Source organism: Gossypium arboreum, chromosome 5, assembly GCF_025698485.1.
Source record: "Gossypium arboreum isolate Shixiya-1 chromosome 5, ASM2569848v2, whole genome shotgun sequence".
Lineage (NCBI taxonomy): Eukaryota > Viridiplantae > Streptophyta > Magnoliopsida > Malvales > Malvaceae > Gossypium > Gossypium arboreum.
Window position 1 is genome coordinate 89925328 of NC_069074.1, and position 61497 is coordinate 89986824.

Here is a 61497-nt window from a genome sequence, read left to right on the forward strand (position 1 = left end):
ACTTTTGTTTAATTTATCTAAAAAATTTAAAATATTTTCGAATGATATATCTTATTTTAAATACAAAATGATATTTTTTTAATAATTTCTTTAATTGAGTTAGTGTATGGTTGGCTAATAATATTAACTCAATTAAAGGCTTAAATAATGAAATCTCTTTAACCGAGTTGATATTTAGGTAACTTGTGAAAACAACTTAATTAAGAGCCTAAATAATAGTATAGATATATAATGTGATGAAAATAATAGATTGTACATGTTAAAATAAAAATATATAAAATATATTAAAATAAAGTTTTAGTTAAATGATAAATTTAAAGTTTTAATAAAAATTTCTTAACTTTCTTAATCGAGTTGGCGTCTAATTGAGTCGTGACACCAACTCGGTTAGAACCTTGAATAATAGTAAAGAAAATATTGTTTTTTAATTATTTTTGAAAATTTGACATTTTAGTTATAATACTAAATTATTTGTTTATGTAACATATAAGATAAATAGTTATATGTCCGTATGAAGCACATATAAATTACCACTCAAGTTAACACGCTAAAGTTGTTAAAAAAATTAAAATATCAGTGAAATATTTTGATTAAAAATTAAATTTGATATTTTTTAAAAATAATTAATGATTAAATTTAAAATAATAATAAATATCAAATTCATAAAAAATTCTTACATAATGCTTTATTTTTCATTATTGGACAAAAATTAATGTCGAGATAAAGGCCTCATATTTAAGAAAATGCTAAAAACAGTCCAAATCTCTTGAAACGGCATCGTTCAATGCCACGGTTTAAGAAGGGATTATTATCATTTATCAAATGCCCCAATCAAAACCTTTCACTCTGTACATCAAATGCTAATCCATTTTCGCACCCGGATCCGTTCTCGAACCACTACCAACCCATTCAATCCTCTGCAAACCCTAATACCCAAATCTTCAAAGACCCTAAAAATGTCTGCAACCCAGTCGGATGCGAAGCCAAAAAGACCCATATGTCCATCTTGCTCAAAACCTACCCGAGTCTGCCTCTGCAGTAGGATCCGTACCCGGAACCTCGACAACTCCGTAAGTGTAACGATTCTTCAACACAGTTTAGAAAGAAACCACCCTTTAAATTCTACTAGAATTGCAAAATTAGGGCTCAAGAATCTCAATGTAGTCACTGTTTTTGAAGTCGATTTTGAAGCCCGGTTCGAAATCAGGTTGTTGGAACCGGGTCTAGGTTTGATTGGACCGGAAAGTTCTGGGTTTGATCAAGTGAGGGAAATGGAAATAACCCAGAAAGCTGGTTTTGAAGTTAAGGGAGATGGGAAGTGTCAAGATGAGAAAAATACGGACTTGATTGATGAAAATGAGAATCCTTGTGAGAAATTAGATAAAGGGCCTCATGTAGATTCTATAAATGGAGAAGGGGTTGTGATTAATACTACTGTGATTAAGTATGGAGTTGTTAGTCATCTTTCTCATATTTGGAAACTGGACACACATGGGAAGAAGCCAAAATTTGAACACATATTGACATCTACAATGGCCAAAGAAGCTTTGAGAGGAGGATTTGTTGTGAAAAAACTTGAAAGGAAGAAATTAGAAGGGAACATGGAACTGGAACTAGAAGAAAATGAAGAATTTGAAATCAAGGTTCCACAAGGATCAGTACTTTTATTCCCAAGTCAAAATGCAATTGGGGTTGATGAGCTTAAATCAATGCATTTTGAGGTGAAGAATTTGATTGTTTTAGATGGGACATGGTCCAAAGCTGGTAGAGTTTACAATGAGAATCCATGGTTGAAACTTTTGCCACATTTGAGGTTGGATTTGGACAAGATGAGCTTGTATAGTGAAATAAGGAGTCAACCAAAGGTAGGATGTTTGTCAACCATAGAGAGCATTGTATATAGTTTGAAAGCTTTGGGTGAGAAGGTTGATGGGTTGGAGAATTTGTTGGATGTTTTTGAATCCATGGTTGGGGATCAAAGGCGCTTAAAGGATGAAAGGTTGAGTAAAAGAACCAAAGAATGATTCTATTAGTTTCACCATTGATGTTACGATTTCTTGGTGTCATGTTTCTAAAGCCAATTTTTTGCCATTCGGGTTGTTTTTAAAAGGTTAAAGATGCTCTAAATTTTTCTATTCTTATAAGTTTAGAATTTAAATTTTTTTCTTTTGAAGAATTTAGTTTTTATTACAATATCATTAAAAAAACTATTTAAAAATTAGTCCAAAATAAATCTAGACATATAATTGTTCAAATTCACATTGAAATACTGCATTTCACAAGAAGTGTTGTGATGGTGAATCCTCCTGCATAAAACAATTAGCAAGGGATGAAAATGTAAACAGTCAAAACCAATGGGGCTATAAAGTAAAAAAGACGACAAATACTGAACTATTTTTTAATTTCCAAAATGTCCCTCTTCGATTTGTTACTTCTAAAAATCACCCTCTGCCTCTTTCAAGTTCTGTTTTCCATTTCCAGGACTGGTATTAGCCGCCAATTTTTCTTCTTCCAGAGCAATGCAAAAGCTCCTTTCACGTCCACTCTCGAGCCCCCCAAAACACTCCTTCTCTTACTTCTTCTCCCACTCTGTCTCCAAAACCACTTACGACCCTCCATTTTCCCCTATTTCCAAACCTCCAAAACCCAAACCAAAGCCACCCGACCCAACCCCAAACGGGAACCCGACTCCTATAAAGTCAAGCCTCCCATTTGAATTCAGGCACTCCTACTCTGAAACCGACCCGACACTCGAACCCATCGGGTTCCGAGAGCCAAAGAGGTTTTCTCCATTTGGACCTGGAAGGCTCGATAGGGAATGGACCGGGACTTCAGCGCCGGTCCGAGATGAAGTGGATAGTTGTTTGGTCGAAGAGGAGAGGATACGGGTTCTTGGTGACCCGCTTACAGAGGAGGAAATCGAGGAATTGGTTGAAAAGTATCGGCATAGTGATTGCGCTCGGCAAATCAATCTGGGTAATTCTGTTTTTTTCCCTCTCAATGTATGAATGGAATTATACTGAAAACCATAAAAAAAAAAAGATGTAATTATAGTTCAGATGTGAGCGTAAAGTACCCTTCTCCTCCCTTTTAAACCATAGGACCATACGACAAGGAAGAAACGGAGTTTTGGGTAAGGGATGAAAATCATGTAAATTCCAAGTTTTGGGTTGAAAATGACCCGATCTCGTTTTAGGGTTCTAAGGGATTATGGAATAGTTCCTTATTAATCCATGTAGCTATAGCTTTGAGTTTGATGCCAGTGGCAAATGTTTCTTCTATATATCTCCATTAGACTTTCTCTTATTTGTTGATGGAACTTTTTGTTGATCCTACTTTTCATTGTCAGATAGTCGGATTATTTTGAGTCCGAGCAACATAGATTGGAATGGATGATGGGATTTAGAGAAGGCTTGACTGTGGTCTCGTTGGCAAGGGTTTCTTCTAAATTTACCTGCATTAGGCTTTCTCTTATTTGTTGTTGCAGCTTTACATCGATCGGTCTTTTCGATAGAGGATTCAACACTTACTTTGAGTCCGAGTAGCATAATAGATTGGAATGAAGGGTAGAAATGGAATGTTGAGAAGGTTTGTTTGTTTTGTGTTAGGGAAGAATGGGGTCACACACAACATGTTGGATGACATTCATAATCATTGGAAGAGAGCTGAAGCTGTAAGGATCAAGTGTTTGGGGGTACCAACTCTTGATATGGACAATGTTTGCTTTCACCTTTGAGGTTTGAACAAAAAACAATCTCTATTGTTTCTTTCGGAATCTTGGATTATTATTAGCTGATCTCGATTGTAGTATTTCGATAGGAAAAATCCGGGGGGAAAATCATCTACCGCCACATAAATATCCTCATTTTGTATAGGGGTCGAAACTATGATCCCCAAAACCGACCAGTTATACCTCTTATGCTATGGAAGCCTTATGCTCCTATATATCCGAAGCTTGTGAAAAACGTTGCTGATGGCCTGACGTTCGAAGAAACCAAGGAAATGAGAAATAGAGGACTCCACTCTCCTGCACTTATGAATCTCAGTAAGTCATACTATGTATAGTGTTGATGAGATAGTACTTTATATTGTAACTTTAAAGAGTGCCCTCAGATACTTGTTTGCAAAATCGTTGATTACAATAAATGGATTGTTTGAGTAAATACTGATGATGAAATCTTACGTTCAGCGAGGAATGGAGTGTATGTAAATGTAGTGGCGAGGGTCCGGGAGGCATTCGAGACTGAGGAGGTGATTAGACTAGACTGCACCCATGTTGGTACGAGTGACTGCAAAAGGATTGGTGTAAAGCTAAGGGTATTACTCCTATTTTCTCATTGTTTCTGCTGTTTACAAGAATTTTTAGTAGAAATGGTTGATGTTCTTCAATCCAATACTAATTTTCCAGGTTTATTTCTTATTTCCTGTAAATGTAGGACTTGGTTCCTTGTGTACCTATTTTGTTCAAGGATGAACAAATTATACTCTGGAGGGGAAAGAGAGATCAGGAACGAAACTCTGACATTTCTGATGCCAACGAGAAATCTTCGGGTACTTAGTTTAGTTTCCGAACCGGAAATCTGATGCAGTAATGTATTGGGCTATCATTTATTTATGCTTCCAGGCCAAAGAATGTTGGATAGGTTGCTTGTTGATCCGTTGCCTGGAAAAGCCATCGTTCTGATGAAAATCAATGTACCAGTTCGTTTAAGCAACCTAATTGTCGTCACCTGTTTGCATTGGTGCATCCATCGTGTTGCATTTGAGACGTCAGGTAGTCTGTTTACAAGTTTGTAATTGTCCTGAAATTTAAAACCAGTATTCATTTTTCAGGAAAAAAAACCCGTCTTCATAATATAAAAATAGAAGGTACATTTTTGGGAAGTTTGTTGCAAAGATATCTTTCATTAACTGAAACAATGGAATGAAAGAATGTTTTGCACTAATCCCTTTATATTTGTAGCTACTGTAGACCTTTTGTTCTATAAGAGAATCTGTCTTAAGCGCGTCTCCATTTGTAAAATGGTTAAATATGTTGTTTATTTGACAGTAATGCATCTTAGATAGTGTGATGTGAAATTTGGTCAAATGGTTTAATCCAATCTGACCCAAGATTAGACTAAGAATTCTTGAGAAAAATGTGAAATTAAACTGAGTGCTTGAAAATTGATGAAGATGCATGTGCATACATGTGAAAACTTGGAACCACAAAATAATGTCAACTGAATTTATCAATTCTTCCTTGTGAAAACTTAAGATTCTCACCATTGGCAAAGCTGAAGAAACTTGAGATTCTCAACTTCCGTGGTTGTTATCTCGCGAGGGTGCCAGATGTGTTAAGGGAACTGAATAGTATAAGATTGCTGACAATTCCACCGAATTTGATACAAAGGCTATCTAAACTAGAAGAGCTATATATCAGTGATTTCAGCTTCAGCGAACGGGCCATTCAAGGAACAGGTGAGGAGGCAACCACTGCTAGCTTATTGGAGCTGGCTTCATTGTCCCGTTTAATAACATTAACGATGAAGGCTAATTCTCTGTGTCTTCCGACAGATTTTGTCTTCCCTAAACTACAAAGATACAAGATAACCATAAATGGATGTTTTGACTTCTGGTAACCAAGTTCAAGAAGCTTGAAAATTACAAGATATCCTTTAAGTGCCTTTTAAGGAATTGTTCTGTAATATGGAATATCTTGATTTGGATAATGTTGGTGTAGCTCCGAGCTTGGATCAATGGGGGTTAAGTAAATTGACTTTTTTCGGCTCAGATGTTTTAGGGACATGAAATGCCTCATTCATACAACAAAGAAGCAGGCTCCAACTATTGCATTATTTAATTTGACAGAATTGTTCATGGAAGAAATGATTTCTTTTGAAGAGCTATGTATTGGTCAGAATCCGAAAGGGTTTCTCCGTAAATTAGAAAGGTTCACTGCAGAAGGTTGTGCTACTATGGTATCGACAGTTCCAATGGTAAAAAGTTTAGAAGTGACTGTTGTAAGCGGTATTTCAGCAGGATAATCTTGAACATATTCAATAGGATAAGATGAATTTTTTTTATCAAATTTGAGGTGCATATGGGAAGGGCCTACTGATCTTGTGAGCCTTCAAGGTCTGAAGTCTGTCTCAATAGGTAGTTACATTAAACTGCCATCTGTATTCTCCCCAGTGCTAGCTCAAGGTCTTCTACAACTCGAAACACTTGAGATACATGTCTGCCCTGGATTGAAGCATGTTATCATAGACACAACAGACTCTGATTCCTACACTCCATGCCAGCCGAAATTAACAACTCTCAAGATCTCTTCTTGTGATAGTCTGAAATATGTCTTTCCAATCTCCATGGCCCCAGATTTTCCACATCTGATAGAAATCAAAATTTCTTATTGTATTCAGCTAAAAAGAATTTTCAGCCTTACAAAAGAAATGGATGGCAATGACATTTTTCTACCGCAGCTACAGTTGCTGGTATTTAAGAATCTAAGAAACTTGAGCACTTTCTGTCTGCCGTTATTATGCAGCTATCTTTGGAAAGGTTAGAAGTTGAAGAATGCCTCCTATTGGCACCTTTTGTTATTCAAGACATGATGAGGGGTCAAATTAAGGTATTTTTGTTCTAATTTATGTTCTTTTGACATGCAAGAAACTGATGAAAATGTAATTAGCGGATCAGTTATAAATTATGATTAACTCAAACCGTGTATATTATCTGAGGCATTGTATTCTTTTAATGGTACCCTTTTCTTTTCTATGTAACAGATTCTGTTCTAGCATTGAACTACACTAAACTATCTGACATAAATTATGGCTCTCGAAAGTTGGAAATGACTGTCAACCAGGCAATGGAGTTAACTTCCATGGGAGACACAGGTCAATGCCTATGGAGTATTTAACAATTGGGAACTGTGAACAGGTGTTTCAACTTGAAGGTGGGTTCCTCCTAGTCTCAAGTCTGGAGAAACTACATTTGAAGGATATGCAACAGTTGCAAGTAATTTGGAAAGCTCCTAAACAAATAGCAACCATCCAAAATCTTACTCATCTCTAAGTAGTTGATTGCAAGAGACAGAGACATACCTTCACACCCATGTTTTCTCCAAATTTTCTGCAATTGAAAGAACTAAATTTGCGAGGATGTGATGAACTAGAACAAATCATTGCTAAGAATCGTCTGAACTAGAGCATGTATTCAGACATAAAGATGAAACAAACACTGTAATTGAAGAGGATATGGTGCTTCCAAAGTTGAAGAGACTGGAACTCCTACAATTACCAAGCCTTGTCTGCTTCAGCCCTTTGGCTTATCACTTTATGTTCCCACGGTTCAATGTCACTACAGCCATGGAAAACTGCCCCAACATGACCATGTGTTTCACTGTTGATGTAAATAACTTGATGCATGCTCGAACACAGGTAAGCAATCTAATATCTTTTCCTGATATGAGGATTTATGATGTTTTTTTCTACAATTAAATAGAAAAGTTAGAACCTTTGCAATCAATCGATGATCATTTTCAACTTCATTTTAGTTTCTTATTTCTTTTCAATTCAAGAAAATGACAAAAATAGAGGATAAAAAGGGTGTTGCAATCTGAGATTTGGGATGGTAATTGCAGACTTCAATAAATTTTTAATTGCTTACTGATATAATCAACTGGAATTTTGTTTTCATAGAAGTTGAGTCTTCATGATGAAAAGAATAATGCTCGACTGTCTAAAATACATGGAGACCACTTCCTAAATTTGGAAGATGTAAAACTCAACAATTGTGGAGTTGAAGAGGTGTTTCAGCTGAAGGGCCTTCCTCTTCCAACTACAAGCCAAGAACTCAAATGTTATTGCTCAATTCCTTTTAATGTTTGATTTGAAGGGTCTTCAATTCCTTAGTAGTTGTACCCCTGTTTCCATCAACTGAAACTGAAATATATTCTTGAACTAAGCCTTGAGCATATGGAGTTTAGGGCTTTCAAATCTCCCGTGTCATGCTTTTAGAAAAGCACAGATGCCCCTGTAGTGCACTAAGCCTTGAACATATAGAGTTTAGGGCTTTCTAGTCATTCTAATTAAATTATAGGAGTATTTTAGGATATGAAAGGTAAGATTATAGGAACATGGCAGGTGATTAGTGGTCATAGGGATACATTGTCATCTCGACCAATGTTATGTGTATAATCTGTTGGTCAATTTCTTTGAACTTTGCTTAATAAAATTCATATGAATGAGTTGACTATCTAAACATATTGGTGGACTGCACTTTGTATGTTTAATTGCCACACACTTCATGCAAGAAAAGAGCACTCATCATTGTAAGTGAATTTTCTTGTAACTTCAAACTGACTTCAATTTAAAAAAATGAAGCAAAATTTAGTTCAAATAAGTTATTATATGACATTTTGTTCCCTTACAGAACAATTAATTTTTTAACACTCAAAACAATATTGAAAAGGTTGGGAACAAAATAATTTATTATTAAGTTGAAACTAATAAACTTTCAATATTTTAACAAAATCACATTTGGAAACTTCACAAAATAAAATTTATCCGGTTTTGGTTATGGTTTAACACACAAAAACAAATACATGATGCAATGAAATTTTCACTCACACTGTAGAAGCCCAAATTGCCCGAGCCCGATTATATCAAAACCTAACCAAACCTCTAAACCCACTAAAACCCTTAACCCATGACCCATTTACATCTACCCAAACTCATTACAAAACCCAATTATTAAACCCAATTCAAAAGCCCATTAAGCCCCTCCCAAAAAAAACCTAACCCAAAAATAAAAAAAAAGAAGAAAAAAGAAAAACCTAACCCAAAAAAAAAAGAAGAAAAAGAAAACCTAACAAAAAAAACTAAAAAACCTAGCCACCTAACTACTTTCCCACTTGCCCCATTTTTCCTCCCATTTTTCCTCCCATTGTCTACCACCACCACCTACAAAATAGAAAAAAATAATAGAAAATCATGTAAAAGATGGCTATAAAAGCCATTCAAAATCATGTAAAAAAGGAGGGAGGGGATTTTAGAAAGATTGAAAAGGAAAAACACAAAATCCTTCAAATTTTGAACACAAAAAATCAATAAAAGGTTGCATTTTTCTTTTTTCCTCTTCTTTCGAATCTTTTTTCTTTCTTTTTTGTGTTGTTTTTTTTCTTTCTTTATATATACATATATTGTTAAGAATTTTTTTTCCGCCACTGTGGGGTGGTGGGCAGCGACGATTTAGCGGCGACCGACGATCGACGGTGATCGGCCCCCCTTGGCCGGATTTCCTTTCCCCCCTCTCTTCTCTCTTCTTTCCCCCTTCTTTTTTTTTAAGTGTTTTATATATATTATGTATATATTTTTAATGCCATTAGTTATATATTTCTTATGTATATATTCTTAGATACTATTATATATACATATATATATATATTTTAAATACCATATTGTGTATATATTATTATTACAAATTATTACTATTGCTAGTATTATTATAACTATTATTATATTAGTGTATATTTTATGTACATATGTATATATATATATATATATATATATTTGTACATATCATTATTTTATATTATTGTTATAAATTTTTATGTATATATTTTTATGTACGTTTCCTAATATTTTCTTTTATTGTAGATATTATTATTATTATTATTACATACTTTTATTATATGCATATATATATATATGTATTTTTATGTACATATTATTATTTTATATTATTATTACCAAATATATCATTTTTCCTATTTTATTATTAGTACATGATTTGTTTTTATTTTGTAAATATCATTATTATTGTTATTCTAATATTCTAGTATTCCATGTTAATATTTTTCATTAATGATATCATTTTTTTTGCGTCCTTTATCTATTTTTAATTTCTCACTTTAGGAATATTTTTTCTCATGTTTTAATTAATTTCAAAAATAAGGCAATGTACCGATTTAATATTAAGCCATCGATTTCATCGCTATGTTGGGTGAAATTCGTCGGCTTGTGTTAAAAAACGGGACACCCTTTCTAAAAAAATCGAAAACTAAAAATTCTCATTTTTCAATCGGATCACGATTAAATATTATATTGAACTCGTATTTTTGAAAATCAAGTCAACACATGTTTAGGAGATACCAATTTTGGGCGTCGCGAGGGTGCTAATACCTTCCTCGCGCGTAACTGACTCCCGAACCCTAATTTTTCTCTGGACTTTCACGTAGACCTAAATTTGGCCTTCTTTTTGTTTTAAAATAATTTTATTAGGTGTCCGATCACACCTATAAAAAAGGATCGGTGGCGACTCCCTTTGTTAATGAAATCGAAAGTTGGTTTTCAAATGTTTAATAAATCGCCACAATTAGCGACCAAGCGAAACAAAATTTTTTTTTACGTCGCTACAGCTGGCGACTCCGCTGGGGACCCTTTTTGAGAGTCGAGTCGAATTAAACTCGCGTTGTCAAAATTTTCAAAGTTCCTTGTTCAAATTAACATTTAGTCGTGATCTTCAAATTTTTTGTTTTCAAAAAAAATCATGCATTTGCATCGTGTTGTATATATTCTAACTTGTTTTATCCGGTTGTTTTTCAGCTTTAAATTTTTGTGATTTTAGTTTGGTTTAGTTTTTTAAATAAAACGTAAAGGTTTGCAAGTTTCTCCCCACACACCGTGCACGTGCATTTTGTTGCATAACATGAGCTCTCTACCCGGCTCCGTCCGTTTAAGTGAAAGTAAACGCCACGCCTTCGTGAGTTAACTCGTCCCTCCATGACAAAGCTAGTGAATACTTTCGGGTTACATATGACTTATGCTTTCGTGAGTTAACTTGTCCTCCGCATAGGCATAAGTAAATGTAATCCTCGAATTGAACTCGTAAGCTCGTGATAGGCTATGACCGAGGCTCCGTGCTAATCTTAGCAGATGATAGTACGGGCAATTCGAGTACCTATCTAGAACCAAAACCGCATATAATGAACCATACGAGCCACCTAACTAGAGCCATGCCGAACCTCTGTCCGTTTAGTAGTCCCCAAAATAAGTGCATGGGAGGAATGCCTCTTGCCTTTTGCATTTTCACTTTCTATATAAGAGGATTGGGTCTGTTTAATAAACTAGGTCGGGTAGTTCGATTTGTTGAAGTTCTCTATGTTTTTCTGCCTGTATTAAATTACTAATCAAGTTTGTTTGTCTGTATTTTTATTTTTCATCATGCATCGAAGGCATCTTGTTAGGAAGGTGTTGATTAGAGATCGGTTGCCAAAAACGGGTTTCTAATGGAGGAGTCAATTATACGAGTGACCGAAATGTTGTGTAATACTCCTTTGATTAAGGAAATGCCTAAATAGGGGCTATCTTGAAATTAACACCAAATTTTTGCATATTCATTCATGACTGACATTCATTTAACATTCATGCATTCATTTATGCATTCATTCATTCATTGCATATTCCATACTCGTTCGCTGAGGTTAAAACATACAATTCGCTAGTTGTGCATACCACACGGGAAACCAGGGACATTCCACGGAAAACTGCCTAGCCTTTAAGAGAAGAGTTCAAGGACTCATTGATGCAGGTATCCTACGATTCGATAGTGCCGAGAATGTAATCGGGAACCCATTCCCTAACCATCTTGAAAGGGATGTGAGCATAGTGGGGAAAGTGGACGAATGGAAAGTCAGAAGATGGGTTACTGAAATAAAAACACCTCTGCAGAGAATCTGGGAGGTACTAGTTGAAAAAGGGTTGCTCTGTCGTTTTAACGGAATATTTGAAAGAAAATATGCAAAAGGTCACAGTTTTTGTGAGTTCCATGGCATTGAAGGGCACGACATTCAGTCCTGTGAGGAATTCAGAAATTTACTGCAAAATATGATGGATAACAAGGAGATTGGGATTTTTTGTAAAGCCAAAGAGGCCGATAGTGGAGAAATATGTGCCTCTGACAATCAATCATCAGGTTTCCCGTATAGCGCCGACCGACCATTAATAATTTATTATGACGCGAAGAAGGAGCCGGTGAAACCAAAAATGATAATCGAAGTACCATCTCCTTTCCCTTATAAGGACAATAAAGGCGATCTGTGGAAGTACAATGTCAACATCGTTACACGAAGGTGAAAAGCTTGAAGCCACAATCGAAGACATTGGGAAGAAAGTCATTTTACCGCGATGGGACGGTGCTATTCTAAAGAAGTTGAACCGATAAAGAAAAGTAGCGACTTGAAGCAAAAAGGAAAGCGGTGATGCACGAAGTCGAAGTCGAGCAAGAAATTCCACCGTGCAAGAAACTAAAAAGCACGTGAATGAGGAAGAAGCTCAAGAATTCTTGAAATTTATTAAGCACAATGAGTATAGTGTGGTGGAACAATTGAGCAAGCGACCGGCGTGAATCTCGAGTTCTATCTCTATTGTTAAATTGAGCCACACGGAATGCTTTATTGAAGGTGTTAAATCAAGCTTATGTGGCCAACAACATATCGTCGAAAAGCTTGATATGTGGGTAAACAATCTGAATGCGGACAATTTCATCTCTTTTAGTGACGATGAGATACCGCCAAATGGTAGAGGCTTGGTGAAAGCGCCGCATATCACGACTCGCTGCAAGGGATACATAATACCAAACGTACTCATCGATAATGGGTCGGCGTTAAATGTCATGCCATTGGCCACGCTTTCCGAATACCGATGGATTTGTCCTACTTAAGGCCTGTCATTCCACGGTAAGGGCATTCGACGGACGAGGCGCCAAGTCATGGGAAAGATCAAAATCCCTTTGGAAGTGGGCCTTACATTTATGATGTCGAGTTCCAAGTCATGGACATTACACCCTCTTATAACTGCCTTTTAGGAAGACCCTGGATCCATTCTGCTGGAGCAGTTCCGTCCTCTCTCCATCAAAAAGTAAAGTTCATCATGGATGGCTGTTTGGTCACAATCGAGGGCGAAGAAGACATTGTTGCATCTATCTCTGCTGATGCGCCATACCTGGAAGTAAGCAAGGACGCATGGAATGTTCCTTCGATCCCTTGAATTCGCCAATGCCACTTTCGTCATTGAGGAAAGCAGAATTCGATGCCAAAACTATCGAGAAATACCGAATGGGCGTCAAATTGACCGTAGGAAAGGGAGCTCGTGCGAGAAGAGGTTTAGGAGACATCTCGCAAGGAATAGTTAGGGCTTTAAAGCCAGTGCACCACAAGGCCCGATATGGTTTGAGGTTCCAGCCCGACATACGTCAAAGAAGAAGACAGTGGAAGAAGGATCAAGAAAGAAGAATTGCGAGAACTTTGGGCCGAGAAATAGAATGGAAGCCCATAACGTTCCCTCCTTTGTCAAGAATATTTACGTTATGGAATGATATACCCAGGCGTTATAGTGCACAAAGCACAATGATAATGATTGAAGAGGGTTTTCGAATATCAAGATAAATGTCATTGATAAAGGAGTTGACGCGAGTAAAGACGTCTCAAGGATACGCCTTGTCCCCGGGTTTCGAGTTGAACAATTGACCGCCGAGGACCTTCTTGTAGTTTATAAGTCTTGAGTAATGCTCAAACATTAACCTCTATTGTGTCCTTAGATATAATAGGGATTCTTTTGCTAGAGCTTATGATTTGCTCTTTATCATTTAAGTGAACATTAATGAGATGCATTTTGTCATGGTCTTTTCATTCTCATTAACTTCATAATTTTTCCCTCTTTTCACAGCCAGTCATTGCATATATCTCACATCATGTCATAATATTATGCTTGTTGGTCTCAATACTTTGATGCTCCTCTATAGTTTCCTTTTCCATTCAACTTTCAGGTGCTCAGATATCAATGGCATGAACAAACCCGTTACGAGTCCTAAAATCGATTTTGAGAAGGCTGTTTGTTTAGGAGAATTCGAAGCCGAAGAAAATGCTGAAGACTATGTCTCGTCTCCTGACTTGCTAAGAATGGTGGAACAAGAGGATAAACAGATTTTGCCTCATCAAGAATCCGTTGAAACAATAAATCTGGGAACTGAAGAAAGGAAACAAGAAGTGAAGATTGGGACTTCTATTTCGGGGCACCGGGCATAATTTGATTGCTTTGCTCCTCGAGTACAAAGATGTATTCGCATAGTCATATCGGGATATGCGAGATTGGATGAAGATGTAGCGGTCCATAAGCTCCCATTAAAGCGAATGCAAGCTCATTCAACAAAAGCTAAGACGGATGAGGCACGAGATGTTGTTGAAGATAAAAGAGGAAGTCAAGAAGCAATTTGATCTTTGGTTTCCTACAAGCCTCCAAATATCCGAATGGGTGGCTAACATAGTCCGGTCTTTGAAGAAAGACGGAAAAGTACGAATGTGCGTGGATTATCGTGACTGAATCGAGCAAGTCCTAAAGATAATTTTCCTTACCACACATTGATACGTTTGTGGATAACACACAAAACATTCATTATTTTCTTTCATGGATGATTCTCGGGTATAATCGATCAAGATGGCCCCGAGGATATGGAAAAACTACATTCGTAACAATGTGGGGAACATTTCGCTACAAAGTGATGCCATTTGGGTTAAAGAATCTTTGGGGCAACATATCGAGGGCTATGGTGACGTTATTCCATGACATGATGCATAAAGAAATAGAGGTCTACGTCGATGATATGATTGCTAAGTCCCGAGGGGAAGAAGAGCATGTAGCGAACCTGAAGAAGTTGTTCGACAGACTGAGAAAGTTTCAGCTAAAGCTCAATCCGTCCAAATGTACGTTTGGGGCTACCTCAGGAAAATTGCTTGGCTTCATTGTCAGCAAGAGAGGCATTGAAGTTGATCCAGATAAAATAAAAGCCATCCAAGAATTACCGCCTCCGCGCACTCAAAAAGAAGTTAGAGGATTTTTAGGGAGATTAAACTACATCGCCCGATTTATCGCTCAACTTACCAACCAATGCGACCCAATCTTTCAGCTTCTTCGAAAACATAACCCGGGAGAATGGAACGAGGAATGCCAGGTGGCCTTTGATAAGATAAAACAATATTTGTCCAGTCCTACAGTGCTAGTACCGCCAACTCCTGGAAGACTATTGATATTGTATTTGACTGTGTTCGAAAGTTCAATGGGTTGCGTACTTGGGCAACACGACGAGTCAGGAAAGAAAGAAAAGGCGATCTACTACCTCAGTAAAAAGTTCAGTGAATATGAGGTAAAGTATTCGTCCATTGAAAAATACTGTTACGCTCTGGTTGGGTAGCTCGGAGACTCAGACAATATATGTTGTATCACACGACATGGCTAATTTCAAACCTGGACCCAATAAAATACATGATGGAATCGCCGGCACTATCAGGAAGAATGGCGCGATGGCAGATCCTCCTTTCAGAATATGACATTGCCTATGTAAATCAGAAGTCGATAAAAGGGAGCGCAATAGCTGACTTCTTAGCAACTCGAACGACAGAGGAATATGAGTCTTTAATATTCGATTTCCCAGATGAAAACTTAATGTGTATCATAGAAATAGAATCCGAGTCATCAAAAGAGAAGTCATGGAAGATGTGCTTTGATGGTGCATCAAATGCTCTAGGGCATGGAATTGGAGTAATCCTGGTATCACCAGACGGGAATCATTATCTGTTCACCGCAAGATTGAACTTCTTCTGTACCAATAATATCGCAGAGTATGAGGCCTGTATCATGGGGCTTCGTGTAGCTATCGAACGAAACATCGAGATCTTGGAGGTGTACGGGGACTCAGCCCTAGTGGTTTACCAAATCCGTGGAGAGTGGGAAGTGAGGGACCCAAAATTGATTAAATACAGTGATCTCGTGGCAGGGTTGATTAAAGAATTCAAAGAAATAACTTTTAATTACTTTCCACGAGAAGAAAACTAATTGGCTGATGCCCTGGCCACTTTGGCTTCAATGTTCAAAGCAAACAGAGAAACAGAAATAATGCCTCTTCAAATGAGCATACATGAAGTCCCTGCACATTGTTTCAGCATTGAAAAAAAGATAGATGGACGGCCATGGTTCCATGATGTCTTAGAATATATCAAGAATCAAAAGTATCCCGAACAAGCAAACGAGAACGACAAAAGAACAATCAGAAGAATGGCAGCGGGATTCGTTCTTGATGGGGACATCCTGTACAAAAGAGGAAAAGATCAGGTGCTCTTGAGATGCGTAGATGCTGTTGAAGCTAGAAAAATACTTAAAGAGGTCCACGAGGGAATTTGCGGGACACATGCCAATGGTTTCACTATGGCCAGGAAGATTATGAAACTCGGATATTACTGGTTGACGATGGAAAGCGACTGCATTAATTTCGCACGAAAATGCCACAAATGTCAAATTTATGGTGATAAAATTCATGTAGCCCCTTTGCCTCTTCACGTCATGACTTCTCCGTGGCCTTTTTCTATGTGGGGCATGGATGTTATAGGGCCAATTTCCCCAAAAGCTTCTAATGGACACCGGTTCATTTTTGTGGTTATTGATTACTTCACAAAATGGATAGAAGCTGCTTCGTTTGCCAATGTGACAAAGACTACAGTTTGCAGATTTTTGAAAAAGAAAATCATTTGTCGATATGGTTTGCCTGAAAGAATCATTTCAGATAACGCCATAAATCTGAATAACAAGATGATGAAGGAAGTATGCGAGCAATTCCAAATAAAGCATCATAACTCATCGCCTTATTGCCCAAAGATGAATGGAGCTGTTGAAGCGGCCAACAAGAATATTAAGAAGATTATTGGAAAAATGACCGAGACATATAAAGACTGGCACGAGAAGCTACCATTTGCTTTGTATGCATATCGTACATTTGTGCGGACATCTACGGGAGCAACCCCTTTCTCTCTGGTATATGGAATAGAAGCTGTGCTACCTATCGAGGTTGAGATCCCCTCTCTACGAGTCTTAATGGAATCGAAACTAGAAGAAGTAGAATGGGTTCGAGCTCGATATGATCAATTAAACCTCATCAAGAAAAACGTCTAAAGGCAATTTGTCACAGACGGATGTACCGAAGAGAATAATCGCGCCCATGACAAGAAAGTACGACCAAGAGAATTCCACGAAGGAGAACTTGTGCTGAGAAAGATTCTCCCAATACAAAAGGACTTCTGAGGAAAATGGGCCCCAAATTGGGAAGGACCATACGCCGTAAAGAAAGCATTCTCGGGTGGAGCTTTGATTCTCACTGAGATGGATGGGAAGGAGTTACCAAATCCAGTAAATTCAGATACTGTGAAGAAATATTATGCTTAAAAAAAAAGAAAATCAAGATGAAAACCCGAAAAAAGGCATCTTAAAAAAAAAAAGAAAAGAAAAAAGAAAAAAGAAAAAGAGAGAGGGATCAAGGTGAAAACCCGAAAAAGGCATCTTGATTAACACAAAAGATTAGGATAAAAACCCGAAAGGGCATTCTAATGAAGCAAACTAGGCTTAAAGAGCAAGGCATTTTGAACAGTGGGTCAAGCAGTGAGGCTACAGTATTTGAAGCATTTCTGAAAGCTCGAAATCTTCTAAGCAAGAAGCCGCGCTCGAAAAGATTTTTGATTGAGGAACGAGGAAGAGTTCATGTGTTGAATATCTAGAGCATTTGTATCCGTTGAATACGATCCTTTCTTTCTTTTTGACATTTTTTTACTCTCATTGGTTAACTTGCTTTGTTTGCCACATTTGAAATAGATGAATATGAGATATCATTTTTGTCCCTATTTGACCTTTTTCATATATCTCATTATGTGTTTATTTACATGATAAATGGTGAAATGACATACTCTAAACAAAAGAAATGTTAAGCATTACCTGGATGAAAATTTGATAAGCACAAGAGTCTCAAAGTAAGAACAAAGTTCAATCGAGGCGTAAGAGTAATATCTGAGAAACGCCGATTACTCGTGAAGCTTGAAGACAGGTATAAGGCCTGAAGAGAAAGTCGAGAATCAAAGCAATGAACACAGATCCTCAACAATCGTGGCTAAATGGACATCCGACAAACATGCTTAAGGAGCACTGCATAATCATGTAGGCATAAAAGCATTTAAGACAAACATGTGCATATCATGATAACATCATACATGGCATATACAGGTACTCCAACAGAGCAAGAAATCTTGAATAAGAGTCGCACTGAATCAAAGGAAAAGACACTCGAATTCTACCAAAGGACAGGTTTTGGTATTTTGATATTTTAATTCATGCTTTTCAAGGAAAATCAACTCATATTGCGAGATATGAGTTGAGCCTCAAGACACGTTGAGGTATTTTTAATTGTTGTTCTCAAAATCAACTCATATTGCGAGAAGTGAGTTGAGCCTCGGGGCACGCTGAGGTATTTTTTAGTTTTAAATTGACTCATATTGCGAGAGGTGAGTTAAGCCTTTTAATTTTTGTTTTTTCAAAATCAACTCATATTGCTAGAGGTGAGTTGAGCCTCGGGGCACGCGAGGTATTTTCAATTTTTGTGTTTTAATTTCAACTCATATTGCGACAGATGAGTTGAGCCTCAAGACACGTTGAGGTATTTTTAATTGTTGTTTTCAAAATCAACTCATATTGCGAGAAGTGAGTTGAGCCTCGGGGCACACTGAGGTATTTTTTAGTTTTAAATTGACTCATATTGCGAGAGGTGAGTTAAGCCTTTTAATTTTTGTTTTTCAAAATCAACTCATATTGCTAGAGGTGAGTTGAGCCTCGGGGCACGCTGAGGTATTTTCAATTTTTGTGTTTTAATTTCAATTCATATTGCGAGAGGTGAGTTGAGCCTCAGGACATGATGAGGTAATCTCAATTTCTGTTTGTCAAGAATCAACTCATATTGCGAGAGGTGGGTTGAACCTTTTAATTTCTACTTTTTCAAAATCAGCTCATATTTGAGAGGTGAGTTGAGCCCCAGTCACGCCGAGGTATTTTCAATTTCTGTCTTCATTATTATGTTTTGAAAGAATCAGCTCATATTATGAGAGGTGAGTTGAACCTCGAGTCACGCCGAGGTATTTTCAATTTCTTTTCATTATTATGTTTTTGAAAGAATCAACTCAGATTATGAGAGGCGAGTTGAGCCTCAGTCACACGCCGAGGTATTTTCAATTTCCGTTTTCAATTTGTCTTTCAAAAAAATCAACTCATATTGCGAGAGGTGAGTTGAGCCTCAGGACACGCTGAGGTAATTTCAATTTCTGTTGTCAAAAAAATCAACTCGTATTGCGAGTGGCGAGTTGAGCCTCAGGTCACACGCCGAGGTATTTTCAATTTCCGTTTTTCAATTTCTGCCTTTCAAAAAAATCAACTCATATTGCGAGAGGTGAGTTGAGCCTCAGGACACGCTGAGGTAATTTCAATTTCTGTTGTCAAAAAAGTCAACTCGTATTGCGAGCGGCGAGTTGAGCCTTAGGTCACACGCCGAGGTATTTTCAATTTCTGCTCAATTTATGTTTTTCAAAAATCAACTCATATTGCGAGAGATAAGTTGAGCCTCACATGCTGAGGTGTTTTCAATTTCTATTTTTCAAAAAATCAACTCATATTGCGAGAGGTGAGTTGAGCCTTGGCTTACACGCCGAGGTATTTTTCAATTTCATTTGTCAAAAAATCAACTCATATTGTGAGAGGTGAGTTGAGCCTCGGGTCACACGCCTGAGGTGTTTTCAACTTGCTTTTTCAAAAATTCAACTCATATTTGAGAGGTGAGTTGAGCCTCGAGAGACGCTACCGAGGTATTTTCAAAAAATCAACTCATATTGCGAGAGGTGAGTTGAGCCTCGGGACGCTGTTGAGGTATTGTCAATTTTTGTATGTTCAACTCATATTGCGAGAGGTGAGTTGAGCCTCGTGACGCTACTGAGGTATTTTCAAAAAATCAACTCATATTGCGAGAGGTGAGTTGAGCCTCGGGACACGCCGAGGTAATTTCAATTTGTTTTCAAAATTCAACTCATATTATGAGAAATGAGTTGAGCCTCAAGACTCGTTGAGGTATTTTCAAAAAAAAATCAACTCGTATTGCGAGAGGCGAGTTGAGCCTCAGGTCACACGCCGAGGTATTTTTAATTTCCGTTTTTCAATTTCTGCCTTAAAAAAAAAAATCAACTCATATTGCGAGAGGTGAGTTGAGCCTCAGGACACGCTGAGGTAATTTCAATTTCTGTTGTCAAAAAAATCAACTCGTATTGCGAGAGGCGATTTGAGCCTCAGGTCACACGCCGAGGTATTTTCAATTTCCGTTTTTCAATTTCTGCCTTTAAAAAAAAATTGACTCATATTGCGAAAGGTGAGTTGAGCCTCGGGGCACGCTGAGGTATTTTCAATTTTTGTGTTTTAATTTCAACTCATATTGCGAGAGGTGAGTTGAGCCTCAGGTCACGCTGAGGTATTTTCAATTTCTGTTTTCAATTTACGTTGTTCAAGAATCAACTCATATTGCGAGAGGTGGGTTGAACCTTTTAATTTCTACTTTTTCAAAATCAGCTCATATTGCGAGAGGTGAGTTGAGCCTCGGTTCACATGCTGAGGTATTTTCAATTTCTATCTTTCAAAAAAAAAATTCAACTCATATTGTGAGAAATGAGTTGAGCCTCAAGACATCTTGAGGTATTTCAATTTCTTTTTCAAAAAATCAACTCATATTGCGAGAGGTGAGTTGAGCCTCGTGACACGCCGAGGTAATTTCAATTCTGTTGTCAAAAAATCAACTCGATTGTGAGAGGCGAGTTGAGCCTCGAGTCAAACGCCGAGGTATTTTCAATTTCTGCTTTTCAATTTCGCCTTTCAAAAAAAATCAACTCATATTGCGAGAGGTGAGTTGAGCCTTGGCTCACGCTAATGAGCTATTTTCAATTCGTCTTTCAAAAAATCAACTCATATTGCGAGAGGTGAGTTGAGCTTGATCACACACCGAGGTATTTTTTCAATTTATATTTTTCAAAAAATCAACTCACATTGCGAGATGTGAGTTGAGCCTCGAGTCACATGTCGAGGTATTTTCAAAATCTGTTTTGATTCTGTTTTCAAAAATCAACTCATATTGCAGAAGTGAGTTGAGCCTTGGCTCACGTCTTGAGCTATTTTCAATTTCTATTTTTTTTTCAAAAAATTCAACTCATATTGCGAGAGGTGAGTTGAGCTTTTAATTCTCGAGAGTTGAGTTGAGTCTTTTAATTTTGCTTTTCAAAAATCAACTCATATTGCGAGAGGTGAGTTGAACCTTCATCACATATCGAGGTATTTTCAAAATCGCTTTTCAAGTTAAGTTTCAAAAATCAACTCATATTGCGAGAGGTGAGTTGAGCCTTGGCTCACGTCTTTGAGCTATTTTCAATTTCTTTTTAATGTCTGTTTTTAGAGAGTCAATTCATATTGCGAAAAATGAGTTGAGCTCAGGATCACATGCCGAGTAGAGAATAAAGATTGAAGCTGATTGAAGATGTCAGATTCTGTCTCCTTAAAGTTACAGTGGAGTTGATCGAGGGTATCAGAACTTGCCTTTCTGGAGTCGCAGAAGAAAAGACCACAAACCTTATCTCACTGAAGCGATAGAAGAGTAGATTGAAGTTGTAGATCTCACCTTTCTGAAGTTACAGCGAAGTAGATCGAAGCCATACATTTCATATCCTTGAAGTTACATTGGAACAGATTGAAGCTACAAGGCATATCTCCGAATTTGCAGTGGATTGAACCAAAGCTACAAGATGCGGTGGACTGAAAAGGGACTAACTAAACAAGAAGAGTTCCAAAGCAAGTCAAGACCTAGCAAGACAGGGCAAATTTGGTCTTCTTTGAAAATCTTTGCTCTATTATCGTTGCACGACAATGAGAAAAGAGGGGCAGCTGTAGAAGCCCAAATTGCCCGGGCCCGATTATATCAAAACCCAACCAAACCTCTAAACCCACTAAAACCCTTAACCCATGACCCATTTACATCTACCCAAACCCATTACAAAACCCAATTATTAAACCCAATTCAAAAGCCCATTAAGCCCCTCCCAAAAAAAACCTAACCCAAAAATAAAAAAAAAGAAGAAAAAAGAAAAACCTAACCCAAAAAAAAAAGAAGAAAAAAGAAAAACCTAACAAAAAAAAACTAAAAAAACCTAGCCACCTAACTACTTTCCCACTTGCCCCATTTTTCCTCCCATTTTTCCTCCCATTGTCTACCACCACCACCTACAAAATAGAAAAAAAATAATAGAAAATCATGTAAAAGATGGTTATAAAAAGCCATTCAAAAATCATGTAAAAAAGGAGGGAGGGGGGATTTTTAGAAAGATTGAAAAAGGAAAAAACACAAAAATCCCTTCAAATTTTGAACACAAAAAAAATCAATAAAAAGGTTGCATTTTTTCTTTTTTTCCTCTTCTTTCGAATCTTTTTTCTTTCTTTTTTGTGTTTTTTTTTCTTTCTTTATATATACATATATTGTTAAGAATTTTTTTCCGCCACTAGTGGCGGTGGGTGGCACGGCAACGACGAAGCGGCGACCGACGATCGCCGGTGATCGGCCCCCTTGGCCGGATTTCCTTTCCCCCTCTCTCTCTCTTCTTTCCCCTTCTTTTTTTAAGTGTTTTATATATATTATGTATATATTTTTAATGCCATTAGTTATATATTTCTTATGTATATATTCTTAGATACTATTATATATACATATATATATATTTTAAATACCATATTGTGTATATATTATTATTACAAATTATTACTATTGCTAGTATTATTATAACTATTATTATATTAGTGTATATTTTATGTACATATGTATATATATATATATATATATTTGTACATATCATTATTTTATATTATTGTTGTAAATTTTTATGTATATATTTTTTATGTACGTTTCCTAATATTTTCTTTTATTGTAGATATTATTATTATTATTATTACATACTTTTATTATATGCATATATATATATGTATTTTATGTACATATTATTATTTTATATTATTATTACCAAATATATCATTTTTCCTATTTTATTATTAGTACATGATTTGTTTTTATTTTGTAAATATCATTATTATTGTTATTCTAATATTCTAGTATTCCATGTTAATATTTTTCATTAATGATATCATTTTTTTCGTCCTTTATCTATTTTAATTTCTCACTTTAGGAATATTTTTTCTCATGTTTTAATTAATTTCAAAAATAAGGCAATGTACCGATTTAATATTAAGCCATCGATTTCATCGCTATGTTGGGTGAAATTAGCCGGCTTGTGTTAAAAAACAGGACACCCTTTCTAAAAAATCGAAAACTAAAATTCTCATTTTTCAATCGGATCACGATTAAATATTATATTGAACTCGTATTTTTGAAAATCAAGTCAACACATGTTTAGGAGATACCAATTTTGGGCGTCGCGAGGGTGCTAATACCTTCTCTCGCAGAATCGACTCGAACCCTAATTTTTTCTCGGACTTTCACGTAGACCTAAATTTGGCCTTCTTTTTGTTTTAAAATAATTTTATTAGGTGTCCGATCACACCTATAAAAAGGATCGTGGCGACTCCTTTGTTAATGAAATCGAAAGTTGGTTTTCAAATGTTTAATAAATCGCCACAATTAGCGACCAAGCGAAACAAAATTTTTTTTTACGTCGCTACACACACGCAAAAACATACAATAAAAGTTGCAACATAACTATAGCTAGCTAAGTTATTAGTTTGAAGTAAGAGACAATATATCATTTTGCTTTACAACTCAATTAAAGCAAGCCTTCATACCAGTTAGAAGCGCAATTATCAACGCACCTGTTTTTAACAAAAATAATAAACATAAACACAAGTGAACTACTTTAAATTTGATTATTATATAGGAAAATTTAGAAAAGAAAAAAGAACTAAAAATTGAAATCGACAATCATATTTTTACCTGCATTTAGTTGATATATTGAACTTATGATACTCCGAATCTTCATTTTCTATTTTGCATTCATGTCCATTTGGATAGGGATATACATGATCCTCTAAATATATATAAAAAAAAAACCTTAAAAAAAGTCAAAAAACTCATGTTAGACACAAATTATATCAGAAACTTAACCGAAAAAATTTGAACAACATAAGCCCCCACTTATTGATTTATGTAACCTGGCTTTTAAAGCTGCCTTAAAATCATCCATTCTTTCATGTAATGTGTGGTAGTTGACTCTCACTGAACCCCCGACGGCTCCAACATATATTCTTGTTGAAAATTGCATTTGAAACAGTGGCAGACTCTTCAATCACATCTTCCTCAACCAATTGGTGTGTCTAAAAAAATAATTAAAGAAAATTTATAACTGAAATTTTAATCTCATGTCATCAAGGAAAAATAAGAAACATATATATACTTTATAAAGTGATATTTTCCAATAATTTACAAAATCAGTTAAGTAATTTAAGTAAAAAATTTGCATGTTATGCATTTTGTTGTAATTGTTATAACTACACAAAATAAAGTAGGATTAAAGGGTTGCAAGATGTATACCTTTGTTTTGCAATGCATAAATTCTTGTGAATCAATGAAGAAACCAGTAGTCAACTTAGGGCAATCACTTACTTTCAACTCTATCAGTGCTGGTAATACGAAATGACATCCTTCGGGACAGAAGTGAATGAGACTTGGTAGCTCTTCAAGTGTTAACCATTCTAATTTATCAAATTTCATCTCCTCTTCAGCTTCCACTTCCACTTCATCTTCTAATTTGAACACTTGTTCCAATTTAGAGTTCCTTTTAACTATGAGACTTTCAAGTCTTGGAAGAACAGGAACAGATCCAAAAGGAAAGAGACTTTTCAAATTTTCACATTTTGTAATAGTGATCTTTGTCAACTTTGGAAAGCTTATAGGTTGGAGGCCAATATCACCATTTGATGATGAAGAAGAAACTTGATCCTTGGCTAAAATAAGTTGTTCTATTTCCTCACACCCCTCGATGAAAAAATCCACCAAATTTGATAAACTGCGGGCCGTTGTAGGTGAAAATATATATCTTAGCTTCTTGCAACCACTCAACTTTAGAGTTGTAAGATTCTCAAGGGTTACAACTTGACCAACATCCTTCCATATAATCCGCACTTCAAATAAATTCCTCAAGTGCAATTTTTTTATCCTTAAGAATGAGCGCCTACCTTGAACTTGAAATACTTCTTCATGATTCCCAACTACTATACAATTTTTATTCAATAAGGGGAGATCAACGTTCAATAATTGGCGGCTATTTCCCACGTTACTAAGCATCAATACCTGCATACACATAGAAATCCCAACAAATATCATAAAAAACACGCTTGAGTAAGTGTTACTCGTGTGTCTTCATAATTTTACATATTCCAAGTAATAGATCATACTACTTCTGTAATTTCAATGCTACATGTATCTTTGATTTTTTTTAAAGTATATATTTTTAAATTTTAAACCCCTAAAATTTCAATCAAACTATTTAAACATGAGAGGCCATTGCTTGATTTTATTAAAGAGTGAATAATAGAATTCACTTACAAACTAAGTATAAAAGGAGAATGAATTATCGCATGAGTTAAGCAACATATGGATTTACTAGTTTACTACGGTGCCAAAATCTATATACAAAATGCAAGTAATCTAAATAATACCTCCATGATCTGAGCTTTTACAATGAAGCATGAGAATTGGGGACAATTTGACACTGATAAATTTTGCAGATTTGGCACATTAAGTAGAATGTGATCACCAATCACATCCCTTTCTTCTGTGGGACTGAAGACTTGTAGTTGAGGGCAGTTCTTTAGGTAAACAGATCTCAATGATGGAAATCCATGAGATAAAGTGTTCGTAAACACATATTTCAATATTTGGCAATTCACTATCCGAAGAGTTCTCAATGCTGGCCAACGATGATTCTGCATGAATGAACTACATATTTAGATGTTATACAAAATATATATTTTTAAATAAAATTGAGGAATATCATTTATAAAACATAATTTAAGATTTAAAGAATTTTTTTCAAAACATATGAAAAAGAAATATATTAATCTTTTACCAATTAGAAAGAGATGTATTTATTATATTTTGAAACTGTGATACTCCAACCACTTCAAAATCATTAATCATGACTGTAGAAAAATAAAAATACAATATTCATGGTAATAGCAGATGAAAGAGATTGAATTCAAATACTCATTCAACTTTAAAATCAATGATATTATTTGGGAAATTTTAAATAAAGATATTAGTCTCCAACAAATTAACATACAATTGATAAATAACAAAACATTAATAAATTTTATTGATAAATAAGGTTGAAATATTAATGATTTTTAAAACATAAAAAAGATTTGAGTCTAAAAACAAACAAACAAAAAGTAAAAATGAAGTACCTGAAATCCAAATCCATCCTTATTTTTTTCCACGTTGAAGACTTGTAGAAGTCGAGGACAATCTTCTATTTTGATAGATTCCAGGTTGGGAAGTCCTTTAGCCAATGTACTTGAACACAAATATTTCAAGTTTTTACATTTTCTTATGTCGACAGTTTCCAATTTTGGCCACAATAGAGGATAATGATTTTTCATGTTTGAAACATCTATTTCATCCACGTTTTCCACTTCTTCGATTAAATGTTCCAAAGAGAAGCAATTTCGAATGTAGAGCAATTTCAAATGCTCCAAAGTCCGAGCAGTGAATTCCGAAAAGAGATATTTAAGTTTTCCACATCCCGTTATTTTAATAATCTCTAAATAATGGAGGTCAATGCAATGATTCGATTCATTCCATACGCAGCTCAATTCTGGAAATGACCCTAATTGCAAAGAAATTAAATTTGCCATAGATTCCTGTCATCAAATAATATTTATTAGTCAAAACTAACCATTACTCAAATAAATCCATTGTATAATGATTTCAATTATATTTATATGCACACTAGTTTTAATATCTCACATATATTATCCAATAAATAATATGGTAGCCTAGAAAATAAAGGTAAATTAATTCAATAATTTTCTAAAATATAATTAAAATAATCATTATTACATTACATTAATATAAAATATAAATAAATATAGTAAAGCGTAACGTCAATAGAAAATAAATATATAATATTTCTCTATTTTAATTTTCTCTATTTATATTTATACGTGAATTATTTAAAATATAAATAAATATATTAAAGCGTAACATCAATACGAATATTATAGTATTTGATAATAAAATTTGTAATATAATTTGATGTAGTAATTTTAAAACATATAATTGTTATTTACTTGTAAGTTCATTTTTAAATTATAACTTTTAATATAAATATATTTTTTAATCAGCTATTTTAAAGATAAGGGTATTTATAAAAGTATATATAGAAAACTTATTTTTTAAAATAAAATTTACTATTATCTTCTATAATTAATTATATATTTTTATATTATATGTCATTTATTATATTTTCCATAATATTTTTATACCTCTATGCTATTTAATTTATAATTATCTTTAAAGATATTAAATTTATTAAATGCCAAGCCCTAACCTCTACTCAAGTATGACCTCTCTTATGCATATTTATACTTTATTATCATTTTCAATCTTGTGTCCTCTATTCTAAATTGGTGACTTACGCATTAGTGAGTGTTGGGAGCATAGGCTCCAGTGCCTCTTAGCTCAAACCTATTTCATACTTCGCCAACTATAACTCAGTCCACCAACTATAGAATAACCTCACTCCATTTTCTAAACCCAACAAAAATCACATCAACCTGTACCAATAGTTATATGCAAAAAAGCAAAAGAGCTAATGTGAAAATAGTTTGTTTCGATTTGATTAAAAACTAATTAATGTGTAATATTCATGTAAATTAAAGGGTTGCAGAATTTATACCTTTGTTTCGCAATGCACAAATTCCTGTGAATCAATGGAGAAACTAGCGGTCAACTTAGGACAATCTCTTACTTCCAAATCTTCCAATGTTGACAAAACAAAATGATATCCTTTGGGACCAAAGTGAATGAGGCTCGGTAGTTCTCTAAGTGATAACTTTCCTAATTTATCGAATTTCATATCCTCTTCAGCTACCACTTCCAGTTCATCTTCTAATTCAAATACTTGCTCCAGTTTAGAGTTCCTTTCAACTATGAGACATTCAAGTTTTGAAAGAACAGGAACAGATCCAAAGGAAAAGAGACTTTTCAAATTTCCACAATTTGTAACAGTGAGATTAGTCAAATGTGATAAACTACGAGCCATCGTAGGTGAAAATATATATCTTAACTTCTTGCAATCTCTCAGAATTAGTGTTGTAAGGTTCTCAAGTGTTACAACTTGAGCAAAATCGTTCCATATAATCCCCATTTCAAATAAATTCCTCAAGCCCAAATTTTTTATCCTTGAGAATGAGTACCCACCTTGAACTTGAAATACATTTTCATGATTCCCAATTACTATACAATCTTCATTCAATACAGGCACATCAGTTTTCCATATGATTCCCACGTTACTAAGAAACAAGTCCTGCAAATGCACAAAAATGCCAATAAATGTCATAAAAACACACAAGAGTAAATGTTACCCACAAGTGTTCAGAATTTTACATATTCCAAGTAGCAGTGAATCCTACTTTCTCTAATTTCAATGCTACATGTATCTTTGGTTTTTTAAAGGACATATTTTAAATTTTCAATCAAATTATTTCAACATGAGAGACCATTTCTTGATTTTACATTTTTATTTAAAGAGTGAACAATGGAATTCACTTACAAACTAAATATAAAAGGGCAATGAATTATCGCATAAATTAAGCAACATATCAATTACCTGGTTTGCGACATTATCAAAATCTATATACAAAGTGCAAATAATCTAAATAATACCTCCAAGAGCGGAGCTTGTACAATGAAGCATGAGAATAGTTGGCAATCATGTATCTGAAAGGTTTTTAATTTTGGCCAGCAATGGATCTGCATGAATAAAGCAAATATTTTGATATTATACAAAATATATTTCTTTAAATAAAATTGAGGAATATCATTTATAAAACATAATTTAAATAATCATTAACATATTACATAAATATAAAATATAAATAAATATATTAAAGTGTAACATCAATAGAAAATAAATATATAATATTTCTCTATTTTAATTTTTTCTATCTATATTTATACGTGAATATTATAGTATTTGATAATAAAATTTATAAATTAATTTGATGTACTAATTTTAAAACATTTAATTATTATTTAATTGTTATAACTTTTACATATTTTGTAATAGTTGTTATATAAAAGGTTTATGTTTAACTTTTTTCAAATTTTTGTTTACTTTAGAACTTTAAAATACAGAAGTACCTGAGGAACCACAACACCTTGCCCATTCTCATTTTGTTCCATCTTGAAGATTTGCATAAGTTGAGGACAATCACTTATTTTGACAGATTCCAATGATTGAAGCCCTTGAGTCGAAGTGCTTGGACAAACATATTTTAAACCTCTGCAATTGTCTATCTCAAGAATTCTCAATTTCGGATAGCAATAAAGACGAGAGCCAATCAGCATATTTCAAACACACATATTAGTAAGTTATTTATTTTAATATTATAAAGAAATTGAGCATATTAATATAAACATAAATTATTAATTGCTATTTAATTGTAAGTTAATTTTAAATTATAAGTTTATATATATATATATTTAATAGTTGTTATATAAAAGGTTTATGTTTAACTTTTTTTTTAAATTTTTGTTAACCTTCAAACTTTTAAATACTGAAGTACCTGAGAAACCACAACACCTTGCTCTTTCTCATTTTGTTCCATCTTGAAGATTTGCATAAGTTGAGGACAACCACTTATTTTGACAGATTCTAATGATTGAAGCCCTTGAGTCAAAGTGTTTGCACAAACATATTTTAAACTACTGCAATATCCTATCTCAAGAATTTTCAATTTGGGGCAGCAACAGAGACGAGAGTCATTCTGCATATTTCAAACACACATATTAATAACTTATTTATTTTTAATATTATAAAGAAATGAGCATATCAATGTAAAGATAAATTATTAATTGAAAGACTTGATTAGACAAATTAACTATATATTAAACTCGAATACACATTTAACGTTAGAATTTAATAAATCACAATTATAACAAGATAAAATATATATTAATTGAAAGACTTACAAATTAGTTATATAGATTAATTATATATTAAACTCAAATACACATTCAACTTTAAAATTCAATAAATCACAATTATAACAAGATAAAATATAAAACATTGAATTTCTTCATTCATGTAGATTCAATTTATTGTTTTTCTTTAAAAATTTTAAAAATCTTATTGTCTAAGATTTTTTCCTTAATGTAAAATATTTGTTATTATATTATAAAAATATTAAAACGTAATTATAAATTAAACAAAAGATGGAATTCACATTGGTCTTTAGTTTTCTCGTATTGTTTTCATCCCTATAAAAAATGCTATCAAAAAGTAAAAACAGTTAGCTAGATTAACAAAATGATTGGAGAGAATAGGCATCTCTACCTTAGTGATTTCTTCTTCTTGGGAAAAACCAATTACTTGCTCTACTCCATCGCAGTCTCTATTTTAATATTTTCTATCTATATTTCTCTATTTTAATTTTTTCTATCTATATTTATACGTGAATATTATAGTATTTGATAATAAAAATTTATAAATTAATTTGATGTACTAATTTTAAAAACATTTAATTATTATTTAATTGTTATAACTTTTTACATATTTTGTAATAGTTGTTATATAAAAGGTTTATGTTTAACTTTTTTCAATTTTTGTTAACTTTAAAACTTTAAAATACAGAAGTACCTGAGGAACCACAACACCTTGCCCATTCTCATTTTGTTCCATCTTGAAGATTTGCATAAGTTGAGGACAATTACTTATTTTGACAGATTCCAATGATTGAAGCCCTTGAGTCGAAGTGCTTGAACAAACATATTTTAAACTTCTGCAATCGTCTATCTTAAGAATTCTCAATTTCGGATAGCAACAAAGACGAGAGCCATTCTGCATATTTCAAACACACATATTAATAAGTTATTTATTTTAATATTATAAAGAACTGAGCATATTGATATAAAGATAAATTATTAATTGAAAGACTTGATTAAACAAATTAACCATATATTAAACTTGAATACACATTTAACTTTAGAATTTAATAAATCACAATTATAACAAGATAAAATATATATTAACTGAAAAACTTACAAATTAGTTAGGCAGATTAATTATATATTAAACTCGAATACACATTCAACTTCAAAATTTAATAAATAAAAACTATAACAAGATAAAATATAAAAACATTCATTTATTTTAGTGTACAAATAATTATAAGTTAGAAAAAAGTAGGATGGCTCTTGAACAACCATAAGTTACAACAGTTTAGTTAAATTGATTTTCTTTCAATTAGATAGATTCAATTTATTGTTTTTCTTTAAAATTTTAAGATTTAATTTATTGTTTTTCTTTAAAAATTTTAAAATATTATTTTCTAATATATTTTCATTAATGTAAAATATTTTTATTATATTAAAACAATATTAAAATCTAATTATAAATTAAACAAAAGATGGACTTCAAATTGTCTTTAGTTTTCTCATTTTTTTCATCTTTATAAAAAATGCTATTAAAAAGCAAAAAGAGTTAAGTAGATTAACAAAATTATTAGGGAGAATAAGTATCTCTACCTTAGTAATTTCTTCTTCTTGGGCAAAACCAATTACTTGCTCTAGTCCATTGCAGTTACATATGAAGAGTTCTTCTATACACAACATACTCTGAGCAAGGCAAGGTGAGAAGATTGTTTTCAGTCTAGGGCAAGATGCAATTGTCACAACTGTTAGTCTTGTGAAGCTTGCAATTGCAGGATGGGATGGAGAAAGACCATAGCACAACCCTTTCAAAGAAAGCATGCTTTGTATTGTTAATTTCACCAAATTAGAAAATGCAACAGTTGACCCTTGATCTCCTGTTAAATCAGTCAAAAATTCCATATCTTTGCAAGAATTAAGCTCCAGAGAAGTCAACTCATTTAGTGCCTTTTTTCCTATGCTTGGCACAATGTTTTTCAATCCACTAACGTTATTCAACTTCAACTTTCCCACATTGCAAAATAAATTTTTAAATGCACTCAATGAAGAGAAATTTTGAATTCTCAATCTTCTAATGGTTGGCGCCTCCCTAGAGCTAAAAAAGAACCCACCTACATCTATATCGTACCTTTGTAGTTTAGGAAATACAAAATCTTCTTGAGAAAATTGATTAGTAGAAAGGTGCAGTGATAGTGCCGTTAAACGAGATAATGAATTCAGCTCCAATAAGTTGATATTGTTGATACATGTCACATATAACTCTTGCAATGACATCAACCTGTTATATTCATAAAAAAATATATATATAGCATTAATGTAACACAATACACATTTGTTGGGGGCTTAAAAATAAAAATATCATGTGAGTTATTTTTTTGTGTGTATGTTTAAAAAAACAAATTTTCATTTATTATGCGGAAAGATAAAAACATATAATTTTGAAAAAGTTGGATTTAAACAAGTGTATTCAATGCTACACGTTTTCCCAAGATTATGTGACTTGAAAATTAGAGCTACATGAAAATCTTTTAAAAGTTATATAACTTTTTTTTTAAATTCTGGAGTGAATATGAGATATTAGTAAAGAGGTCTTGAAGAGTTTTTATAATTATCGTCATAATCTTAAATCCTTAAATCATTTATTTATCTCATGCTTGTTATATAGAAAATATTTCCTTAAAATTCCTTAATTGATTAAAATATTAATATGATATATTACTATTACCATTTATTAAGTTAAACTCAATTTCTTAATTGATTGTTTTATTAAGTTAAATATTAATATTTTTATTTTTAAATTGATAAAATAAATTTAAATTATTGTTTTTAGTAAAATTAAATATTTTTATTTTTATTACCAAAAAGTTCCTCTTTTATTAAATTAAACTTTGATTAATTGTGTATAAAATTTTGTTAAAGTTAGATTGAATTGAAGTTTTTTAAATAAAATTTTAATAAATACTTAACAACATATTTTCCATTAAAACTTCTAAATCAATTGTTCAATAAATTTTTAATAAAATAGAATATTAATTAATTTTATTATTACTAAAACTAAAGTCATTTTTAATTAGTCTTTTTCAAATTAAAATGTTTTTAAAAAGTAATAACTTTTTTAAAAATTCTGGATGAATATGAAATATTAATGAATTTTAGGTTAGTCTTGTAAAAAAGATTTGAGTTTTAATACAGAAAATACAATCTACATGTTAAAATGCATCATTATCGTATCTTCTTCGCCATTACTTAATTAATTAATACATTTATTAGAGTTTTTGATAATTATCATTAGAGAATCTTAAATCCTTAAATCATGTATTTATAAATTTATTATTAAAATAATTATTATAATATTTAAATAAATTTATTTTATTTATAACTCTTCCAATATTTATTTATTTTATTAAATGATAGAATGATATTCATATATATATCAACTCTAAAACTACAATATTTTTATCTAATATATGTCAAGTTAATAAATAATTTAAAATTTATAAAATATTCAAAAATAAAAATTTGAAATTCATACAATTAAAAAATCATAAATTTTTTAAAAAATATAGTGTGAAGTAAATATGAATTGCCATAACGGCTTTCATGTTTAAAAACTTAAACATTTTAGTTAGTATTTCTTAAAAAAACAATTCAAAATTTTTAAATGATTGATGCTCAAAATCGACTCTTTTAAAATATTCAGAACCAAATTTAACTAAAAACCGAGCAAAGACTAAATTGATAAATGATGTAAATGTTAAGGTCTAAATTTTATATTATGCCTCAATTTATTAAGCTATTTTTTAATATTTATTGCCCTCGACTATTAAAGTAATTAAGAGGAAAATAAATGATGTCAAACAAAATACGAATATGATAAAAAAAGATAATTAAATCTGATGCACTCTTACCTTGATACCAACTTGGGGGGGATTTTCATTGTTGCTTCAACACCATAAAGACGTAAATATTTCAGTGTAGATAATTTCACTAGTTCTTCACTTATCTCATCAATCCTAGTCGAAATCAATACAAGAATCTCAAGGCTTCTCATATTCGTCAGTGATGATGAGAAGTTTTCCAGCTTGCAATACTCACACCACAATGTTTTAAGATTTGGTAAGGAATGGAATCCTTTCAGTGAGAAATTGACGTTTGAGAGAAATAGAACTTGGAGGGCTTTCATTTCCTCAAAAAATGTACTGGAAACCACAAGTAAATCACCCACCTCCTCTCCATGAAGAAACAAAGTCTTGAGCTTTGAAAATTCCACTTTGTCAGGAAATTTTATGTTACTACTACAATTCCATAAAGCGATTGCAGTGTAACATTCAAAACTTTCAACCATATCAGGCCATTCTTTCAGCTTACCTTTTACCATGAACCTATTTTCTCCGGTTAATGTTAGCCAATGAGCAAAATCTCGAACCACATCATGCATTCTTATCGTTTCTTTATCATCAGTTTCCTATAACAAGCCAGATTTTTGGAGTTTTTTTAGTGCTTCAACAATTCTCTTCCTTTTATCTTCAATCGAGTAAACATTAGGGAACAATCCCAGTCCAATTCCACAAATAATCAATAACTCAAGAAGGATTTCTTCATCTTCAGGAAAAAGGGAACACAATAAGAAACACATTTGGATGTGATTTCCCGTCATTTGGTTATTGCCTTTCTTCAAGTAATCGTAGCTAAGCTTAAGAGGCTCGAGGACATCCCCGAGGACTTCTTCATCATACAAATGCGTTGAGTCCTTGAATCTCTGATTTGCGTCTCTCCACTCATCTAAACTCCTATCTTTCAGAGCTTTTGCCACGGTAACAATTGCAAGAGGCAATCCCTTACATTCACCAGCAACCTCTTTGGCTACCTCTTTGGAAGAGTCATCTTCTAAACCCGCTTGATCTCGAAATAAAACCCATGCTTCGTCTTTCGATAAGATGCCAAGTTGAATTTCCTCCTGACACCTCATTTTACAGCAGACTTGCTGTTGACGTGTAGTCAGAAGAATTTTACAACCCTTGTGGTCATCACCGAATGGAATTCCGATACTCTCCAATTTGAATTCTTCCCAGAGGTCGTCGACAATTACGAGGATTTTGTTCACGTGTTGCATACTCCTGAATAGCTCTTCTGCTCGTCCTTCTTCGGTATTTGTTCGAAATTTTAAACCAAACATCTCTGCAACTTTATCTTGAATTTTTCTGATGTTCTGATTTTGGGACATAGTAAAAATCACAACTTTATCAAAGAGCTTTTGAGCATGCTTCCCAACTTCTTTGGCTAAAGTTGTCTTACCAACTCCTGGCATTCCGTACAGTCCGATCATGTTGACAGCTTTTATAGCCTCCAAGATCTGGTTCAAAGCTGATTTTGAAGATTCAGAGTCCATGAAATCCGTGGATTTGATGAACTCTATTCCTTGAAGAGAACGACGATGGCCCACCTGTGCAAAGTTAGAAGTCCGTAAAAGGTCAGAGATAATAGGAGTCTTCTCTGCCAGTTTCTTACTTAAGCAATATCGCCAGCCCCATTGAGGACACCATTTGAAACACTTGACGCGATCTATTTCATCTTGCAAGTACTGGGCTTCATCCAGTTCTTTCTCAGCCCTTTTAAGCCAGTCCTCAACGTCCTCATAGATGACCTCAATTTGCCGTTTAGCCTCATCGACACGAGTGTCCACCCTCTGTTTCCTCGATTTAAGGTCGTATTGTCGATTCCCGAAATCTTGAACAATCTTTCCATAACAGAAAAAGTAACGGAGATAGGGTGATACGCATTTCATTGCCTGCTTTGTGGCATCTTCGACAGCAGCAGAGGCAACAGATTCGGCCATTTTTGTTGATAGTCTGATGAGGATGAAGGATGAACAAAAACTTTGGTTATTAGTAAGAAGATTACCAATAGTGAAAAATAAAATTTGTAGTAAAAAATGGAATGGAAGCTAGCAATTAAGAAGCTGTAATTATTGTTGTAAACCAAAGATGAAGCAGCTAAAATATTACTCTTAACTGACCTCTCTCTTTCTGTCTGTGAATACCAGAAAGTAAATAGAGCTAGAGAGAGGTGTAAGAGATGAAAAGAGTTGATATAGTGCAGGTAATAGAAAATTGTGAAGGCTAATAAATGGCATTCAACAAAAAGATGAAAAAATATAGCAATTCCTCAAAACATACCTTCACTGAACTATCTTCTGCGCTGTTTCTTTTGCGAAGTGGAAGTTACTCTTGAACTTACCTCTCTCTTTCTATCTGTGAATACCAGAAAGTTTGCAGGGTTATTTTTTTTTTCTTTTTCCTTAATTGACAGACAGAACACAAGAGAATGTGAAGACTTAAAAGAAAGAGTGGAAATGATGAGAAGCACAGATTTGAGAAATTCAAAGCAAAAAAACAATTTGGATGAAGAAAGTCGTCGGTTTAACTTTAAAATTTTTTTCTTCATCATTAGTTATTGACAAAAGAAATTATTATTCGTTGTTTTCTTTATTATAATAAAATAATAATTATTTTTATTAAATTAAATATTCTATATTTGCATTGATAAAATATAAATTGATATATCTCCAAAATATAACTATGAATCAATAAATCAATTATTTTATCTTTTTAGTAAAAATATTATTTATTTTAATTACCCTTAACATTGAAGTAAAATGTATACCTGGCTCCTTTTATTATTGAATAATATAATCTTTTATATATACTTTAATCTATAATTAATAAAATTGATAATATGATTTTATTCAAATAAAATGCCTCTTATTTTATTTATTTTTATTGCCACCAATCCTGACTAATCTAAAATTTTAAATTGATTGTTTTATTAAATTAACAATAGATTAATGTTATATATTTATTTATGTCGGTACATAAATAAATTGCAATATAATAAATTAAAATTAATTTGTAATTTTTTCACTAAATGTAACCCACATTGCACTCTTAAAAGGGGTTCAAATCCGAATATTGAAGAGAACATTATTGAGTAGACAACCATGAACCTTCCAAAAATTTAACTTACATAAATCATAAAATTAATTTTTATAAATTAGAAAGATTATTATGTTGCCTATAATTACAATTAGGGAGATGACTAGACTTGGCTATTAGAACAGTTAACTCAATGAGTAGAGACATAGATGTACTAATTGGAAGAATGATACATTGGACGGAATCCAAGTTGAATTAATTCACTTGCCCCACTGGTAAATTTGTGGAAATTTTTTCTAATTTGAAGCGAGCCTACACTCAATAGACATGAGCTTGGGATAGCGAAAAAGATTATTCGGTCGAAGCGTTCATCCTAGACGAATCAAAAAATACAAATTTTCATTAAGTGTTTAATTACTTTAGATAGCACAATCAAGTTCTTATAAAAAAAATTTACTTGAGTTTTTCCCTTAAACCTATTTCCCGTTACATTTTCCAAACTCGATCTTCCAATAATTGGTATCAAAATCAGGCTGTACTATACCTATAACTATAAACAATTAATCAAAATAGATTTCTTTTTTCTAGAATAATTCAATTACAAAATAAAATAAAAAGTTCACAGATAATTTTTTTAAAATTAACTATTATGATAAATTATACAAAATATATAATAAGACGAAATATGACATATAAGAGTTAAGATGAAAATAGAAAATTTTCTTTAAATTAAACTATAATGATAAACTATACACCAATAAAATATTAACAAAATTTAGTTTTAAATGTTTACTTATTTTATTAATTTAATCTAATAAAAAATTATCGAATATTTACGTATTTTATTAACATCACCATATTTTAAAAACTCAAGAGATTGATTATAAATATTAAGGTTCAACTTCAAAATGTTGTACAAAAATTTGGTTGCAATTAAATTGATGGTACAAAATAATTTAAGTGTTTTAAAAATTTATTTCTTAGGAGATGTTTTATTTTGTTAAAATATAATACTCAACTTCCCTTTCAAAATAATGTTTTAAAATATTCTCTATGTAATTGATTATATTAAGTACTTGAGTTTAGAGGATTCGATTTAAAAATAAAATAAAATTTGAGTTAATTCAGAATTTTTAGTAAATTTGAATAAATAATTCGAGTTTTGAGTTTGAATTGAATTGAACTATTACAATTTGAATAACTTGAATGATTCGAATAATTCAAATAACAAATGGATGAATATATCTTCTTAGTCTCTAATAAATTAACTTCTCTATAAAAATTTTAAAATAATTGAAATAGTTTTAAAAATCCAAAGACGAATAATCATGTTTAACCCATGTGATTAGAGCACAACATATATTTTCATATTTAAATTCCTTAAAATGTTAGTTTACGTCATTAATTTTAGTTTACTTTTCTTCAACCTATAACCTTAGCAACTTTGAGTTTAACTCGAATAAATAATTCAAATTTTGAGTTCAAGTCGAGTTGAGTTTTATAATTTGAATAACTCTAATAATTCAAATAATAGATTGGTAGAAATACTTCTTGGATCCCTACTCAATTTTAAAATGAACAAATTGATCTTTCTTAACAAAAATTTCAAAAAATTCAATATAATTTTTAAAATCTAATTTTTTTCAAAATTAACTTTTGAAAAATAAAAATTCTAAAAATATATAAAAAAGTCTAAAATAGTAATCTCCTCAGCCTAAATAAGTAAATTAACAATTCAATTTTATCATACGAAAATATCTTATATTTTCACTTATTTTGCTTTGAAAGAGTTTTCAAATATATATGGTTTCAAATTTATATGCATTAAAATAAAAGTAGTTATATGGTAACAAAATTTTAATTTGAGATATTTAATTTTTAATTTAACTCGAATAATTTTACTCGATTCGATTCGATTTGACTCGACTTGAATTTCATTTCACTTGTTTCAAAAAAAAATTCAAATTAAATTAAAATGATAAAATAAAACTTGTTAACTTAAAATTTTCCATTCAATTCTATTCGATTCAATCAAATACTCATCCTGCTCCATCTATATATCTATAAGAAGTTACAATTTTTTGTTCTCAAAAAACCAATAATGGTGGTTAAGGCATGTGATTAGAGGATAACAAATATTTGCATATTTAAAGTGGTGAAACTGTTAGTTGAAGCCATTAATTCGAGTTTACTTTGCTTTGCGCTCCTCAAATAATTGAAGGAAAGAATAGAGACTAATTTTATCAGTGAAATAAAGATTGTGGGTTTATTCATAACTTTCACTAGTGGGATTGATGAATTTGTTACCTTTTAATGATGAAATTTATAAAATTTATACAATTTTTATTTTAAAATATAAATTTATACAATTTCGAAATTAAAAAACTGATTTTTATTATTATTAAAGTAAAACTATGATAGTGCAGTTTATTTCTTTACACTGAAGGAAAAAGATGGAGAAAGGATGAAATCAACCCCATCTCTTCAATTTTTTCTCATTCTGTTTCAGGTGAAAATTCATGTTAAATGTTAATCTAACATTCCATTTCATCTACTTCATTTTCAACGTTATCATGATATTATGTTGCATCACCGTCTAATCAAATCTTTTCATCTAAAATACTGTATTTTCTCATAATTTTAAACATTGAATACTAGTTTTTTTTAAAATATATTAGACTAAAGTGAACAAATATATAAATATTAAAAGTTATTTTTATCATTACCTAAAAATAAAAAAATAAAAAGTTTTTAATGTTCCTAATATATATTTTTTCCTCAGATGAAATTAAGAGTAGGAAAAGGATATAAGGAGGAAGAACCATATTATTTATAGTTTCTTTTCAATAATTTGATGACATTTTGATTTTTTTTTTTTTGTCATTGGCACTAGGGGTGAATATTCGGTCAAGTCGGGTCGAATTGAGTCAAAAAAATTCGAGTTAGTTGAGTTAACAAATCTTATTTTAGCAACCGAGCTCAATTTGAAATTTTTTCAATTTGAATCGAATCGAGTTAAAAAATTTCGAGTCAAGTCAAGTTGACGAATCTTATTATTTATACTCAATGTTCCGTTTACATAGACAGATTATTTTAACTGGTAGATGAAGTAAAAGATTATTTAACAGCATACACAATATAATGGTTTTGCCTTTTTAACTTAATGGGTAAATATTTATCAAAATAATATAGTTTTGACTTTTAACATGATGGTTTTGATTTTTAACTTTAGAAAAGAGAAACATTTATCAAAACGACATGTTTTTTCTTATTTGGATTTTTGGATAACTCAAATTGTGTAATTCATATTCGAGTTAAACCAAAAAACTTGAATTTTTTATTTGAGTTGATCCAAATAATTTGAACTATTTAATTCCAAATCTAAATTTTTAATCGAGTTTTTCAAATCGAATTGGATTTTACTCACTCCTATTTGACACATAATTTTGATAATTTTTTTTATTTTGAACCTTGAAACCTGAACCTAGAATCTTTAATCTTGAACCTTGAACCCCAAACTCATAATCTAGAGTCCCGAATCCTAAATTTAAACCTTGAATTTTGAAATTTAAAGTTTAGAGTTCAAGTTTGAGTTCAGAGTTCCAGATTTAAGATTCGAGATTTAAAGTTCAGGTTCAAAGTTTAATTAAAAATAAATCATGAATGATGTGATGAGAAATTTTTTCTTTAATGAGAGCACTTGTTGTGTCAAATTCTAATTACATTGTCCGTACAACATCCGACACAACGCTCATATGAGTGAAAAATAAATTTTACATAAAAGATTTATATATAGCATAAAGATTTTATTTGAAATGGAAAATTTAAAGATTTGATATGTTTGTGTTCTTTCAAGTTAAAATTTCATTGGTTGTATATTCATTTTAAATTTAATTTGTTCTTTTTAGTTTTATATTAAAATATGAAAAATAAAACACTATATAATAATTATTATTTTTTAAGGAGATTAATCACACTTACACCCATATAAAATTTGAATAATTTTGTATTAAATTTATTAATTTTTATATTTATAAATAAATTGATGAAGCAGCTAAAATATTACTCTTAACTGACCTCTCTCTCTTTCTGTCTGTGAATACCAGAAAGTAAATAGAGCTAGAGAGAGGTGTAAGAGATGAAAAGAGTTGATATAGTGCAGGTAATAGAAAATTGTGAAGGCTAATAAATGGCATTCAACAAAAAGATGAAAAAATATAGCAATTCCTCAAAACATACCTTCACTGAACTATCTTCTGCGCTGTTTCTTTTGCGAAGTGGAAGTTACTCTTGAACTTACCTCTCTCTTTCTATCTGTGAATACCAGAAAGTTTGCAGGGTTATTTTTTTTTTTCTTTTTCCTTAATTGACAGACAGAACACAAGAGAATGTGAAGACTTAAAACAAAGAGTGGAAATGATGAGAAACACAGATTTGAGAAATTGAAAAGCAAAAAAACAAATTGGATGAAGAAAGAAGAATGGGAAGTCGTTGGTTTAACTTTCAAATGTTTTACAAAAACTCAAAAGATTGATTATAAATATTAAGGTTGAACTTCAAAACGTTGTACAAAAATTAGTTGCAATTTGATTGATGGTACAAAAATTAATTTAAGTGTTTTAAAAATTTATTTCTTAGGACATGTTTTATTTTGTTAAAATACTCTTAACACTGACTTCCCTTTCAAAACAATGTTTTAAAATATTCTCCACATTAACTGATTATATAAAGTACTTGATTTTAGATGCGTATAAAATTCGATTCGATTTAAAAAATAAATTTTGAGTTAATTCGGAATTTTTAGTCAATTCGAATAAGTAAATCGAGTTTTTGAGTTTGAATTGAGTTGAACTTTTACAATTCGAATACCTTAAATAATATGAATAACTCAAATAACAAATGAATAAAAATATCTTTTAAACTGTGCTCAATTTTGAAAATAAATAAATTAATTTATCTCTATAAAATTTTAAAATAATTAAAATAATTTTAAAAATCCTAAGACGATTAATTGTGTTTAACCCATGTGATTAGAGCAAAACATATATTTCAATATTTAAAGTCCTTAAACTGTTAGTTGACGTCATTAATTTGAGTTTACTTTTTCTTCAACCTATAACCTTAGCAATTTTGAGTTCAACTCGTATAAATAATTCAAATTTTGAGTTCAACTCAAGTTGAGTTTTATATTTGAATAACTCTAATAATTCAAATAATAGATTGGTGGAAATACTGCTTGGGTCCCTACTCAATTTTGAAAATGAATAAATTAGTCTCTTACAACAAAATTTCAAAAAAATTCAATATAATTTTTAAAAATCTAACTTTTTCCAAAATTAACTTTTGAAAAAATAAAATTCTAAAATTATATAAAAAGTCTAAAATAGTAATCTAAATCGGCCTAAATAAGTAAATTAACAATTCAAATTTATCATACAAAAATATCTTATATTTTCACTTATTTTACTTTGAAAGAGTTTTCAAATATATATGCTTTTCAAATTTATATGCACTAAAATAAAATTAGTTATATAGTAACAAAATTTTAATTTGACATGTTTAATTCTTTAATTTAACTCGAATAATTTTACTCAATTCGATTCGATTTGACTCGACTTGAATTTCATTTCACTTGTTTCAAAAAAAAAATTAAATCAAATTAAGATGATAAAATGAAATTGTTAACTCAAAATTTTTTTATTCAATTCTACTCGATTCAATCAAATACTTATCTTGCTACATCTATCTATAAGAAGTTACAATTTTTGTTCTAAAAAAAACCAATAATGGTGGTTAAGGCATGTGATTAGAGGATAACAAATATTTGCATATTTAAAGTGGTGAAATTGTTAGTTGACGCCATTAATTCAAGTTTACTTTGCAATATTTGCATATTTAAAGTGGTGAAATTGTTAGTTGACGCCATTAATTCAAGTTTACTTTGCTTTGCGCTCCTCCAATAATTGAAGGAAAGAATAGAGACTAATTTTATCAGTGAAATAAAGATTGTGGGTTTCTTCATCACTTTCGCTAGCGGGATTGATGAATTTGTTGCTTTTTAATGATGAAATTTATAGAATTTATACATTTTTTTTATTTTAAAAAATAAATTTATACGATTTCGAAATTAAAAAAAAAAACGATTTTTTTTATTACTAAAGTAAAACTATGATAGTGCTGTTTATTTCTTACACTGAAGGAAAAAGATGGAGAAAGGATGAAATCAACCCCATCTCTTCAATTTTTTCTCCTTCTGTTTCAGTTGAAAATTCATGTTAAATGTTAATCTAATTAATTCAATTACGTTGAATTGATTTGAGATAATTAACAAAATTTCCAGTTTCAAAACGATTCCATTTCGCCTACTTTATTGTCAACGTTATCATGATATTATGTTGCATCACCGTCTAATCAATCTTTTTCATCTAAAATACTGTATTTTCACATTATTTTAAACATTGAATACTAGTTTTTTTTTAAATATATATATTAGGCTAAAGAGAAAAAAATATATAAATATTAAAAGTTATTTTATCATTACGTAAAAATAAAAAATAAAAGTTTTTAATGTTCCTAATATATATTTTTCCTCTGATGAAATTAAGAGTAGGAAAAGGATACAAGGAGGAAGAACCATATTATTTATAGTTTCTTTTCAATAATTTGATCACATTTTGATTTTTTTTTTTTGTGTCATTGACACTAGGAGTGAGTATTCGGTCGAGTCGGGTTGAATTGAGTTAAAAAAATTTGTGTTAGTTGAGTTGACGAATTTTATTTTAGCAATTGAGCTCAATTTGAAATTTTTTTCATTTGAATCGAATCGAGTTAAAAAATTTCGAGTCAAGTCGAGTTGACGAATCTTATTATTTATACTTAATGTTCCGTTTACATAGACCGATTATTTTAACTGGTAGACAAAGTACAAGATTATTTAACAACATACACAATATAATGGTTTTGCCTTTTTAACTTAATGGGTAAATATTTATCAAAATGATATAGTTTTAACTTTTAACTTGATGGTTTTGATTTTTAACTTTAGAAAAGAGAAACATTTCTCAAAACGACATAGTTTTATTTTTTCTTATTCGGGTTTTTGGATAACCCAAATTGTGTAATTCATATTTGTTATAGGCCAATTTTGGCCCAAATACAACCAAATACCCACCCCAAAAACAGCAGGCCCAACTTCCACATCAAATGACCCAAATAATAAAAAAACCTAAAGCCCACCTAGCCCAACAAACTAAACATTTTCAGCAGCAAAAAAACCCTAGCCACCAAGTTTTCAGCCGCCACCCCCTCACCCTTGGCCATCACGCGCACCACCCACGCACGCCCCTCACCTCCTCGTGAGCCACCCACATCTGACACACCTGCAACAGAGACAAAAACAACAGCAAGAGAAAGCATGCGAGGGATGGGGGAAGAAATAAAAAAAGAACGAAAACAAAAAAATAAAAGAGGAATGTTTTGTAGATCGGCCTTAAAAAGCCAAAATCTATCATTTGTAACGGGGGGGATTTTTTGATATTTCGAGGGGAGAAGGGATTGTATTTTGAGGGGGATTTTTGGAGAAAAGAATCGATCGTATTTTAGGGGAGAACCGTTTGTAAATAGGGGGTTTTCTTTTTTTCCTTTGTTTTCAAGAGAAACGGGTATGGATTTTTGAAGATAAAATAAAAAAATATTTCTAAGGTGATTACTTGTTACAATTTTTTTTTATTCTATTTTTCTTCTTTCATTCGACACAAATACGAAATATAAGAGAGGACGAGAGGCTTACCGGAGTTGCATCGTGTTTTCGCTGTCGAAAGGTCTTGCTTTGTTGGTCACAATCAGATTTTGAAGGGTGGTTGAGGGCTTGAGATGAACCTTTCGGCTGAAAAGAAAAGAGGAAATGGGGAGAGTTAGAGAGCATTAAGGATTTTTTTTTTTCTTCTTTAAAAAAAGTGGAAAATGTAAAAATGATTTTAAAACAGTTTTTTTTTATTTTAAATAGCACAATAAGACAGCATTGGAAAGGGGAAAGTCAGCATGCGACTTGGGCCATGTGCATTGTCCCTTTAGATGGGGGATTTTCACTTTTAGTCCCTCCCCTTCGCGCCAGCTTCTAAATTGGCCCAGTTCGCATTTTATGTTCTTGTAAATTTACCTTGAAATTTGCATACTGTCCCAATTTGGCCTGCGCCCAGGTGCTACATTTAGGAGTTTGGATCTTTTTGCGCTTTTGATCCCTCCTTATTATTTGCGTGTTCTATTTGTCCTATTCTCTTTATCTTTATTTCGGATTTGCCCCGAATTTTTGTTTTCAATCCAATTTAATATTTTTAGTTAATTTGCCATTTTATTATTAAAATTGATTAGTTATATTTATTTATTAATTTTATTATTATTGCTATTATTATTATTATCATTATTTTTATTTTGTTATTGTTATTATTTCTCTTGTCGTTTTCATTATTATTTATATTATTGTTAGTACTATTAGTACTCTTTAGTTTATTATTATTATTACTATCTCGTCATTTTTTATTATCGTTATTAATATACTATTATTATTCTTATTAATGTATTACTATTATTTTTACTTTATTATTATATTATTACTATTGCTATCATCACATTATTAAACTAATTAATTTTGTATTGATTTTGTCACATTATATATTTTCTTTTGTATATATTTACATTATTATTGCATTATCATTATTATTATTATTATTATTATTATTATATACTCTTATTATATGCATATATATGAAGTATCTTTTATGTACATATTATTTTATATTATCACTACCAAGTATATCATTTTCTTCTTATTATTAATACATGATTTGTTTTATTTTATTTTTGGAAATATCATTATTATTGTTATTCTAGTTTCTAGTATTCCATGTACATATTTTTATACCATCTTATGTATATATTTTTAAATACTATATTGTATATGTATATATATATATATATATTCTTAATACCATATTGTGTATATATCATTATTACATTTATTTTATTCCTACTATGTTTGTTATTAACATCAAGACATATATTTATTATACTTGTGTACATATTTTATATTAATATTATTTTCAGTATATCATATTATTCATTATTATATTTATTATTTTCACTATTGCTACTTATTATATTATTTCAATATTATGTACTATTTGGTGTACATACATCTTTTATTACGATTATTAGTGTATAAATACATATTTTTTTATATTCCTAATATATATCGTATATCGTTCATCTCATACTATGTATATATACATATATATATTTAATATTTTTACACATACGTATCTTTTAGGCATTATATTTTCATACGTCATGTATATATGTCGTACATTATATTTTTGCATGTCATCTTATGCACATATTATCTGCTATTATTATTACTAAGTATATTTTGTATTTATTCATGATTTGTCTTTATTTCTTTTGCAAATGTCATTGTTATTGTTATTCGAATGTTCTAGTATCCCATGTTAATATTTTTTATTCATAATGTCATTATTCACATCATTTATTTATTTTAAATTCTTACTTTTGGAATCTTTTTCTAATTAATTTTAATACATAAGGCAACATGTCGGTTTAACACAAAGTCACTGATTTCATCGCTATGTTGGATGAACATCAATCGACTCGTGTTAAAACGGTATGTCCTCTCAAAATCCAAAGAATTGAAAATTTCTCATCTTTTAATCGGATCTCGACTAAATGTTACATTGAACTCGTATTTTTGAAAATCTAGACAACACATGTTTACGAGATACCAATTTTGGGCGTCGCGAGGTGCTAATACCTTCCTCGCAGAATCGACTCGAACCCCAATTTTCTCTCGGACTTTCACGTAGACCTAAATTCGGCCTTCTTTTTATTTTAAAATAATTTTATTAGGTGTCCGATCACACCTATAAAAAGGATCGATGGCGACTCCTTTTAATAAAATCGAAAGTCGGTTTTCAAATGTTTAATAAATCGCCACAATTAGCGACCAACCGAAAGCTAAAATTTTACGTCGCATACAATTGGCGACTCATTGGGACCTTTTGAGAGTCGAGTCGAATTAAACTCGCGTTGTCAAAATTTTCAAAGTTCCTTGTTCAAATTAACATTTAGTCGTGATCTTCAAATTTTTTTGTTTTCAAAAAAATCATGCATTTGCATCGTGTTGTATATATTCTAACTTGTTTTATCCGGTTGTTTTTCAGCTTTAAATTTTTGTGATTTTAGTTTTGGTTTAGTTTTTTTTAATTTGCAAGTTTCTCCTCACACACCGTGCACGTGTATTTTTGTTGCATAACAAGAGCTCTCTACCCGGGCTCCGTCCGTTTAAGTGAAAGTAAACGCTACGCTTCGTGAGTTAACTCGCCCTCCGCAAAGCTAGTGAATACTTTCGGGTTCCATATGACTTATGCTTTCGTGAGTTAACTTGTCCTCCGCATAGGCATAAGTAAATGTAATCCTCTAATTGAACTCGTGAGCCTGTGATAGGCTATGACCGAGGCTCGTGCTAATCTTAGCGAGATGGTAGTACAGGCAATTCGAGTACCTATCTAGAACCAAAACCGCATATAATGAACCATACGAGCCACCTAACTAGAGCCATGCCGAACCTCTGTCTGTTTAGTAGTCCCCAAAATAAGTGCACGGAGGAATGCCTCTTGCCTTTTGCATTTTCACTTTCTATATAAGAGGATTGGGTGCATTTAATAAACTAGGTCGTAGTTCGATTTGTTGAAGTTCTCTATGTTTTTCGCCTATATTAAATTACTAATCAAGTTTGTTTATCTTTGCTTTATTGTTTTTCATCATGCATTAAAGGCATCATATTAGGAAGGTGTTGATTAAAGATTGGTTGCCAAAAACGGGTTTCTAATGGAGGAGTCAATTATACGAGTGACCGAAACGTTGTGTAATACTCCTTTGATTAAGGAAATGCCTAAACAGGGGCTATCTTGAAATTAACACCAAATTTTTGCATATTCATTCATGACTGACATTCATTTGACATTCATATATTCATTCATGCATTCATTCATACATTGCATATCCCATACTCGGTCGCTGAAGATAAAATATATAATTCGCAGTTGTAATACCACAAGACTGGAACCACGTCATCCGTATAAAACTCGCCGACAAGCTAGAGTAATGGAGGTGAATTCAATGAAAAATTGAAAGATTGAAAAGGCCGAGAACCGAATGGGAGCCTATGGAATTCCTCCTTTGTCAAGAACATTTACGTCGTGGGAATGATATACCCGAGCGGACAATGCACAAGGCACAATGTTAATGATCGAAAAGGGTTTTCAGAACATCAATATAAATGTCATTGACAAAGGAGCTGACACAAGTAAAGATGTCTCAAGGATACACCTTTGCCCCCCTGGTTTCATGTTGAACAATTAGACTGCCGAGGACCTTCTTGTAGTTTATAAGTCTTCAGAGTAATGCTCAAACATTAACATTCTATTGTGTCCTTAGATATAATAGAATTCTTTTGTAAGAGCTTGCATTCGCTCTTTATCATTCAAATGAATATCAATGAAGATGCATTTTGTCACGATTTTCTTTTTTCGCATTATCGCTAATTTCATAATCATTTTCTCATTTCACAGCCTATACTCACATTTGCCTCATTGCCATGACATGACATTTCTTTGTTAGTTTCAATACTTGGATGCCCTTCTATAGTTTCCTTTTTCATTCAACTTTCAGGTGCTCAGATGTCAACAGCATGAACAAACCCATTACGAGTCTTGAAATCGATTTTGAGAAGGCTGTTTGTTTAGGAGAATTCGAAGCCGAAGAAAATGCTGAAGACTATGTCTCGTCTCCTAATTTGCTAAGAATGGTGGAACAAGAGGATAAACAGATTTTGCCTCATCAAGAATCCGTTGAAATAATAAATCTGGGAACTGAAGAAAGGAAGCAAGAAGTGAAGATTGGGACTTCTATTTCGGGGGGCACCAGACATAATTTGATTGCTTTGCTCCGCGAATACAAAGATGTATTCGCATGGTCGTATCAGGACGTGCCAGGATTGGATGAAGATGTAGCAGCCCATAAGCTCCCATTAAAGCTAGAATGCAAGCCTATTCAACAAAAGCAAAGACGGATGAGGCCTGAGATGTTGTTGAAGATAAAAGAGGAAGTCAAGAAGTAATTTGATGCTGGCTTCCTACAAGCCTCTAAATATCCAGAATGGGTGGCTAACATAGTCCCGGTACCAAAGAAAGACGGCAAAGTACAAATGTGCGTGGATTATCGTGACCTGAATCGAGCAAGTCCTAAAGATAATTTTCCTTACCACACATTGATCGTTGGTGGATAACACGGCAAAATATTCATTGTTTTCCTTCATGGATGGATTCTCGGGGTACAATCAGATCAAAATGACCCCGAAAGATATGGAGAAAACTACCTTCATAACGATGTGGGGAACATTCTGCTACAAGGTGATGCCTTTTGGGTTAAAGAATGCAGGGGCAACATATCAGAGGGCTATGGTGACGTTATTCCATGACATGATGCATAAAGAAATAGAGGTCTACGTCGATGATATGATTGCTAAGTCCCGAGGGGAAGAAAAGCATGTAGCGAACCTGAAGAAGTTGTTCGACAGACTGAAAAAGTTTCAGCTAAAGCTCAATCCGTCCAAATGTACGTTTGGGGCTACCTCAGGAAAATTGCTTGGCTTCATTGTCAGCGAGAGAGGCATTGAAGTTGATCCAGATAAAATAAAAGCCACCCCCGCGCACGCAAAAGGAAGTCAGAGGATTTTTAGGGAGATTAAACTACATCGGCCGATTTATCGCTCAACTTACCAACTAATGCGACCCAATCTTCCGACTCCTTCGAAAACATAATCCCGGAGAATGGAACGAGGAGTGCCAAGTGGCTTTTGACAAGATAAAACAGTATTTGTCTAATCCTCCAGTGCTAGTACCGCCAATACCGGGAAGACCATTGATATTGTATTTGACTGTGATCGAGAATTCAATGGGTTGCGTACTGGGGCAACACGACGAGTCAAAAAATGCGATCTACTACCTCAACAAAAAGTTTACTGAATATAAGGCAAAGTATTCGTCCATAGAAAAATACTGCTGCGCTCTGGTTTGGGTAGCTCGGAGACTCAAGCAATATATGCTGTATCATACGACATGGCTAATTTCAAAGCTAGATCCAATAAAGTACATGATGGAGGCACCTGCACTCTCAGGAAGAATGGCACGGTGGCAGATCTTACTATCAGAGTATGACATCGTCTATGTGAGTCAAAAGTCAATAAAAGGAAGCGCAATAGCTGACTTTTTGGCGACCCGAACAATGGATGAATATGAGCCATTGAGATTTGAATTCCCGGATGAAGATTTGATGTGCATTACAGAAAAAGAATGCAAGTCACCAAAAGAGAAGTCATGGAAGATGAGCTTTGATGGTGCATCAAACCCATTGGGGCGCGGGTTGGAGCGATCTTAGTATCACCGAAGGAACCATTACCCACTCAACGCGAGTTGAACTTCTTACGTACTAATAACATAGCGGAATATGAGGCATGTATCATGGGACTTCGTGCGGCTATTGAAGCGAAACGTCAAAACTTTAGAGGTATCGGAGACTCACCTTGGTGATTTACCAAATCCGTGGAGATTGGGAAGTGAGAGACTTGAAACCGGTTAAATCTGATGACCTAGTGGCGTAATTGATTAAAGAATTGAAGAAATAACTTTTAATCACTTCCCACGAGAAGAAAACCGATTAGGCGATGCCACAGCCACGTTGGCTTCAATGTTCAAAGCAAGTAAAGAAGCGAAATAATGCCCTCAAAATGAGCATATACGAGGTCCCTGCACATTGTTGTAGCATTGAGAAAGAGGCAGACGGACGGCCATGGTTCCATGATATCTTAGAATATATCAAGAATCAAAGCTATCCCGAACAAGCGAATGAGAACGACAAAAGAACAATCAGAAGAATGGCAGCGGGATTTGTTCTTGATGGGGATATCCTGTATAAAAGAGGAAAGGATCAAGTACTTTTGAGACGCGTGGATGATGTTGAAGCCAGAAAGATACTTGAAGATGTCCATGAGGGAATCTGTAGGACACATGCCAATGGTTTTAGTATGGCCAGAAAGATTATGAGACTCGGTTACTACTGGTTGACAATGGAAAGCGACTGCATTAGTTTTGCCAGAAAATGCCACAAATGTCAAATCTACGGCGATAAAATTCATGTAGCCCTGTCGCCTCTTCACGTCATGACTTCTCCGTGGCCTTTTTCTATGTGGGGCATGGATATCATAGGGCCTATTTTCCCGAAAGCTTCTAATGGGCATCGATTTATTTTTGTGGTCATTGATTACTTCACAAAATGGATAGAAGCCGCTTCATTTGCCAATGTGACCAAGACTGCAGTTTGCAGGTTTTTGAAGAAGGAAATCATTTGTCGATATGGTTTGCCTGAAAGAATCATTTCAGATAACGCCATGAATCTGAATAACAAGATGATGAAGGAAGTATGCGAGCAATTCCAAATAAAGCATCATAACTTCTCGCCTATCGCCTAAAGATGAACGGGTCATTGAAGCGACCAATAAAAATATTAAGAGGATCATTGGGAAAATGGTAGAGACGTTTAAAGATTGGCACGAAGCTTCCATTTGCTTTGTTTGCATATCGCACATCTGTCATTGAACATCTACGGAACAACTCCTTTCTCTCGGTTTATGGAATGGAAGTCGTGCTACCTATCGAGGTTGAGATCCTTCTACGATTCTTAATGGAATCAAAGTTAGAAGAAGCGAGAATGGGTACAAGCTCGATATGATCAGTGAACCTCATTGAAGAAAAGCGTCTAAGGGCAATTTGTCACAGGCGGATGTACGGAAGAGAATGATCGCAGCCCATGACAAGAAGGTACGACCAAGAGAATTCCATGAAGGAGAACGCGTGTTGAGAAAAATTCTCCCAATACAAAAAAACTGCGAGGGAAATGGACACCAAACTGGGAAGGACCGTACGTCGTAAAGAAGGCATTCTTAGGAGGAGCTTTGATCCTTACCGAGATGGATGGGAAAGAGTTGTCGAATCCAGTGAACTCAGATGCTGTGAAGAAATATTATGCTTAAGATGAAAACCCGAAAAGGGCATCTTAAAAAAAAAAAAAGGGATCAAGGCGAAAACCGAAAAGGCGTTTTGATTAGTACAAAAGATTAGGATGAAAACCGAGAGGCGTCCTAATGAAACAAACCTGGCGGTCGAACGATAGGTCAAGCGGTGAGGCTACAGTATTTGAAGCATTTCTAAAAGCTCGAAATCTTCTACGCAAGAAGCCACGCTCAAAAAGATTTTTGATTGAGGAACGAGGAAGAGTTCATGTGTTGAATATCTAGAGCATTTGTATCCGTTGAATACGATCCTTTCTTCCTTTTTGACATTTTTTACTCTCATTGTTTAACTTGCTTTGTTTGCCACATTTGAAATAGATGAATATGAAAGATCATTTTTGTCCCTATCTGACCTTTTTCATGCATCTCATTATGTGTTTATTTACATGATAAATGGTAAAATGACATACTCTAAACAAAAGAAATGTTAAGCATTACCTGGATGAAAATTTGATAAGTACAAGAGCCTCAACGCAAGGACAAAGTTCAACCAGGGCAAGAGAGCGATAAGCGAGAAACGCAGATTACTCGTGAAGCTAGAGGGCGGTCTGAGGGCACAAGAGAAAGTCAAGAGTCAAAGCAATGAACACAGATCATTAAAATCATGACGGAAAGGGATATACGACAAACATGCCTAAGGCGCATAGCATAATCATGTAGGCATAAAGGCATTTAAGACAAACATGTGCATATCATGATAACATCATGCATGACATATACAGGTACTCCAGTAGGGCAAGAGGATGTGATGATAGCTGAAAAGACACATGAGTTCCTCCGGATGACATGTTTTGGTATTCTGATTTTTATTTTCGTTTCGTAATTCAACTCATACTGCAAGAAGTGAGTTGAGCCTCAAGACACGTTGAAGTATTTTCAATTTCTGTCTTTCAAAAAAATTCAACTCATACTGCAAGAAGTGAGTTGAGCCTCAAGACACGTTGAGGTATTTTCGATTTCTGTCTTTCAAAAAATTCAACTCATACTGCAAGAAGTGAGTTGAGCCTCAAGACACGTTGAGGTAATTTCAATTTCTGTTTTCAAAATTCAACTCATATTGCGAGAAATGAGTTGAACCTCAAGACACGTTGAGGTAATTTCAATTTCTGTTTGTCAAGAACCAACTCATATTGCGAGAGGTGGGTTGAACCTTTTAATTTCTGTTTTTCAAAAAAATCGACTCATATTGCGAGAGGTGAGTTGAGCTTTGGCTCACACGCTGAGCTATTTTCAATTTCTGTCTTTCAAAAAAATCAACTCATATTGCGAGAGGTGAGTTGAGCCTCAGGATACGCTGAGGTAATTTCAATTTCTGTTGTCAAAAAAATCAACTCATATTGCGAGAGGTGAGTTGAGCCTCGGGGCACGTTGAGGTATTTTTAGTTTATGTTTAGAAAATTGACTCATCTTGCGAAAGGTGAGTTAAGCCTTTTAATTTCTGTTTTTCAAAAATCAACTCATATTGCGAGAGATGAGTCGAGCCTTGGCTCACGTGCTGAGCTATTTTCAATTTCTGCTTTTTAATTCCTACTTTTCAAAAATCAACTCATATTGCGAGAAGTGAGTTGAGCCTCAGGACATGCTAAGGTAATTCCAATTTCTGTTTATGTTTTTCAAAAATCAGCTCATATTGCGAGAGGTGAGTTGAGCCTCAGGGCACGCTGAGGTATTTTCAATTTCTGCTTTTCAAAAAAATCAACTCATATTGCGAGAGGTGAGTTGAGCCTCAGGACACGCTGAGGTAATTTCAATTTCTGTTCATCAAAAAAATTAACTCATATTGCGAGAAGTGAGTTGAGTCTCAGGTCACACGCCGAGGTATTTTCAATTTCCGTTTTTCAATTTCTGCCTTCAAAAAAAAAAAATCAACTCATATTGCGAGAGGTGAGTTGAGCCTTTTAATTTCTGTTTTTCAAAAAAATCAACTCATATTGCGAGAGGTGAGTTGAGCCTTTTAATTCATTTTTCAAAAATCAACTCATATTGCGAGAGGTGAGTTGAACCTTTTAATTTCTGTTTTCAAAAATCAACTCATATTGCGAGAGGTGAGTTGAGCCTTTTAATTTCTGTTTTTCAAAAATCAACTCATATTGCGAGAGGTGAGTTGAGCCTCGGGTCACATGTCGAGGTATTTTCAAAATCTGCTTTTCAAATTAAGTTTCAAAAAGATCAACTCACATTGCAAGAAGTGAGTTGAGCCTTAGCTCATGTGCTGAGCTATTTTCAATTTCTGTTTTAATGTCTGTTTTTAAAGAATCAATTCATCTGCGAGAAATGAGTTGAGCTCAAGATCACATGCCGAGTAGAGAATAAAGATTGAAGGTGGTTGAAGGCGCCAGATTTTGTCTTTCTGAAGTTGTAGTGGAGCTGATCGAGGATATAAGATCTTGCCTTTCTGAAGTTGCAGAAGAAAAGACCACAAACCTCACTTCCACGAAGTTGTAGTGAACATATTGAAGATATCAGATCTCATCTCTCGAAGTTGCGAGAAGAGCAAAACACGACGGATCTTACATACGAAGATGCGAGTAGATTGAAAATACAAGTTTCTATCTCTTTGAAGTCACGATGGAATGAACTAAAGCTACAAGATGCGAGGACTGGAAAGAGACTACTGAAGAAGAGAAGCGCCAAAGAAGTCAACAATTGGCAAACGGGCAAAATTGGCCTTTCATTATGTCTTTGCTCTATTCGTTACGATAATGAGCAAAGAGGGCAATATTATAGGCCAATTTTGGCCCAAATACAACAAATACCCACCCCAAAAACAAAGAGGCCCAACTTCCACATCAAATGACCCAAATAATAAAAAACCTAAAGCCCACCTAGCCCAACAAACTAAACATTTTCAGCACAAAAAAACCCTAGCCACCAAGTTTTCACCGCCACCCCCTCACCCTTGGCCATCACGCGCACCACCCACGCGCGCCTCACCTCCTCGTGAGCCACCCACATCGACACACCTGCAAGAGACAAAAACAACAAGAAGAGAAAGCATGCGAGGGATGGGGAAGAAATAAAAAGAACGAAAACAAAAAATAAAGAGGAATGTTTTGTAGATCGGCCTTAAAAAGCCAAAATCTATCATTTGTGTGGGGGATTTTTGATATTTCGAGGGAGAAGGATTGTATTTTGAGGGGATTTTGGAGAAAAGAATCGATCGTATTTTAGGGGAGAACCGTTTGTAAATAGGGGTTTTTTTTTTCCTTTGTTTTCAAGAGAAAGCGGGTATGGATTTTTGAAGATAAAATAAAAAATATTTCTAAGGTGATTACTTGTTACAATTTTTTTATTCTATTTTCTTCTTTCATTCGACACAAATCTGAAATATAAGAGAGGACGAGAGGCTTACGGAGTTGCATCGTGTTTTCGCTGTCGAAAGGTCTTGCTTTGTTGGTCACAATCAGATTTTGAAGGGTGGTTGAGGGCTTGAGATGAACCTTTCGGCTGAAAAGAAAAGAGGAAATGGGGAGAGTTAGAGAGCATTAAGGATTTTTTTTTTTCTTCTTTAAAAAAAGTGGAAAAAGTAAAAATGATTTTAAAACAGTTTTTTTTTATTTTAAATAGCACAATAAGACAGCATTGGAAAGGGGAAAGTCAGCATGCGACTTGGGCCATGTGCATTGTCCCTTTAGATGGGGGATTTTCACTTTTAGTCCCTCCCCTTCGCGCCAGCTTCTAAATTGGCTCAGTTCGCATTTTATGTTCTTGTAAATTTACCTTGAAATTTGCATACTGTCCCAATTTGGCCTGCGCCCAGGTGCTACATATAGGAGTTTGGATCTTTTTGCGCTTTTGATCCCTCCTTATTATTTGCGTGTTCGATTTGGTCCTATTCTCTTTATCTTTATTTCGGATTTGCCCCGAATTTTTGTTTTCAATCCAATTTAATATTTTTAGTTAATTTGCCATTTTATTATTAAAATTGATTAGTTATATTTATTTATTAATTTTATTATTATTGCTATTATTATTATTATCATTATTTTTATTCTGTTATTGTTATTATTTCTCTTGTCGTTTTCATTATTATTTATATTATTGTTAGTACTATTAGTACTCTTTAGTTTATTATTATTATTACTATCTCGTCATTTTTTATTATCGTTATTAATATACTATTATTATTCTAATTAATGTATTACTATTATTTTTACTTTATTATTATATTATTACTATTGCTATCATCACATTATTAAACTAATTAATTTTGTATTGATTTTGTCACATTATATATTTTCTTTTGTATATATTTACATTATTATTGCATTATCATTATTATTATTATTATTATTATTATTATATACTCTTATTATATGCATATATATGAAGTATCTTTTATGTACATATTATTTTATATTATCACTACCAAGTATATCATTTTCTTCTTATTATTAATACATGATTTGTTTTATTTTATTTTTGGAAATATCATTATTATTGTTATTCTAGTTTCTAGTATTCCATGTACATATTTTTATACCATCTTATGTATATATTTTTAAATACTATATTATATATGTATATATATATATATATTCTTAATACCATATTGTGTATATATCATTATTACATTTATTTTATTCCTACTATGTTTGTTATTAACATCAAGACATATATTTATTATACTTGTGTACATATTTTATATTAATATTATTTTCAGTATATCATATTATTCATTATTATATTTATTATTTTCACTATTGCTACTTATTATATTATTTCAATATTATGTACTATTTGGTGTACATACATCTTTTATTACGATTATTAGTGTATAAATACATGTTTTTTTATATTCCTAATATATATCGTATATCGTTCATCTGTACTATGTATATATACATATATATATTTAATATTATTACACATACGTATCTTTTAGGCATTATATTTTCATACGTCATGTATATATATCGTACATTATATTTTTGCATGTCATCTTATGCACATATTATCTGCTATTATTATTACTAAGTATATTTTGTATTTATTCATGATTTGTCTTTATTTCTTTTGCAAATGTCATTGTTATTGTTATTGAATGTTCTAGTATCCCATGTTAATATTTTTTATTCATAATGTCATTATTCACATCATTTATTTATTTTAAATTCTTACTTTTGGAATCTTTTTCTAATTAATTTTAATACATAAGGCAACATGTCGGTTTAACACAAAGTCATTGATTTCATCGCTATGTTGGATGAACATCAATCGACTCGTGTTAAAACAGTATGTCCTTCTCAAAATCCAAAGAATTGAAAATTTCTCATCTTTTAATCGGATCTCGACTAAATGTTACATTGAACTCGTATTTTGAAAATCTAGACAACACATGTTTACGAGATACCAATTTTGGGCGTCATGAGGTGCTAATACCTTCCTCGCGGCGAATCGACTCCGAACCCCAATTTTTCTCTCGGACTTTCACGTAGACCTAAATTCGGCCTTCTTTTTATTTTAAAATAATTTTATTAGGTGTCCGATCACACCTATAAAAAAGGATCGGTGGCGACTCCCTTTTTAATAAAATCGAAAGTTGGTTTTCAAATGTTTAATAAATCGCCACAATTAGCGACCAACCGAAAGCTAAAATTTTTACGTCGCTACAATATTCGAGTTAAATCGAGAAACTTGAATTTTTTGTTTGAGTTGATCCGAATAATTTGAACTATTTAATTTAAAATCTAAATTTTTTATCAAGTTTTTCAAATCGAATTGGATTTTACTCACTCCTGTTTGACACATAATTTTGATAATTTTTTTATCTTAAACCTTGAAATCTGAACCGAGAATTCTTAATCTTGAACCTTGAACATTGAACCCCAAACTCATAATTTAGAGTCCCAAATCTTGAATTTTGAAATTCAAGGTTCAGAGTTTAAATTTAAGTTTGGGGTTCGAAATTTGAGATTCAAGATTCAAAGTTCAAGTTCAAGGTTCAAAGTAAAAGAAGTACCAAAATTATGTTTCAATTACACGAAAAAAGTTACTAAAATATTAATAAATAATTAAAAATAAACTATAAATGATGTGAGGAGAAAAATTTTCTTTAATGAGAGCACGTGTCCGTACAACATCCGACACAACGCTAATCCCTGTCAACTCACAACATCGTCATATGAGTGAAAAATAAATTTTACACAAAAGATTTATCTATAGCATAAAGATTTTATTTGAAATGGAAAATTTAAAGATTTGAGATGTTTGTGTTCTGTCAAGTTAAAATTTCATTGTTTGTGTATTCATTTTAAATTTAATTTGTTCTTTTTAGTTTTTATTAAAATATGAAAAATAAAAACACCATATAATAATAATTATTTTTAAGGAGATTAATAACACTTACACCCGTATAAAACTTGAATAATTTTATATTTTTATATTTTTTTATGATTAATATTTTAACTATTTAACCATTATCAACAATTGTAATTATTTATTGTGTTACAAGTGCTCTTAAAAAGGTAAACGTTTGATAATAAAATGTGCTCTATTTTTATGTATAAGAATCAAATTCCATTAAAATATAAAATAAACAACTATCACATCACATCAAACCTCACGATGAATCGTTAAAATATTAATAATATAAATAAATAGAAAATGTGTGAAATTACCCATATAAATTTACCCTACTAAACTTACTAATTGTTAGTCTATGGTGTATTTTACCCTATAAATTAATCCTCCCAAAAAAATTTGTATTTTTGTTCTACTTTGATGTCAGCTTGGTTGGGGTCCAGCATCCGTACGATTGCCAGTAAATCATGCAGATTCCACAGATATTAGAAGCAGACCTCAACAGCCCATTATTGTGGGGGTAAAACATAATTACTCTCCCCATCTACTCTTTACCAACCTCCAACTGTACATCTCTTTTATTTCCATCCCCAATCACCCTCTTTCTCGACTCATTCATAAACACACTTCATAAATTTACAAAATTTTAAAAAATTATTATTTTTAAACATCAAAGATTAATTTTATTAAATATTTAGAATTTAATCTAAAACGATAAATTATATAAATATTGAAGACTAAATTTATTAATTTTTATATTTATAATTAAATTGATAAAATATATAAACATTAAAAGGTTAAACTTATTATTGAAGCAATGAAAAATCTCACGTCAACCCTTTGTCAAATTTCAAAATACTGTTAACATTTGGTGACAAAAAAAAATTTGACTCCTAAGAGTTTAGCAATTAACTCAAAAAAACTAAAAGTTTAGTGATAAAAATAAAATACAGACAATAATTCAATTACCATTTATGTACTTCACCCTAAACTTAATTAACAAATAATAAACAAGACCCATGCACACATTATGGTAACCAAGTGTTCTATTTTATATCTGAAACATGTAATCAAGAGAGGAGTGTTATTTTTATCTTTTTAACTAGCGATTATATAAATACATAATGGATAATATGCAATATTGTAAAAATTTTATCGTAGTCAACCCAATCAGTAAGTCTGTTACCATTAATTACAAACACGAGAGATTCACACTTTATTACTTTTTAAGTATAAATATATCACATTTGTACCTAAAGATTAAAACACTCAAATCCAAACACTCCCCAGAACTTGAATAGTAAACACTCAGTGTTTACAGTTCAATTTATACTTACTCACCAAACTGTTTCTCAATGAACAAATTCAAGTGCTCTCAATATGTTATCATATAGAACCTAGCAAGCCTAAAAATATCTATCAATTTCAGTGTTTATTACTTTAGATAGTACAATTAAATTTTTGTAAAAAAATTTTTAACTTTAGTTTTTCCCTTAAACCTATTTTCCTTTGCATTTTCCAAACTCGATCTTCCAATAATTGGTATCAAAATCAAATTATGCTCTACCTATAAGTATAAACAAGTAATCAAAATATATTTATCTTCTTCTAGAATAATTCAATTATAGAAATAAAAAATTCACAGATAATATTTAAAAAAGTTAACTATTATGATAAATTATACAAAATATATAATAAGTCGAAATATGACGTAAGAGTTAAGAGTTAAGATGAAAATAGAAAGTTTTCTTTAAATTAAACTATAATGATAAACTATACACCAATAAAATATTAACAAACTTTAGCTTTAACTGTTTACTTACTTTATTAATTTAATCTAATAAAAATTTATCAAATTTAAACTTAAATATGTACATATTTTATTAACATCACCATATTTTAAAAACTCAAAAGATTAATTATAAATATTAAGGTTGAACTACAAAATGTTGTACAAAAATTAGTTGCAATTTGATTGATGGTACAAAAATTAATTTAAGTGTTTTAAAATTTATTTTTAGGAGATGTTTTACTTTGTTAAAATACTCTTTAGCACTGAGTTCCTTTCAAAACAATGTTTTAAAATATTATATTCATGTAACTGATTATATCAAGTACTTAATTTTAGAGGTGTATAAAATTCGATTCGATTTAAAAATAAATTTGAACTAATTTGGAATTTTTAGTCAATTTGAATAAGTAATTTGAGTTTTGAGTTTGAATTGATTTGAACTTTTGCAATTTGAATAACTTAAATAATTTGAATAACTCAAATAATAAATAGATAAAAATACATTTTCAGTCTTTGCTCAATTTTAAAAATAAACAAATTAATTTCTCTCTATAAAAATTTTAAAATAATTAAAATAATTTTAAAAATCCAAAGACGATTAATTGTGGTTAACCCATGTGATTAGAGCAGAACATATATTTCAATATTTAAAGTACTTAAACTGTTAGTTGACGTCATTAATTTGAGTTTACTGTTCTTCAGCTTATAACCTTAGCAATTTTGAGTTCAACTCGAATAAATAATTCAAATTTTGAGTTCAAATCAAGTTGAGTTTTACAATTTGAATAACTCGAATAATTCAAATAATAAATTAGTGGAAATACTCCTTGGGTCCCTATTCAATTTTGAAAATGAACAAATTGATCACTCTCTCAACAAAAATTTCAAAAAATTCAATATAACTTTTAAAAATTTAAAAAATTCCAAAATTAACTTTTTGAAAAATTAAAATTCTAAAAATTCTAAAATTATATAAAAAGGTAAAATAATAATCACGTGGGTCTAAATATATAAAAATTCAAGTTTATAATATGAAAATATCATATTTTTCACTTATTTTACTTTGAAAAAGTTTTTAAATATATATGATTTCAAATTTATATGCACTAAAATAAAATTAGTTTTACGGTAATAAAATTTTAATTTGACATATTTAATTTTTAATTTAACTTAAATAATTTTTTCGTTTC

At 32.1% G+C, this 61497-nt stretch overlaps 6 protein-coding genes and 1 long non-coding RNA gene across 13 annotated transcripts in view; 2 read left to right on the forward strand and 5 right to left on the reverse strand.

Annotated features, from left to right (window-relative positions):
* LOC108452066 (protein FATTY ACID EXPORT 6) overlaps nt 1 on the reverse strand; it is a 2321-nt gene extending 2320 nt beyond the window's left edge. Inside the window, exon 1 of the mRNA XM_017749802.2 lies at nt 1. This exon is cut by the window's left edge and continues 355 nt beyond it. The gene's annotated coding sequence lies outside the window, so the exon portion shown is untranslated.
* Nucleotides 2-857: 856 nt separating this feature from the next.
* LOC108453829 (uncharacterized) lies at nt 858-5151 on the forward strand. Of its 5 annotated transcripts, none has more exons than XM_053028456.1 (5): nt 858-2976; nt 3350-3737; nt 3809-4045; nt 4190-4317; nt 4437-5151. In XM_053028456.1, the coding sequence occupies exon 1, from the start codon at nt 858-860 to the stop codon at nt 2022-2024; it is 1167 nt and encodes a 388-aa protein (XP_052884416.1). In that variant the 3' UTR covers nt 2025-2976; nt 3350-3737; nt 3809-4045; nt 4190-4317; nt 4437-5151. The 5 variants fall into 5 exon arrangements, with proteins under 5 accessions (XP_052884416.1, XP_052884417.1, XP_052884420.1 ...); XM_053028457.1 differs by having other exon boundaries at nt 3820-4045; XM_053028460.1 differs by having other exon boundaries at nt 3354-3737.
* Nucleotides 2520-3109, forward strand: LOC128279345 (CRS2-associated factor 2, mitochondrial-like). Its single transcript, XM_053028461.1, has one exon. It carries the CDS (start codon nt 2520-2522, stop codon nt 3006-3008), a length of 489 nt encoding a protein of 162 aa, XP_052884421.1. The 3' UTR covers nt 3009-3109.
* Nucleotides 5152-23501: 18350 nt separating the features above from the next.
* Nucleotides 23502-29880, reverse strand: LOC108489972 (uncharacterized). Of its 3 annotated transcripts, none has more exons than XM_053027852.1 (9): nt 29718-29880; nt 29293-29458; nt 28816-28902; nt 27827-28456; nt 26334-26789; nt 25587-25853; nt 24460-25218; nt 23863-24242; nt 23502-23741 (listed from the first exon to the last, which is right to left on the reverse strand). In XM_053027852.1, the coding sequence occupies exons 1-8, from the start codon at nt 29747-29749 to the stop codon at nt 24117-24119; spliced, it is 2523 nt and encodes an 840-aa protein (XP_052883812.1). In that variant the 5' UTR covers nt 29750-29880; the 3' UTR covers nt 23502-23741; nt 23863-24116. The 3 variants fall into 3 exon arrangements, with proteins under 3 accessions (XP_052883812.1, XP_052883811.1, XP_052883810.1); XM_053027851.1 differs by lacking the exon at nt 29718-29880 and having other exon boundaries at nt 23863-23979; nt 24081-24242; nt 29293-29514; XM_053027850.1 differs by lacking the exon at nt 29718-29880 and having other exon boundaries at nt 29293-29514.
* Nucleotides 29881-30405: 525 nt separating this feature from the next.
* LOC128292737 (protein SUPPRESSOR OF npr1-1, CONSTITUTIVE 1-like) lies at nt 30406-34519 on the reverse strand. The gene is made up of 4 exons (XM_053027654.1): nt 33990-34519; nt 31678-32359; nt 30791-30991; nt 30406-30411 (listed from the first exon to the last, which is right to left on the reverse strand). Exons 1-4 carry the CDS (start codon nt 34517-34519, stop codon nt 30406-30408), a joined length of 1419 nt encoding a protein of 472 aa, XP_052883614.1.
* LOC108489973 (putative disease resistance protein At3g15700) lies at nt 34506-41703 on the reverse strand. Its single transcript, XM_053027853.1, has 3 exons — nt 41253-41703; nt 36258-36332; nt 34506-35930 (listed from the first exon to the last, which is right to left on the reverse strand). Exon 3 carries the CDS (start codon nt 35915-35917, stop codon nt 34547-34549), a length of 1371 nt encoding a protein of 456 aa, XP_052883813.1. The 5' UTR covers nt 35918-35930; nt 36258-36332; nt 41253-41703; the 3' UTR covers nt 34506-34546.
* Nucleotides 41704-44070: 2367 nt separating this feature from the next.
* Nucleotides 44071-45135, reverse strand: LOC128292856 (uncharacterized). The gene is made up of 2 exons (XR_008282813.1): nt 44803-45135; nt 44071-44392 (listed from the first exon to the last, which is right to left on the reverse strand). It is a non-coding gene; the product is annotated as an uncharacterized LOC128292856 (long non-coding RNA).
* Nucleotides 45136-61497: the final 16362 nt, after the last annotated feature.

Excerpts from the sequence above, each read along its gene's own strand:
- LOC108453829 (XM_053028456.1), top strand. The coding sequence starts at position 858 with ATGCTAATCCATTTTCGCACCCGGATCCGTTCTCGAACCACTACCAAC.
- LOC128279345 (XM_053028461.1), top strand. The coding sequence starts at position 2,520 with ATGCAAAAGCTCCTTTCACGTCCACTCTCGAGCCCCCCAAAACACTCC.
- LOC108489972 (XM_053027851.1), bottom strand. The coding sequence starts at position 29,499 with ATGCTGATTGGCTCTCGTCTTTATTGCTATCCGAAATTGAGAATTCTT. Across the intron at positions 25,854-26,333 it reads AGGATGGATTTGGATTTCAG|AATCATCGTTGGCCAGCATT; the intron begins GTACTTCATTTT and ends TCATTCATGCAG. Across the intron at positions 25,219-25,586 it reads TAAAAGCTCAGATCATGGAG|GTATTGATGCTTAGTAACGT; the intron begins GTATTATTTAGA and ends ATGTGTATGCAG.
- LOC128292737 (XM_053027654.1), bottom strand. The coding sequence starts at position 34,519 with ATGCATGATGTGGTTCGAGATTTTGCTCATTGGCTAACATTAACCGGA. Across the intron at positions 32,360-33,989 it reads CCCCCCAAGTTGGTATCAAG|GTTGATGTCATTGCAAGAGT; the intron begins GTAAGAGTGCAT and ends TGAATATAACAG. Across the intron at positions 30,992-31,677 it reads AAGAAGAAGAAATTACTAAG|AATGGCTCTCGTCTTTGTTG; the intron begins GTAGAGATACTT and ends TGAAATATGCAG.
- LOC108489973 (XM_053027853.1), bottom strand. The coding sequence starts at position 35,917 with ATGGCCGAATCTGTTGCCTCTGCTGCTGTCGAAGATGCCACAAAGCAG.